Raw genomic sequence first — 72,089 nt, forward strand, 5'->3', positions numbered from 1 at the left:
GGGCCCCATTTGAAATACTGAAAATAAAACTTATAATTTTCTAATGTAGGACAAGTTCAAAACTGGGTTTTGTAAGAGAAAAACTGATTTTTCAATCAAGTGTGTAGGTGCATTTTCTCATGTAATTGACCAATCAAACCTATTGGATTTAATCTCTTATGAGATTAAAATCCAATAGGATCGGCATGTGCTAAACCCAATCCATTGACATTTTGCCTGTGTTTGAATCGATGAAATCTTTTTTGAAAAATGGCACCACATCAGTGCTATGCCTGAAATCTGTTTTTTCATACCACGCCTGATTTTTGGTTACATGTTTTTTTTTTGAAAAACATTTTTCCAGATCATGTATTAGAAATTGGGAATGTAGCACGAGAAAACATCCCTTTTGGGGCCCCATTTATTTACTAGTAAATAAGAGGGGGAAAATTGGTCAATGGCATCCTTTTCCTATTAACCAACTTTATAATGTTCTTTTTGCATTTAGTAATGAGCCTCATGTTAAAATCAATTCCACTTTTTCGGGTAAAACTTATTCATCTCTTAGATGGATAATTAACTTTCCCACCTAGGAAAAATTTTATAAAACATAATAGGACAATTTTGCCCATTTTAATATTAGATTACTATAATAAAATTGACTTTTGGCAACAACTACGTCATTACAGTTGCAAGTGGTTGTTTCCAAAAGATAAAATATAACAACAATTGATTAGCATTGTTGTTAAATCAAATGAATTGGCAACAAAGGTTACTTAATTATTGCTCATTTTATTTATAACTGTTGCTAAATCATTGAATTAAAAACAAAGCTAAATGAATATCCAACTATTACTAAATCATTGAATTGAAAACTAATGTGAATCAACCTTTGCAAATTCTATCTTTAATTAACGATAATGCCATTGAATCTTTAGCAACAATCATTGAAGATTGTAATCAAACATATTTAACACATCAACAAATGGAATAAAGAACAAAAATTATTTTAATGAGTCAAGCTTGGATTAACCCAATGCTTTTAAATATACAAAAAATTATTAAATAAGATAACAAAATATAAAAATTGAAGAAAAACATGTAAAAATTCTATTAAATATTTAAATATAATGATCTTTTAAATATAATGATTGAGATGTTTAAAAATATAGAAAAATGCAAAAGGGGAAGACAACTCAATAATTTTGGGTTTTAATCCTCTATTTCTATTTTTGGAGTTCAACTATGATAACAAACTTAACCAGTAATGAACCAATATCATGAAAGTGGTAACCAAATTAATCATGGTCATTATCTCATATATTACACATTAAAACCCAAATCCTAATTTTTAGAATTTTTCTAAATAAAAATTTATAATTAAAATATAAATATAAACAAAATATAAGATAATGTATTACATGTATAATATAATTGTACATTATCTTACTAATATAATATATAAAACATTCTAGTATGTCATGGTTTGACCTATTTGACCCAAATGGTCAAACCAATGACCTATGACCTTAAGGTAAGAATGGTTAACCTCTAGGCCGGTTTTTATCAATGATTAAAAAACCAACTAAAAGGGAGGTTGAACTATTTTTGCCTCCAAGTCATGAGTTACCAGTTCGACAGTTTGGGTCAATTAGGTCAGACCATGCCACATTATATATATATATATATAGCTCCCTATTAGTTTTTTATAAATTTACTCTAACTTCTGATAATTTTCAATAATTAATGATTGTAATATTAAATATTATAATATTTAATTATTCAGTATAATAATTAATATTATTATTATTGAAAATAAGTATAAAAAGTAAATATGAAATAATGTAATTAATAGTTATTTAGTTAATAATTAATAATTATTTAATTATTAGTTAAATACGTTAATTAATTGTTAATGTATCTCATAAATGCTAATTAATGTAATTAATTAATTAACAATTAATAAAACCGGTGCAGGTCGGTTTTAAATATCAATCATTAGTAATTAATGATCAATTATTAATTAAAGTAATTAATATTAAATTATTATTAATTAAAATTTTGTGTAGAGTCATCTACATCGGTTCAAGAAGTCATCTATCCCCCGTTCCGTGTAACCCCTTCTGGTTACATAAAAAAAAAATGGCTTGAAAACGTGCCAATTTAAGAATCGATTGGAACCGGTTTTATTAATAATAATGGGTCGGATCTTTGCCAGAATGCACATAATCCAACCCGAATAGTTTATCTTCTTAACCCGGATATATGAACAGTGCTATTCGATACAGTCGACGTTAACCGACCGTGGAGTGAGTTCTATGGTCAGTCTTTCTGTCCCATTCAGGCCAAAAACATGTCGGAAAAGCCTCCGGTGACTGCAGACAGCGAATGAGTGTAAAAGTTGTAAAAAACGGTGAGAAAATGGAAAAAATCGGCTCCATATGAACCTAAACACAGTAGCTGGAAAACCAAACTTGGGGTGAGTTTTTTATCCATTTCACTCCCAAAATACGTGGGAGAACGTCTACGATAGAACTGGGAGTCTGAGAACAAAAAAAAAGTTTGAGAACACCTACCTATGTTTGAGTTTAAAATGGCGCCCAGTGAGTGAGATTTCAACCGACAAAAAATGGACGGAGATAATTGGAAATGCAACTTGCAGCCTCTGTCAAAGTGCAGTTGAATCTATAGAACATGTTCTCTTGCACTGCCCAGTTGCTCAAGCATCGTGGTTTGGATGCGGCCTTCACATTCGGACTGATTCCTATACATCACGGGGAATTGGAGCCTGGATTTCACACTGGTGGCCAAAATCAGCAGCGGATTTCAGAATCTTCATTCATGGTGCTTCCCTATTATTGAATCTTCAAATCAATGTTTTCAAAACCGGATCGGACCGGACGCTTGGATCGGAAAACTGGGAATGTTTTACCCCAAAATCGCTATTTGTCCAAAAACCATTGATTTGGTTAATGAATGGTTGATCCGGGAGGTCGAACTGTAACCGTTTGACTCAGGAATATTTTTTTGCCCTTTTGGGGTTTTTAATTTTTTTATTAAAATGGGCCATTTATTAAACTGAACGGTCAGACCATACGACCCAGGAACCGGACCCAAAATGGTCCCTATCCGATTCGATTTTAAAAACCTTACTTCAAAGTGATTGAACCAGACCCAACTAAGATTATTCACCAAACCATCTCTTGGATTCCTTGCCAATCCTCTTCTTCTTCCTCGGCCCAAATGGCCATAACTATGCTATGACGATGGTTACCTCCAATTCAGGGCATGCTGATGCTAAATGTTGATGGGGCAACTGGCCCAAACTCTTGTGGGGTGGGCTTAATTAGAGACCATTTGGGGAGATTTGTCTATGGTAGATCCATCCCTGGCCCTGTTTCTACAGCTCTACAAGTACAAATTGAGATCACAGCCTTTTTTAGGTCTTTTATTTGTCTTGGAATTGGGTGTTCATTCCCTTCGCCTAGAAGGCGATGCTAACAGTATTGTGAAACTTCTGTTGGACCGCTACTGAAGCCCCGTGGTGCATTAGGACCACTATTCCCTAATAGTCAAATACTGAGGTCTTTTGAGTCGCCTACCTCACTCATGGCGCCACACATGGCGCCTCACATGGAACTTTCCACTGTGCATTGAGAACATTTTTCATATATATATATATTTAAAATTGGTCTGTCCATGCTAGCATATCTTCCCTTTTAGAGAATTTATTTATTTATTTTCTTCATTTTTTGTATATTTTTTATTTTCTTTTTTTTTTAAATATATGACAATAATCATTGTTTATCTTGATTAAATTAAACAACCAATGAGATGCACTTTCCCAGAACCTCAATAATCTCTTCTCCTAAACTACCTCCCCCACCTTCTCTAAAATTATCTCTAATTCCTATTTATCTTCTAAATTTTCTCTAATTCCTATTTATCTCCAAAATTATTTCTAATTTAGTAAAGAGTTTCTCTCCTAAATTATCTCTAACTCCTATTTATCCTCTCCCCTACTTTTATCTATATCTATCTAAAGAAAGTTTGGATTAAAAAATTTAAGAACTATTTAAATATTCTAACAAAATTATATAATAACTTAAAAATATTTAATAAAAATACAAAAAAATAATTTAATATTTTTACAAAATATATCATGAAATTATATACTAACAATTTAAATTACATTTTTCTAGATTCTCAATTTAAAAGTTTTTTCAAATATTTAATAATATGTAATAGCTTTAAATAAATATACAAAGTTAATACGAAATTATGTAATAATAGTATAAATTATGATTTTATGGATAATTAAATTCAATAAATAATTAATATTTTAAAATTTAAATATTTTACATATTATTTAAGTATTTAAATAACAAAATATTTAACATAACTAGATTTTAAATATTTAAATGTAAAAAAAACCTGAAAAGTAGAAAAGTAATTATAACATAATATTGAAATTAATAATAATTTAATATTTTTACATAATATTGTAAATAACTAATTTCACTTATATTAAGTAATAATTTGAGAAAATAACTTTCAAAAATATTAATATTTATTAATAATAACTTTAAACTCTTAATTTGTATTTATTATAAAATTATATATAGTAAAATTAATATTTATTGTATTTAAGTAATTATTTATTGTATTTTGTGGTAAACGTATTTTCAATGATTATGTATAAATTTATTTTGTTTCGTTATTCAACAGAAAATTTTCAATAATTATTGGAGATTAAACTACTATTATTGAATATTTTAAATTTAATTTATTGTACTTATTGTATTTTTGTTATAACTTATTGATTAATTAATATTTATTAGAGATTAAACTATTATTTGAGATTATACTATTTATTGACTAAGTTAACATATTTTTAGTACTTATTGTATTATTTTAATTATTGTAATTATTGTTTTTTTTCATTATCAATACATTTTTAATAATATATTTTTTCATTATCAATATATTTTTAACCATTATTTAGCTAAAATTATGAGTGTCCATGAGTTGGTTTGGACTGGATGTAGGCTATTTGGCCAACCAAATTGACCTGGTTAGGTTGGGGAGTTGGCCAGCTGAAGCCAACTGACCTTTTGTGAAAACCAACCCACTCAAGTTGTATTGGTTTGGGTCAGTTTTCACAAAAGGTCAATCGGTTCAAAAGATTTAAACTTAAAAGTTAAATTTAATTTTAAAAAATTACAGTGCAATTGTAGGTATATGGTGGTCACTTAGACAATTAGGACAGAGGAGGTGTCAAACTAATACTATGTGAATGCTTGTAATGAGTCCATAACTCATCGCACATAATTCATCACACATATGTGATGAACTCATAGCCGAAACAGGTTACGATGAACTTTGGACCTGCACAGACTTGCGATGAATTTAAATCAATCGCAGAACCGCGATGAGCTCTAGACCCACACAGACTTGCGATGAGTTTAAAGTCATCACATAATCGCGATGAGCACAGACTCACCGTAGATCATAAACACGTGCATCGTTAAATAATGCGCGTTACGGGACACTTCATGAGCCTAATGAGCCTAATAAACACGTGCATCGTTAAAAGTAGTATAAAATATGAATTATTATTAATTATTTAAAAATTTGAAAATATAAAACAATTGTATACTCTTATGTGTTTCTATTAGGGTCATTTACTAGAACACACCTTATATTTTTACATATTTACTTAAACCTACCTTATAGTTTTCATTTTACTAGAATATACCATATATTTTACAATTTATTTACTTAATCAACCTTTCATTAATGAGTGTTTGTTTTGCCATTAGGCCCATGATTTTTTATTCCAAAAAATACCCTTAACACTTTTTTATACAAAAAACGAAATTGGCTAAATATAGCCAATAAAGTGGTTGCTCGTGTCTTATTAAAGGCAAAATCGAACTATAAGGGTATTTTAGTAAATACCCTTATCATTTAAACTTATTTAAATGAACATTAAGGTTAACACTTGATTTTCTACTATCATCTAATGGAAGATTGATTAAATCCATTGTAAATTATAATTGGTGTTTCAGTAAAATACTAATTATAGGGTAGATTTTTAGTAAATCCATGAAACTATAAGGGTATTTTAGTAAATGGCCATTTTTTATTTATCTTTAGCTTAATAAATCCAGTGCATCACATAGGTCCCCACTAGTATATATATTAAAATTTGTCTGTCCATGTCAACATATCTTTCCTTGGGGAGAAGCTACTTATCTATTTTCTCCTTTGAGAGATGCATTTTCCCAAAACCTAAATAATTGCTTCTCCTAAAATTTCTCCTAAACTACCTCCCCCACTTTCTCCAAAATTATCTATAATTTAGTAGAGAGATTCTCTCTTAAACTATCTCAAATTTCTATTTATCCTTTCCCCCAATATTTATCTATATCTATCTAAAGAAAGTTTCAATAAAAAAAATTCAGAAATATTTAAATGTTATAACGAAATTGTATACTAAATTTAAAATATTTAATCAAAACACAAAAATAATAGATTTAATAATATTCATATTATTAATAATTCAATATTTTTTACAAAATTCATCATGAAATTGTGTAGTAACTGAAGGGATAGGATATCCATCACATGGACACCAAAAGATTGCAGAATAAGGGGCGAATTTCAAAAATTTTTCTCTCCCTTCAACTAGTAATCGAATTCCCTATTTAGAAAATCATATTTTCAATGATCATTCTTGAACCATAAACTGAATCAGATCTGAACCAAAAGGAGTAGGGAGGGATTATACCTGATACGGAGAAGCAGTATCTCCCAATGGAGGTGTTCACGCCTAAGGAATGATCCAAAATCTGCTCCCACTGAAGATGACACAGTGCAGGGTGAAGCAGAATCAACAGTATTCTTCTAAAGAACTTGACCCTTCGCAAGAATCAACTGGACGGCTTGTGAATACAACTCAAAAGATTGGTATCAAGATCAAATCTTGATTTCTCCCATGAACTGGAGATTGAACTGCTGGAGGCGGCGACTGTAGGAAGGAGGCGGCAAGAGAGTATTTGCAGGGTGCAGGTTCTCTCTTCTTGTGATTTCAGCTCTGAAGACAAGAATGTGGATTGCATGTCTAAAGGCTACCGCCCCCTCCTCCTTTTATAATCTCAAAGGGATCAGCTCCTAATCACATTAGGAGTTGCTAACCCAAATCATATTTGGATCAGAAGTCCCTTTAAGTGATAAGGAATAACCCTTATCTTATCTGTAGATTAGATCAGCCATCTCCTAATCTAATTAAGAGGTTTCCAGATCTAAATCTTATTTAGATCTTGGACTCTCTAAGTGGATAGGGTCTGGGCCCAATTCTATCAGCTGATCCATCTTAGAATTCACCCCTTTAAGTGACTAATCAAATTAGCCCAGTTCGAAATGGGCTTAAGGCCCATTTAAGGTTATGTATTCATTTAGCCTTCCAAACTGCTGCCCAGTTGGGCTTCTTTGTATGGTGTGGGACCCTAACATTGATCTACACATCAGCTACATGGGTTCGGCCCAGCCTTTGTTACAAGGCCTGGCCGAATACACTGTTATGGACAGTGCACCCCCTAAAAACCATCTCATGGTCTCTATGGGCCCAACACTTACCCTAAGTGGTCCCTGGGCCAAGCCACCTTGTAACACCCAGGGACTATGGGCAGATGCAAGATTAACCCATCAGGTATTATCCTCAATGGTCTTACACTTAACCCCTCAGCCCATAATGATCATACACTACTCGACAAGAGAGGACCTCTCCCTCGGTTGCAAGGAACAATGTTGCACTCTCTGCTTGTATGGATCCTGGGAATTAAAACCTTCTTGCAAACATTTTAGAAACCATAATATATATATATATATATATATATATATATATATATATATATATATATCTCATATAATATATATTTTGCAAAACAAATCTCAACGATTGAAATCGGTTGCCGACAATCTTGGTTTCCATCAGTGAGAGTGCATCCCTGATCATTACCTTTGTCTGAGAAAGGGGCTGATACTGTCACTATGATCACCCACTCAGATGAATTCTCAAACTGTCCCAACATACCTAGGTTTTGACACCCGCCAAGGATCTCACTGACTGGTACATCAAAGATAGTCCAATCCGACACCTAGTGCAGTATCATAATCGAGTTTAAGGGTCGGGTGTAATTTTCCAGTTTTGCCCATCAATCTCCAAGGTCTAGGGCAATACTATCTGGTCTAGTTCAAAGATTCAATTAATCCTACACTGTAAGTGCCTAGGGTCTCACCCCGGCAGCTGAGACAGGCCACCCCAACCAACTTGGTGGCACCATAGTGTCTGCCTTGTCAGGATAGGTCTCCCCATACCGACCCACTAGCTGTGAATATTCTAAACTAACCCGAGTCTCATTAAGTGTCCAGTTTATGGGTATTACACAGAAACATACCAAGGGAACGTGAATCAAATATGCACTTTTATTCATTTACAATAAACTCATAAAGTACATCATCTTGATTGAAGCTAAGGGCATACAAAACTGCATAACAGTAACAATATAAATTATAATTTTATTAATTATTCAATTTAAATGTTATTCAAATAATAAAATTTAACATTAAAATATAAAACATTATTTAAATATTTCAATAACTAAAAATATTAAATAAAAAACATTAAAAATAGCTAAATAATATAACAAAATATTTAATATTATGTAATAGCATTAAAATAAATAAAATTAAAATAAGGAAAATTTTTAAAGATTTTACATACTATTTAAATATTTAAATAACAAAATATTTAACATGACAAAATTTTAAATAGTTAAAATAATCAAATTATGTAATAAATTTAAAAAAATCTTAAAAGTAGAAAAATAATTAAAATAGAATTCATAATATTTATATTAATAATAATTTAATATTTTACAAAATTAATAAAAAAGTGTGTAATAGTAGTATAATTATAATTTTATTGATTATTAAATTCAATAAATAATTACGAATTTAAGAATTCAAAAAACAATATTATTTCAATAACTAAATAATATTGTAAATAACTAATTTCACTTATATCAATTGATAACTATAGAAATTAACTATCAACAAAATTATATTTATTAGTAATACTTTTACAATAATAGTTTATATTCATTTTATATTTATATATAATATAATTAATATTTTTTTTATTTCCAGTAATTATTTATTGTTTTTTATAAATATTCTTTCAATAATTATTTATAAATCTATTTTTATTTTGTTACTTAATATAAAATTAACAATAATTATTGGAGATTAAACAATTATTGAACTTTTAAAATTTAATTTATCGTATTTACTATATTTTTTGTTATAAATTTATTTTTAGTAATTATATATTTTTTATAATTTATAGATTAATACTTATTAGAGATTAAACTATTATTTGAGATTACACTATTTATTGAGTATTTTAGTATATTTTTAGTACTTATTATATTTTTATAATTATTGTATTTTTATTATATTTTCATTATAGACTTATTTTCAATGATTGTGTACATTTGCTATAAACTTTTAATAATTATTGGAGATTAAACTTTTGTTATTTATTCGATATTATATTATAAATTTAGTTAAAATTAGGAGTGTTCAATGATTGGTGTAGTTCAGTTGCAAGCTATTTCGCCAGCCAAATTGATCTAGTCAAGTCTGCAGTTTGTCACTCGAAACCGATTGACCATTAGCGAAAACCCACCAACTCGAGTTGTATCAATTTGGATTTACTTTCGGTTTAGTTTGTTTGCACAAAAGATTTAAAGTTAAAAATTAACTTTAAATTTCATAAATTACAGTGATATTATTTAAATAATAAATTACAAAAATTAAATATATGATATAAAATATTTTTGACTAGAAATATGGGAATTTTTCCACTTTCCTATATTAAAAAAGTAAATTTAATATATAAAATATTGATATATATATTTATTAAACCAAAGCCGATCTGAAATAGTAGAAAACTGACCAACTCGTGTTGAGTTTGATTGGGATTGTTTATTAAAAATTTAAAATATAAAACAATTATATACTCTTATGTATTTCTATTGTTTAACTTCACTTAACAAAGCATAGGTCCTCGTCATTGTTCAGGTTATGCTTGAGCTGGGTCTGGATGCCATGTGGCACCTCCATGGCCACCTTATCACCTTGGCTACATCGGCACCACGTCATGTGGATAAACACCTCGACCACATTGACACCATGTCATGCAGATAAGTGCGACCAAGACAGGAGAGCATCATACGAACGATGATAACTCCATTGGGGATTAGGTCTTATCCTAAAGACCTCAGCAGGCAACCTCATGCCAACAACCCTAGAAGTCTCATTCGATAAGGACATAGACCTTTGGCTATAAAAAGGTATCTCCCACTCAAGGTAAATGATCTAACTCTTAACTTCCCTATTGTTACTCTACTTCAGTCGACCACCTAATTAATTCCTAAAATGCATCCCCATTTAACCCTACCCATATTCAATGAGTATTAAATAGTGTTATTACCAAAAGTTAATAAATACAGTTAGTAAATTACCAAAAATTAATAAATATTGTTATTAATTAACTCATTAACAACATTTTATAGAAATTTAAAAACTCTTTAACTAATATCTACAAAATTGAGAATTATATTTAACAATTAACAAAAAGTATAAAATTTTAGTTATTGTTATTATTATAATTAATAACCAAATACAAATGGGGGAATGAAATATTGTAATGTTAAAAAATGAAATAATTAATTAATTTATATTGAAAAATAAAAGATAAATTAGTGTAATTTTGTTAGTAAACTACCAAATAAAAATATATATTTAATAACAATTTAAAAAAAAATCAATAAATCCTCATAGTTACACAAATGTAATAAAATTTTCAAAATTTTTCATACAACTACAATTTCATAAAATAACATTTTTGAAATTAAAAGATATAAAGTATATGAAAGTTTATTTAAAATGCATTAAATAATTATTAAAATTTATTAGAATATTTTGGAAATTTTAGGCAAATTTATTACATTTGATAGATTTTGGAAAACAATTGAAAAATTTTGTAATTTTCATTGCAAATTATTGAAAATTATTAAAGATAAATGACTATAGGAAATGAAAAACCAGAATTTGAACAAATAATTACACAAATTATTAAGATAAATTTAGTATAATATTGGAAAAAGGAAATTATTGGTTAGTTTATATTAGAAATTATAAGATAATTAAATTAGTATAATTCTATATGTAAACTATTTAAAAAAATAAATTATTTAATAAAAATTTAAATAAATTTGAATAAATTTTCAAAAGTACACAAGTACAATAATTTTCATAAAACTACATTTTGAATATTAAAGACAATTTAGTGTACTTTTAGAAATTTACCATGTGGTTGATACTCGATATATCATTTTCATCATTTCTATCATCAAATTGAATATTGGGTTGATAGGGATAGTGTTTTCAAAACTTAATCAAACTAGATGGTTAGACCGGAAAAATTGGGAACCAGACACCGTTTCACCTCAAAACCGCTTTTTGTCCAAAATCTGTTTATTTGGTTAGCGAAACATTAACCTGGGCGGTCGAACTATTAACTCGGACAACAATTTTTGGCATTTTTTTGTTTTTCTATTTTTTTTGTCAAGTCATCCGTTCAGACCGAAAAGTCGAACCATTCGACCCCAAAACGGTTTCCTATTCGGTCAAATTTTAAAAACCTTGGACAGGGAGTGGGTGCCTTGCCTAAGCTTGGCTTAGTGTGCGGCATGGCTTGGCCCAAGGCCCGGTCCATGGACCAGCCTGACCCATAGCACGACACAAGCCATGGGCCGTGCCAAACCAACCCCCCAAATTAGGAGGGAGGGATAGCCAGGGACACCTTGTGGGCCTGCACAGCAGACTCGCACTTTGTGCGGGCCACATGCGGGTCATGTCGTGCCAACCTAGCATGACCTAATTTACACCTCTACTTGAACCCGCCCAATATTGGGGACGGGGCAGGGAAATTTGAGGATTCTCCATCCTTAATGAGGAGTGGGGTGCCTTGCCCCTGAACTCGCTCGACATTAAGGAGTGGTTACCTTGTCCTAAACTAGCATAACACTTGGGACGGGGTAGGGATGGGGTAGAGTGTCTTGACTATGGGGCAGGGAAAGGGATGGGGTGCCCTACACTGAACTTATCCCATTGTCATTCCTATATAATTGTTAATTATTAGTGGAATTGATAAAAATGTTAACTTTTATAATTATTTTTATTTATTTAAAGTTAATCAAAATTTCATTTAAAAATAAAAAAGAATAAAAAATGTTAAAATTACTATAAATTATTTATAAAACTAAAATTATTAAAAAAATATTTGGTCATATTCAATTAAAAATAAATATTTTTTATAAATGAACATTAAATGAAAAAATATTATTAAATCTTTTAGACTTTCCTGTGCATCGCACGGGTCCCTTGCTTCAAACCCCCTTCCTAATTTTCTATTTTTTTTAATTCCACATAATTACCCATTAAACTAATAAGGACATCACATGTGCTTAACTATTTCTAACGACCATAAAGGAAGAGATATTTGCTTTTCTAATGTTTAGCCAAGTGGCACCACTTTCCCCCACTTCCTCCTAAATTGTCTCTAATTCCAATTATCTCCTAAATTATCTCTAACTCCTATTTATCTATTAAAGTATCTGTAATTTAGTAGAGAGGTTCTCTCCTAAACTATCTCTAATTCCTATTTATCCTCTCTTCCACTTTTTTATCTATATCTATCAAAAGAAAGTTTCAATTAAAAAATTCAAAACTATTTAAATGTTATAACAAAATTGTATAACAAATTTAAAATATTTATTCAAAACACAAAAAATTAATAGATTTAATAATATTCAAATTATTAACAATCCAATATTTTACAAAATTCATCATGACATTATGTAGTAACAATATAAATTATAATTTTATGATTTATTCAGTTTAAATGTTATTCAAACAATAAATATTGAACATTAAAAAACAAAACATTATTTAAATATTTCAATAACTATAAATATTAACATTAAAAATAGCTAAATACTATAACAAAATATTTATTACGTAATAACATTAAAATAAATAAAATTTAAATAATGAAAAATTTTAAATATTTTACATATTACTTAAATATTTAAATAACAAAATATTTAACATGACAAAATTTTAAAGTTAAAATAACGAAATTATGTAATAAATTAAAAAAAAATTAAAAGTAGAAGAATAATTATAATAGAATTCATAATATTCATATTAATAATAAATTAATATTTTACAAAATTAATAAAAAATTATGTAATAATAGTATAATTATGATTTTATGGATTATTAAATTCAATAAATAATTAATATTTTAGGAATTTAAATAACAATATTATTTAAATAAGAAAATAATATTGTAAATAAATAATTTCACTTTTATCAATTAATAATTATAGAAAATAACTATCATAACAATTATATTTTTTATTAATAATTTTACAATAATAGTGTATATTCATTATATTGTTTTTTATAAATATTCTTTCAATAATTATTTATAAATGTATTTTTATTTTTTTATTTAATAGAAAATTTTCAATAATTATTGGAGATTAAACAACTATTATTTAACTTTTGAAATTTAATTTATCATATTTATTGTACTTTTGTTATAAATTACTTATTAGAGATTAAGCTATTATTTAAGATTACACTATTTATTGACTAATTTAATATATTTTCAGTATTTATTATATTTTTTGTAATTATTGTATTTTTATTATATATCTATTCTATTTTCATTATAAACTTATTTTCAATGATTGTGTACATTTGCTATAAATTTTCAATAATTATTGGAGATTAAATTATCGTCATTTATTAGAGATTAGACTATAAATTTAGTTGAAATTAAGAGTGTTCAATGATTGGTTTAGTTCAGTTGTAGGTTGTTTCGCCAACCAAATCAATCTAGTCAAGTCCACATTTTGTCACTCAAAACTAATTGACCATTAGCAAAAACTCACCAACTCGAGTTGTATCGATTTTGGTCTATTTTCGATTTAGTTTGTTTGTTAAAAAGATTTAAACTTAAAATTAAATCTATGATATAAAATATTTTAAACTAACAAATATGAGAACTTTTCTACTTTTCTGTATTAAAATATTAAATTTAAAATATAAAATATTAATATATATTTATTAGACCAAAGCAGATCTGAAATACTAGAAAACCGACCAAATCGGGTTGAGTTTGATTGGACTGTTTATTAAAAAATTCAAATATAAAACAATTATATACTCTTTTGTATATCTATTGTTTAACTTTCGCTTAACAAAGCACGGGTCCCCATCGCCATGCCTCTCCTTGCTCCATTATCCCCACCCTGCATTCTCCTTGACTTTCTCTCTTCTCCCCTTTCCACCACTCACATTAAGCCATGTCATCCAACTACCTAAAAATATTCCTATAATCTCTCTCCTAAGGTATCTCATTTAAACCAATAGGAAAGTATCATGTTGCCCCACTCCCTAATGAATTCATAAAATGCATCCCCCAATCTATATCCACTCTCCCTCATTTAAAATATTCATATTAATTAATAAATAGTTAAATATGGTTAATATTTAATCCCACCCATATTCAATGAGGATTAAATAGTGTTATTGCCAAAAGTTAATAAATACGGTTAGTAAATTACCAAAAATTAATAAATATTATTATTAATTAACTCATCAAAAACATTTTATAGAAATTGAAAACTCTTTAACTAATTTCTATAAAATTGAGAATTATATTTAACAATTATCAAAAAGTATAAAATTTTAGTTATTGTTATTATTATAATTAATAACCAAATACAAATGGGGGAACAAAATATTATAATGTTAGAAAATGAAATTATTAATTAATTTATATTGAAAATAAAAGATAAATTAGTGTAATTTTGTTAGTAAACTTCCAAATAAAAAATATTAAAAAATTTTCAATAGATCCCCATAGTTACACAAATGTAATAAAATTTTCAAAAATTTTCATAAAACTACACTTTCGTAAAATAGCATTTTTGAAGTTAAAAGATATAAAGTATTTGAAAGTTTATTTAAAATGCATTAAATAATTATTGAAAATTATTAGAATATTCTGGAAAATTTAGGAAAATTTATTACATTTGATAGATCTTGGAAAACCATTGAAAAATTATGTAATTTTCATTGCAAATTATTGAAAATTATTAAAGTTAAATGACCACGGGAAATGGAAAGCTATAATTTAAACAAATAATTACACAAATTATTAAGATAAATTAGTATAATATTGGAAAAAGGAAATTATTGGTTAGTTTATATTAGAAATTATAAGATAAATTACTATAATTCTGTAAGTAAACCATTTAAAAAAAATAAATTATTTAATGAAAATTTAAATAAATTTGAATAAATTTTCAAAATTACACAAGTACAATAAATTTTCCAAAATTTTCATAAAATTACATTTTTCAATATTAAAGACTATAGTGTACTTTTAGAAATTTACCATGTGGTTGATACTCAATTTATCCTTTTGATCATTTATATCTTCAAATTGAATATTGGGTTGACGGGGACAATGTTTTCAAAACTTGATCAAACCAGATGGGTAGACAAAAAAATTGGGAACCAGACATCGTTTCACCTCAAAACCATTTTTTGTCCAAAAACCATTTATTTGGTTAGCAAATCGCTGACATGGGCGGTTGAACCATCAACCCGGACAATAGTTTTTGGCCTTTTTTTGTTTTTCTAATTTTTTATTTTTTTTTGTTAGAGTGGGTAATCCATTCGACAGATAGATTGTTTGACCCTAGAATGGTTCTTTATCTGATCCAATTTTAAAAACCTTGGACAGGGAGTGGGTGCCTTTCCTTGAGTTTGGCTAGGTGTGCGACATGGCCTCACCCATGGACCAGCCCGACCCACGGCATGGCACGGGCTCATGTGGGCTCGAGCCATGAGCTGCCTTGCCCCTGAACTCGCTCGACATTGAAGAGTGTTTGCCTTGCTCTAAATTCACGTATTACTATGGACGGGGTAGGGATGGGGTTGAGTGTCTTAACAATAGGGTAAGGGAAGGGATGGGGTGCCCTGCCCTGAACCCACTCCATTGTCATTCCTATATAATTGTTAATTATTAGTGGAGTTAATAAAAATGTTAGCTTTTATAATTATTTTTATTTATTTTAAAATTAATCAAAAAATCATTTAAAATAATAAAAAAAAACAAAAATTATTAAAATTACTACAAATTATTAATAAAACTAAATTTATTAAAAAACATTTGTTCATATTCAATTAACAATAATTATTTTTTATAAATCAACATTAAATGAAAAATAAAATTATTAAATCTTCCAGATTTTACTGTGCATCTCACGGTCCCTGCTAGTATATATTAAAACTGGTCTTGCCATGTCAGCATAGCTCTCCTTTAAGACAAGCTATTTATCTATTTTCTCCAATTTTTTGTATTATTCCCTATTTTCTTTTGTTATAAAAATATAAAATAGTAACCATTGATTTTCCTACTGTGAAAATCTGCATTGCATCTGTGACCTGATTACATGAAAGAGTTAAACCAATTATGTTGCAGCCTCTGATAATTGCTGTTGAGGAGAACCATACGGTTCTGGATGATACACCTGATAAACTTGGTATAACATCCTTTGCTTGCATTTCCATTTTGATAAACTACTTTTTTCCCTTATATTTGGCCATCTAAGCATTTGGGTATATCCGTATGTGAAAGAATGGTGAATGCCATCTGCAGGTCAAAGTTTCAAACTATTGGGAAGCTATAAGTGTCATTGCAGCTCACAAGGCTGGGGTATACCCAAAGTCTCTCCGGATAAATGCAATAAAGCAAATTAGCTCTTCTGTTGTACATTCTTATAATGGCTATTTAGCTTGAAGTGCGGCATGCGTTTCTTGATCCATTCTGTTTTTTGAGCGTGCCAGTTTTCTGTGTACTACGCAATTTTATTTTGTAGCCATTGCTTACAGTCAGAAGGAAGCACTTTTTTTCAACAGTAAGCCATTGTTACTATATAGTTTCCTATCAAAGTATCAATACAAATTTAATTCTTAGAGAGGCTCATGTTTTCTGGAATGAGCAGGTGGTTCAAGCAATCTGTCAAAACTAACTTAAAAGACCGACCAAATAAAGGGCTATGTCAGCGCTGAAACTTGCTGCTAAAACTTGAAAGATTCTTAGGTAGTAGAGATCTCTTATCTTTATGTTACAAGACTGGAAAAATTCCCTTAAGGTGGTGGAAACAACCAATCAAATCTCCAGTGCTAGATTTTTCAAAGCTTGAGTTGGCTAACGATTAATATCTCCGTTAAAATGTTTGGATTTGGATTTGCCACCGAAAGGGTGACTTCTTGACACAGAAACGTGTGGTCTCTGATCCAATGTCACAACTCTCAATTACCCAATGCAAGTCCATGAGCCATGAGTTTAGCATATATTGCACCAGTGCTTTTAAAATCTAGCAGGACTGGAGCCAATGGTTTAAAACTGGTTCAGTGGTTTGATGGAGCTGGCCATCCAGCCATTGGTTAAACTGACAAACCAATTGAATTGCACCAAGAAACAGGAATGGTTTCAGGACTGACTTTTAAGACCTTGTTTAACGCTTCTCATCACTCTTTACAATACTTTGTATTACAATGTAAAAAGACGAAACCATACCAATATAAGGAATAATGACTACCAATTGAAATCCAATATAATTCAAAGTTTTAACTTTGATGTCAAATACAGATGAAGTTCACTGGTCCACAATCCACATAAAAGTTTAATGGCTGCCTTACAAGATTTAAAAAAGAGAGAAAAAAAAAGAAAAAAAAACAAGAAGGATAAAACAGTAGACCCAAACCGAGGAACCATACAGTTGAAATAGTATTCTCTTTCTGCTTTGTGACTATTGCACCAAAGCAGATTCAAATAACACATTGGATTTCTGGCATTATGCTGTGCATGAGGAAATCTGCCATGTACTTGTAAGCTTTCTCTGTCAAATGGATACCATCCCAACTCACGCGTGTTTCTGGGTCAGGACAAACTGGAACCCCAGGAGCTCCACACATCTTAGTCAGATCAAAGTTGTAATCACCTCCAGTTCCACAACAGGCTTTCTGTAGAGATTTCTCTTCAAATCCTGTACTCCAAGATAAAAATATATGGAATGAGGAGAAAGGGATTGATAATTGGTTTCTAATTTTCCTATCAAGCTACAAAATGATTGTTTGGACATAGAAGATGAAACCAAACTTACCAAGAGAAGGAGCATGGCTAAGTACCCACTGAAGGGCTGTGTAGTAGTCAGCATATACAATAGTGACATCAGGGTACTCCTTCCTCAGCTGTTTCAAGTCTCTTTGGAGGTTATCATTGTGAAACATTGCCAAGTTATTCAAGAACTTCAGGCACTTGAGTTCATCATAAGCCGCTGGGTCATCGCTTCTAAAAGCTGTGAGATAAATTGGCATGCATCCTATTGGGAAATTCCCTGGAACAATCACTGCCCGTGCACCATGATCTATCACTTTCTGCACATGCACAACATGAGAGGAGGTAGACTAGAGACTTACTCTAACAGCATCCTTGATTTTCTGGACGATATAAGGCACGTAGCTCTGAATCTCTCCTATGGTTTTTCCTTGAAAAAACGCATAGTTATAGTCATTCCCTCCAATTTCTCCCACTAGAAATAAGGCCCTTCCAAGCTTGTGGGCACACTCTAAACAGAGATCAAAGAAAAAAGGGCAATTCAATAACTGAAACTGAAGAGTAAACTTGTTAATTAGAAATGTAACTGTGGTGTAATTGAGCAAATTTAAATCAAGTGTTCAGTGTGACATACCTGTATTGGTGTAACAGATGGATTTTAGATGGTCTTCGAACCAACCAAGTTGGACTGAGAGAGAACTGTTGGTGACTGGAGGTATAATTTTGTTTTTTGCAAGGAAAGATGTGTCAAGTGCTGTAGACCCAGCCACTGCAAAGTTCACTCCATGACTGAAGTCAGCATCCCTTGCCAAGTAAGGGTTAAGAAAAGGGAGATGGAGGGCCGAAGCTGCAATACATACAAAGAAGAAATAGATATAGAATTAGAATTTTAATGGATTGCTGATGATTATCATGACCAATGGACACTCTTTCATTTTCATCGAGAGAGAGAGAGAGAGAGAGAGAGTTATTGTAAAGAACAATTTACAATCTAATAAAAAAACTGACATGGAGATCAAAAACAGAAAAGGACCGTCCAGAAGTCCGGACCACATACAATGTGAATCGGGTCTGATCCAATTGACCCAGCTTACACCTTTACCAATCCTGTTATAAAGAAAACTTATACAACCTGGGACCAGATTATTATATCCTTTGGTGAAGCAAGACAGAAACTAGGAAGGAAATAAATAATAAAAGGATCCCAATAAACAAATATCAAAGAAATCGTAATGATAAAGAATTAAAAATCTACATTGGTTATATTCAAAAGAAGCTAATGAAAGGAGAGAACCAACTACTTGTGATCGATTACCAAGAAAGTGTTAGACAGTTTTTTGTATGCCCTTAGCTTCAATCTGATTTGATGTACTTTTGTTATTTAGTGGAAATAAATAAAGTGCATGTTCGATTCATATTGTTTGGTTTAATTCTGTGTAAAACCCTAAAACTAGACATTTATAGAGACTCGTGTTAGTTTTAAATGTTCACAGCCGTTGGATAAGTCTGGGGAGATTTATCCTGCCAAGGCTGATACTGGTGTGCCACCAAGTGTTGGGATGGCCTGTCTCAGCCACCAGGGTAAGACCCGAGGCACATGCAGTATGGGATTACTTGAATCCTTGAACCGGACCAGATTTCCAGTATTGCCCTGGACCTTGGAGATAGATGGGCAAAACTGGAAAGTTACACCTGACCCCTAGACTCGATTATGACATTTCACTAGGTGTTGGATCAGGCTGCCTTTGATATGCCAATCAATGAGATCCTTAGCGGGGATCAAAACCTGGGTATGTTGGGGCAGTTTGAGAATTCATCTGAGTGGGTGATCATAGTGACAGAATCAGCCACTTTGTCGGACAAAGGGTAATGATCGGGAATGCACTCTCTCTGATGGAAACCAAAATGCCGGCAGTTGATTTCAATCGTTGGAATTTTGTTTTGCAAAATTAATATATATATATATATATATATATATAGTGCGGTTTCAAATTGTTTGCAAATGGTTTTAATTCCCGGGATCCATGTGAGAGGAGAGTGCGGCACTGTTCCTTGCAGCCGAGGGAGAGGTCCTCTCTTGTCGGGCAGTGCTTGATCATTAAGGGCTGAGAGGTTAAGTGTAAGACCATTGAGGATAATACCTGATGGGCTAATCTTGCACCTGCCCACAGTCCCTGGGTTTTTATAAGATGGCTTGGCCCAGGGACCACTTAATGTAAGTGTTGGGCCCATAGGGTCCATATGATGGACTCAAGGGGTTCATTGAGTTTTTCAGTGAATTCGGCTGGGCCTTGTATTAAAGGCTGGGCCGAACCCATGTGGCTAGTGTGTAGATCAATGCTTGGGTCCCACGCCGTACAAAGAAGCCCAACTGGGCAGCAGATTGGAAAGTAATTAGACACTGAACGCTTAATGAGCCAGAAGCCAATTTCGAGGTGGGCTGATATGATCACCCATCCTTGGGGCGAATCTGAGATTAATGTTACTAAAAGGATTGGGCCTTTAGCCTTAACTACTCTTGGAGACCAAATTCAAATTAGATTTGAATCTGGTAACCTCCTGATAAGATCAGGAGTAAGCTAACTTTATCTGCAGATAGAATTAAGATTATCCCCTATCCAAATACTGATTTGGATTGGGATAACTCCTAATTAGGAGGATTCTTAATCAAGAAGAAAGGAGGAGAAACCCTAACCAAGAAGGAGAAATATCAGATTTCGAACCACCTTGAAGAGATATAGGATATCTCCTGCGAATTGAGATAGGATCTCATTTTTTTTTCATACTCCAAAAAAAAAAAAGAAAAAAAAGCAGTTCACCCTTTTCGCTTTTAGAGTTCTCCTCCTGCCGCCGCCATCTGTTTTTGCAAGATTAGATCTTTATAGAAAAAGAAAGTCAAGAAATCTGTTCTTGACATTAGTCTTGCAACAAAGACTAAAAGGATTCAGTGTTTAGTGTTTCCAGAGGATTTTTGTGAAGGATCCAGTGTGTAGGACGCACCCTGCTGGTTCTGTTCCATCCACAGCTGTGTCATCTTCAGCAGGAACAGATCTTGGAGCATATTTTGGGCGTGAACACCAACTTTGGGAGATACTGCTTCTCCAGATCAGGTATATTCCTCCCATTTATCTTTTGGTACAAATCTGGTTTGATTATGGTTCAAGTAGGATCCTTGAATATTGTATTCTAAATTTAAGGAATATGATTCCCAGTTGGGAGAAGGTAGGAAATTTTTGAAATTCGCCCACCCATTCCGCAACCTTTATGGCGTCCATTAGATGGATCCTACCATTCTTTTCAGTGGTATCAGAGCCACAGGTTCGAATCTTGAACCAAAAGAAAATCAGATCTGACCCTACGCAGATGGATAGAAGGTGTTCTTTCAAGATTTGCGCAGATTGTTTTCTTTTTTCAGGAAACTGTTTCTTGTTAAGGGCGATTGATCTGAAATTAATTTTTATTAAATCTAAAATTTATTAAGAATTGTTCTTTATTTATTTTGATTTAATGGACTGTTCGAACATGGAGATCGCAGTGCAGATTTGGCGCAAATAGTCTGCGCACCCTTTTTCTTTCTATTTATTTATTTCATTTAATTCGGTTTGTAAATTTTTTTTTTATTTTTAGACTGAATGTATAGGATTTGATCAAGAATGTAATTAATAGAAATAGGATTTCTGTTATTTTTCTTGATTAAAGAAGAAGGAAGAAGAAGGCGGCGCTAGAGATTTGCAGTTGGAGAAATCGCTTTCTGCGATTTGCAGTTTGTGAAACTGCAACCCTTGTGATTAACCTCTGTTTTGCAGGTGGTGCGAACAGTCCATAGTTTGATTTGTGATTGTTTGGAATCAAAATTATTAATTTCAGATCTTTCATGAATTAATTCTTGAATTGAAAATCAGTTTTGGATCCTCTCGGACTAGATTGGACCAAAACTGTTTGGACCGAATTTGGGGTTCGATAGGGACTGTTTTTCAGTCTGTATTTCTCACTCTTGCTGTTCCAAATCTGATGTTCAATTACAAGGATTAATTCGGCCCACCTGTAAAGCCCAGTTTTAAAGGGTTAAAACTGCAAAAGGCCCATTACTGTGAGATAAGCTGTATGGGCCGAACTGCTATCTGCGATTCAGCCCATACACCTAGTAGTCATTAATTGTTAATGACTTAGATTTTAAATGGGCTATTCAATGGGCTTTACAGCAGTTAATTGATTGGATCAATTCCTCCTTTACATGTGATGTTTGGATGTTTGATGTGCTGCGACCATGGGCCATAAGTACTTGGCACATGAAAACTCGTTAGTGGCTCTTGCGCACACCATGGCTAAATGCACATCATTGCCATAGTGTCCTTCAAGGTCATTGGATGACCCCTCTTTTCTTGGTGGGCTCCATAACCCTGAAAAGGGATGCATACGGAACCCCTAGCCGATGAAGGCCCACCAGAAATCTGACTTTATGAAAGTCAGTGGGAGCCACTCTGGTTTGACCTAAATTAAAACTAGGGCGTTTTTGTTCCCTCTAGAAAATATGAATGCATGTGATAGGGAGACCCATATGATGGACTCTCTAAAGGCCTTCCGTCATTAGCACAATGATGGGTCCTTCAGTAATGAGGAAACGCACCATAAAATTGGGCTATCCATTTGCTGTTGGATCTATTAGAGTGTTTCATAAGATGATAGGGGCGTCATAGACCGATGTGGGAGGGGCTTCACTAGAAAATGGGAACTCTCTCACGGTACCTTGGCGTAACCTGAATATGATGGGTAAGCACTCACTGGACAGAAAGGTTTACCTAAAAACGGCTCTGAACCTTGTCTGACAGAGGCCAAAGGGAAACTCATTTGATGAGTGGATATGATCCGTCACAGAAAGGTGGTGAGGTTATGCAGCTGAAACAGTTGGCTTCACGCACCCCATGTGATTTCCCACATTTCCAGAGACATTTCGTCGTCTCCGTCACTGAGAAAGGAGGGAAATCTCAGAGATGAACAAATGGGAATGGAACATAGATTAAAAGCCATATCTATGTAGGTAACATGAATCAAACTAAGGTTGTGGACTAATGATTTTGCTATTTTATCAGAAAATGGCAAACGGCCAATTTGCAAAGCTTCTAGACGATAACAAGCTTAAGGGCCCAAACTATGCCGACTGGTACAGAAATCTTATGCTGGTCCTAACTTCCGAAAAGTTAGACAAGATAGTGAAAAATCCTGCCCCGGAACGTCCGGGTGATAGGGCTTCTGAGGCCCGTAGGAGGAACTACCAAGAGTGGGAGGATAAGAACTCCCTAGCCCGATGCTTTGTCGTTGCCTCATTAGACAACTCGATACAGAGGCAGTTCGATCAGATCGAACTAGCCAAGGACATATTAGACAGTCTAAGAACAATGTATGAAGAGCAGAACCGTTCTACTCGACAGAAGGTCCTGAAATTGTTCATGACCGCGCAGATTACCAAAGGGCAGAAAGTTCATGACCATTGTCTTCGGATGATGGGATACATTAACGAACTTGAAGCTCTTGGATCCGGGCTAGATCTTGGCACGCAAGTGGATGCCATCCTCAATTCTTTGCCCTCTTCCTTCAATGCGTTCACAATGAACTACAATATGAATAAGCTGAATGTCAGCGTCCAGGAACTCAGCAATATGTTGCAGAGAGCCGAGGATCTACTCAAGAAGGATGAGCCTGTGGTTATGCTTGCTGAAGCTAACAAATCGGGCAAGAAAAAGAGAAAGGCAAAGAAGCCCCAGAAGAAAACTACCAAACCTAAGAAGCAGAAGAAGAACAAGGCATCTGATGTCTGTCACTTCTGCAAGCAGACCGGCCACTAGAAGAGGAATTGTCCTGCCTACCTGGAATCTAAGAAAGGTAACATCGAAACTTGTGTCATAGAAACTAACATGTTAGTTACTTCTGTGTCCTGGTGTGTTGACTCCGGGGCTTCAACTCATGCGTGTAACTCACTGTAGGGGTTCAAAGTTAGTAGAAGGTTGAGTGAAGGTGAAGTGACATTATTCTTGGGAACAACTGCAAGTGTTGCAGCAACAGCAATAGGAACCGTAGAATTAGTTTTTAAAGAATGAATGCTTGTACTTAAAGATTGTCTTTATGTACAGAACTTGAGAAGAAATTTAATTTTTGTTTCAAAACTGTGTGCTGATGGATATACTGTTTATTTTAGTAATATGATTACTGTTAAACGGAATAATAAATTCATCGCATGCGGGGAACAAGAGAACGGTCTCTATGTTCTACATCCTTCTCTAGAAACTAACTTAACCGAAACTACGTCGGTCGAAAATCTCAAGAAAAGGAATCGTGATACAGTAAGTCCCACGTGCCTCTGGCATTACCGACTTGGCCATATCGGTATTGACCGAATCACAAGGCTGGTAAAGGATGGTCCTTTGGATTTTCTAACTGTAGAAAATCTTCCCACTTGTGAACCTTGCCTTCAAGGTAAGATGTCTAAGTGGCCATTTGACGGTAAGCCTGAAAGATCTGAAGGCACACTTGACCTAATACATACTGATGTATGTGGTCCCCTGAGTGTTAGGACACGGAATCAACATGTGTACTTCATCACCTTTACAGATGATTTTTTCACGATATGGTTACGTGTACCTAATGAGACATAAGTCTGAATCATTTGAAAAGTTCAAAGAGTTCAGACAGGAAGTCGAGAAACAGTTAGGGAGAGAAATTAAGGCCCTTCGATCAGATCGAGGTGGCGAGTATCTCTCTGACGAACTCATGGACTACTTAAAGGCCAATGGGATAGTGTCACAATTAGCTCCTCCTGCTACACCTCAACTCAACGGTGTTTCAGAGAGGAGGAATAGGACCTTGTTAGACATGGTCTGGTCACTTCTCGTACGCTCACAATTACCCACATCCTTTTGGGGATACGCATTAGAGACTGCTATCTACGTGCTGAATCGGGTTCCAACCAAATCAGTTTCGAAAACTCCATATGAACTTTGGACCGGAAGGAAGCCAAGTGTAAGACACTTGAAGATTTGGGGTTGTCCTGCACACGTTAAAAGAACAAGTGCGGACAAGTTGGAATCTAAAATCAGTCGTTGCCTGTTTATAGGCTACCCAAAGGATTCGGTGGGTTATCTATTCTATGACTTGAGTGAGCAGAAAGTGTTCTGCAGTCGAAACGCCCAATTCTTAGAATCCGATTACATCCTAGACACCCATCGTCAGGAAATAGTTCTTGATGAGGAGAGCTCAGGAGCAATGGGAGATGTCCCACAAATTCCAGGTAATGACCAACCTAGAAGAACCACCCGGGTATCCAGACCACCAATCCGATATGGTTATGACCAGGATAGTTACCTGGTGGAAACCTTGACTAGTGAAGAGGATCCTGTGACTTACGCGGAAGCTATGTTAGACATAGACTCCCAGAAGTGGGTGGAGGCCATGAGAGCTGAAATGGACTCAATGGAGACCAATGGAGTCTGGACTCTAGTGGATCCGCCCCCCGAGGTAAAAGCAATTGGTTGCAAATGGATCTACAAGAGGAAGAAGGGCCCCGATGGCAGGATTGAGACCTTTAAAGCTCGCTTGGTGGTGAAAGGGTATACTCAGAAAAAAGGCATCGACTATGAGGAAACCTTTTCGCCCGTGGCCATGCTTAAATCCATTAGGATCCTGCTAGCTGTAGCAGCGTACCATGACTACGAGATTTGGCAAATGGATGTCAAAACCGCGTTCCTGAATGGAGATCTTAGTGAAGATATCTACATGCAGCAGCCGCAAGGCTTCATTGCTGCTGGTCAGGAACACATGGTATGTAAACTTAATAGATCCATTTATGGACTTAAGCAGGCTTCTAGGAGTTGGAACATCCGTTTTGATTCTGCAGTCAAAACGTTTGACTTTGAGCAGAATCCGGATGAGCCCTGTGTTTACAGGAAGTCCAATGGGGATAAGATCACCTTTTTGGTGTTGTACGTGGACGATATCCTACTCATTGGGAATGATGTAGGAATGTTGACTTCGATCAGGTATGGCTATCACAGCAGTTCTCCATGAAAGATCTTGGAGAAGCTTCATACATACTGGGTCTTCGACTCAATAGAGATAGATCGAAGCGGATAATTGGATTATCCCAGGCTGCTTATATTGACAAAATTGTCAAGAGGTACAGCATGGAGAATTCCAAGAAAGGAAACGTTCCTTTCAGGCACGGAGTCACTCTCTCCAAGAAGATGTCTCCCAAGACTTCTGAGGAGATTGAGAGCATGAGAGACGTTCCCTATGCCTCAGCCGTCGGGAGCATCATGTATGCCATGCTGTGCACTCGCCCGGACATTGCTCAAGCGGTGAGTGTGGTAAGCAAATTCTAGGCAAACCCAGGGCAGGAGCATTGGACTGCTGTAAAGAACATACTCAAATACCTTCGAAAGACAAAAGAGTTTTGTCTGGTATTCGATGGTAGTTCACTGCAAGTTCTAGGGTATACCGATGCCGATTTCCAGTCGGATCCAGATGATAGAAAGTCTACATCTGGGTATGTTTTCACGATAGGATCGTGTGCTGTTTGCTGGAAAAGCAGCAAACAGGGGTCCACTGCAGACTCCACAACCGAGGCCGAGTACATTGCCGCAAGTGAAGCTACCAAGGAAGCCGTGTGGATGAAGAAGTTCATACACGAATTGGGAGCGATTCCATCCAGCACATCTCCCATCCCGTTGTTGTGTGACAACAATGGAGCGATCGCCCAGGCTAAAGAGCGTCGGGCTCACTCGAAGTCGAAGCACATCGAGAGAAAGTACCATGTACTGCGGGAGATTGTTGGTAGAGGGGACGTCCTGATTCAGAAGGTAGCATCAGCGGATAATGTGGCAGACCCATTGACTAAGCCACTGACACAGAAGGTGTTTGAGAAACACGTGGAAAGTATGGGACTCCGGCTTGTACCAGATTGGACCTAAGTGCAAGTGGGAGCTGTTAGACAGTTTTTTGTATGCCCTTAGCTTCAATCTGATTTGATGTACTTTTGTTATTTAGTGGAAATAAATAAAGTGCATGTTTCATTCATGTTGTTTGGTTTAATTCTGTGTAAAACCCTAAAACTGGACATTTATAGAGACTCGTGTTAGTTTTAAATGTTCACAGCCGTTGGATAAGTCTGGGGAGATTTATCCTGCCAAGGCTGATACTGGTGTGCCACCAAGTGTTGGGATGGCCTGTCTCAGCCACCAGGGTAAGACCCGAGGCACATGGAGTATGGGATTACTTGAATCCTTGAACCGGACCAGATTTCCAGTATTGCCCTGGACCTTGGAGATAGATGGGCAAAATTGGAAAGTTACACCTGACCCCTAGACTCGATTATAACATTTCACTAGGTGTTGGATCAAGCTGCCTTTGATATGCCAATCAGTGAGATCCTTAGCGGGGATCAAAACCTGGGTATGTTGGGGCAGTTTGAGAATTCATCTGAGTGGGTGATCATAGTGACAGAATCAGCCACTTTGTCGGACAAAGGGTAATGATCGGGAATGCACTCTCTCTGATGGAAACCAAACTGCCGGCAGTTGATTTCAATCATTGGAATTTTGTTTTGCAAAATTAATATATATATATATATATATATATGTGCGGTTTCAAATTGTTTGCAAATGGTTTTAATTCCCGGGATCCATGTGAGAGGAGAGTGCGGCACTGTTCCTTGCAGCCGAGGGAGAGGTCCTCTCTTGTCGGGCAGTGCTTGATCATTAAGGGCTGAGAGGTTAAGTGTAAGACCATTGAGGATAATACCTGATGGGCTAATCTTGCACCTGCCCACAGTCCCTGGGTTTTTATAAGATGGCTTGGCCTAGGGACCACTTAATGTAAGTGTTGGGCCCATAGGGTCCATATGATGGACTCAAGGGGTTCATTGAGTTTTTCAGTGAATTCGGCTGGGCCTTGTATTAAAGGCTGGGCCGAACCCATGTGGCTGGTGTGTAGATCAATGCTTGGGTCCCACGCCATACAAAGAAGCCCAACTGGGCAGCAGATTGGAAAGTAATTAGACACTGAACGCTTAATGGGCCAGAAGCCAATTTCGAGGTGGGCTGATATGATCACCCATCCTTGGGGCGAATCTGAGATTAATGTTACTAAAAGGATTGGGCCTTTAGCCTTATCCACTCTTGGAGACCAAATTCAAATTAGATTTGAATCTGGTAACCTCCTGATAAGATCAGGAGTAAGCTAACTTTATCTACAGATAGGATTAAGATTATCCCCTATCCAAATACTGATTTGGATTGGGATAACTCCTAATTAGGAGGATTCTTAATCAAGAAGAAAGGAGGAGAAACCCTAACCAAGAAGGAGAAATATCAGATTTCGAACCACCTTGAAGAGATATAGGATATCTCCTGCGAATTGAGATAGGATCTCATTTTTTTTTCATACTCAAAAAAAAAAAGAAAAAAAAGCAGTTCACCATTTTCGCTTTTAGAGTTCTCCTCCTGCCGCCACCATCTGTTTTTGCAAGATTAGATCTTTGCAGAAAAAGAAAGTCAAGAAATCTGTTCTTGACATTAGTCTTGCAACAAAGACTAAAAGGATTCAGTGTTTAGTGTTTCCAGAGGATTCTTGTGAAGGATCCAGTGTGTAGGACGCACCCTACTGGTTCTGTTCCATCCACAGCTGTGTCATCTTCAGCAGGAACGGATCTTGGAGCATTCTTTGGGCGTGAACACCAACTTTGGGAGATACTGCTTCTCCGGATCAGGTATATTCCTCCCATTTATCTTTTGGTACAGATCTGGTTTGATTATGGTTCAAGTAGGATCCTTGAATATTGTATTCTAAATTTAGGGAATATGATTCCCAGTTGGGAGAAGGTAGGAAATTTTTGAAATTCGCCCATCCATTCCGCAACCTTTATGGCGTCCATTAGATGGATCCTACCATTCTTTTCAGAAAGATGCGAATGAAGAACTAATTCAAAAGAAAATATAAGATGGTAGCCAACTACTTCTGATCGATGCTGCACTAATCATTGAGAAGGCATAAAAAGAGAATTTTAGATATAAAGAAGAATTACCGAAGAAGTCAACCATAAGAAGTCCATTAGAGCAACGACCAGTAGGCTTTTTGAAGAAAGTTTCACCGTAAGGAAGCCTAGCGAATGCAGAAGAAGTTCCAATTGGAGATTCACGGATCAGATTACCAGTATCTGATATAGAGTCTCCCAGTTGATATATGGCATCAAAGGAGCAAACCTTTGGGTGAGCAGAAACAGCAAGTGGAAGAAGGAAACAACTAATAATAAATATCAGAGCCAGAGACAGCATCGACTTCTTGTTGATGGCCATTGTGGGAAGAAGAAGAAGAAGAAGAAAAGAACTTAATAAACAGAACTGCACAACTATTGATGATCATAAGCGAGAGTAATGGTACGTAAGTAGAGGCTCTATTAATTTATAGATGAAGAGAAAAAACAACCTAGTGTTACGTTATTTCTAGTTGTAGTGGGAAACTGAATTTGTTATGAGTCAAAACAAGAATGGATTCCAAATTTCCAATCCTACTAGTACTAGTAGTTGTGTTACGACAAGAATAAAAAAGATGGATTGGGTTGGATCATTCGATCGAAAACTTCGGCCTTCACTTCACTTTTTAAGTAAGTAGGTGGCTTATAACCGTTAGGAATCAGGAGTGGACGAGAGTTTTGTTTTTGTTCAAAAACGCGGCTAGGCCTCCCAATCAAAATAGATTTCTTCACCAAAAAAAGTTTTAAATAAAATTTATTTGAATATTATTATACATAAGCGGTGGTGTGTCTCAATCATTCTGGCTCGATCTTCTTCAATCATGCATGCTGATTTGTGAAATTAGAAAGTTGTTAATTAGAAATCAAAATCAACCTTTGTTTTCTAACTTAAATAAAAATCAAGCCAGTAGAGGCGTTTATGTTAACGTGGGCCCCAAACAAAACACGAAACACTAATGCACTAAACAAACTGGAATCTTATGACTAAAGCAAAGGAAGAGGGTGGGCTTGGCCTTAAAAATGTCTTACAACAAAATAGAGCTTTACTTATGAGGTTATGTTGCAGATTCTTAAAGACTAATGCTTTATGGGCCCAATATTTACGAGCTAAATACCTCAGCTCTGCTGGTACGTACATTCTGGACTGGAAAATACAAGAAAAATGCTTCATTGGTATATGGCGCAGCGTATGGGCCCTTTGGGGTAGTAGGCAATGTATGGAACATTGATACAAGTCTGATCCATGGATACCAGATTTTTCAAATTCAGTCATGGATGCAATCCAGGTTCATAGTACCCAATGTACCAAGGTAGCCCATCTATTAACCTAATAGATACACACTCATGAGTGGAGAGGTGATGTATTGGAACAATATTATACATTATACAGTAGGTGGAATCAATGCTATTAAACAGATTCGCCTCCCAGAAGGTTCATAATCCAAGACCCAGGAGGCCTTGACATGTTGTGAAGTGAAAACGAGGAAACATGGTATTGAAAACTGGACTGGATTGGTCGGTTGGACCGGTTGACTCAGCAATCGGTTCGGTAATTAATTTTGTTTTACCCTAAAATTGTTTTTTGGCCAAAAGCTGTTAATTTCGTCAGCAATCCGTTGAATTGGATGGTCAGACCTTCGACTCAGAAGATGGATTTTTGTCCGTTTTTTATTTTTAAGTTAGAATGGATCATCCGTTTGAACTGGACAGTCAAACCATCTGACCCAGGAACCAGTCCCCATAACAGTTTCATGTCCGGTCAATTTTTAAAACCTTGATTGTAAATAAGGACCATTTCTCTTTGCTTTGAAACTGGTAAAGAGTTGTTTTATTCGAAGTTAGAGGTATGAGGGATAGAGTTAACATTGGCATGCTTTAAGTGTCTGACGAGAGGGTCTTCAATTCGATGGAGGATTCCATAGCCATTGGTTGGTACCATAAGATTCAAAGCCAATTGAAATGGTGGATGTACCACTTTGTTCCCCCCTCTTCTAATGTGATTAATATGTAACTTTTGCAAAATTGGTGACAGTGGAAGTGGTTCTCCAAGGAGTTGAAAAGAAACCTTAGATAGGGTTGCAAAGCCACAAATAAATTGATTTTGTAATTGGAAACATCCTATTATACTCATTAATAAAATATTACAAGAAAAAGGGTCTAAGGCGGAAGTCGCATGACCCTAGCTTAAGCTTTTAGATGGCCGCCTTAGGTCTCAGGCGGTGGTCATTAGTCCGCCCCCTAAGCCATTACTGGCTTACATCAAGATCTCCACCCATGATGACCGGTTTGAGGTGGTTCAGTCATCTCTAAAGTGGCAGTATGTCAGAACCACCGGCTTAACTAGCGTTAATAAAGGTGGTGGTTTCAACCGCCGCCTTAGGTTTGTCAAAACGTTATTTGTGTTTTTAGGTTGTGGTCTGAACCGCCAGCTTATATATTATTTGGTCACCACCTTAGGATTATCAAAACGTTGGTCCCATTTTTAGGTGGCAGTCCAAACCACTGACTTAGAACCTAGATGACCACGGACCACCGCCTTAGGTCAATCAAAACATTACTTTCGTTTGTGGGTGGCAGTCTGAACCACCGGCTTAGATCTTATATGACTACCGCCTTAGGTCTTCTTTATGGTTAAGCCAGCGATTGCGTGACCATCGACATTGATATTTCTTTTTTTTTTTTTTTTATGCAAGATTAGTTCCAATATTCTTTTTTATTTTTTTTTAATTTTATGCAAGATTAGTTCCAATATTCTTTTTTTTTTTTTAACTTGCACTTCAGTTCGAACATTCATCACTTTAATACCTGTTTAATACAAATATCATGACAATCGATACATAAAAAACAATTTAAATAAAACATGCAATTTAAAACAAAATCTATTAATTTAATTATTAATAATTAAAATATCTACTTTAAATACAATATCCAATTGACATAAAAAGTGTAAGGACTTCTAAAAATTTCATTTTCTCAAATAATGAACACATCTTCCCATGCAAATCCACTTAACATAATGCTTGAACCTGTAAATCATAACATATAAATTGTTAGAGAATGTAAAGTAAATAAGATAACAATAAAAAATGTATAAAAATAGGACATTGAAGGAGGAGGTCAAGATTGATATTTAAGGAAAAATAATTCCTAGAATGCATATATAAATTTTCAATGAAAAATAACAAGAATGTATTTGGAAATTTTGTAGGTAAAATTAAAACCTAAACCCATATTGACCAACCCAATATGGTAATTGTGCTGGGTTAGTCTTGAAAACCATAGGTTGAAGCTCAGTTAGGGTTAGGATTGAGGTTTCAACACATTGGATTGGGGTAGTTCTTAAAGGTAGGCATCTAGTATGTTGGAAGTAAGCAATTGAAAATAAATTAATTAGGAGTAGATCCAACCTCACCACATCATGTTGAATTGTGATGGCTGTTGTTTCAATAATCCAGAAGTTATGGGATTGGACGGGTCTCTAGAAATCACTGAAGCATATATCAGCAGTGTATTAAGATCCTATAAGGGATAACGACTTCACTCAAGCATAGTTACCATCTCTTCTTGAAAGTGTAAGATGGAGATGATTCTTTAAAAATAGATGTGCATGTTCATTAGGCTAGCTACTCAAACTATGAGGTGGAGGGAAATTCACTTGGAAGCCTTGCCATCAAATAAGCATAATTATCAACTACTCCACATGCTTCTTTTACTTAAGTATTAAGGTTTGCAAAGTCCCTATTGCCTGCTTATTTCACTTTTTGGAGAGGGTTAAAACATACATGACTTACATTGGGGATCATGCTTATTGGGTTATGAAGTATTTTATGGGAATGGGTTCAAATGATAACGGGATAAGCAGCAAAGAGGTTAGCTCTTCTTTTGTGTATTATTCAGGGGATAGATGATCACAGTACTCAAATTTTCATTGTTTCCTTGATAAAATTTGGAACCAGTTAATTCACTCAATTAACAAGAACAAGAAAAAGCAAATCAGAACCGATTAATTCATCGAAGATAACATAATCATTTTGCAGAGTTCATAAACTAGTAACCTTGCTCCAATACACCTACCAGATTAGGTAAATGCATTCTTACTCTAATATGTCCTTGAAATAGTTAAATGCATAGTAACAAGAAAATATTCTGTTAAAACCTACAAAAAAATAAAATAAAATAAAATGGGCTTACACAAGAACATATTCGAATGTAATGTAACATCATACAAAGAGTTAACTCTAGTTGAGGCATCCATCCAAATTGGTGCCACTACCCACTAGCAAACCATCCAAATTGGATGTTTCAAAAAAATAATTAAATAATAAGTTAATATTTAGTGTATACACAGCAACCAAAAAAGTTAGTCATTTCAAATCAGTTTATAATCATTGCCTAATTTGACATAAAGAACCAATACTAAAGGCAGACAGGCATAAAATAACTACAGCTTTTAATGAAGTAAGGGCTTATGTTCTTCGAAAAGGAATGATGGGTAAAACTAAATACACAAGAACCTGTTCAATATTAACAAGAGTTTTCTTACTGAAAACAGAAAAATAAGCTCCAACTGCACTTCTCTTCCATCTGACCTGAGACATGAACAGTGATATCAAATTCCACTGTAGCCAAAGGTGTGGAGTCCAATACACTACAAATAACCAGACAACACCAAAGCTTCAAAAAATATCTGATCTCTCCAATAAAACTCAAAAATAAAGCCACTTGATCTAAACAAAACAAAAATCAACAGGATGTAGTTATGTTTCTAGCAGTAAAGCAGGAGGTAACATGGACATTAGTTTTTACAATAATTTGCACCTAACCAATACATCATCCAAGATAACTGGCTCCAACAATTTTTTATAATCAGATGATTTTTCAGTATGATTTACTTGCTGAATCAACATGCTGCCAAGCCAGTGATGCCTTGCCATGTTACCATATATTTTCCATGAGAATCGACTAGAAGTGCAGTAATCGATTACCAACACTAAATATAGTTTCTAACAAGTTGTCAAAGTGTTATCTTCCACTTGATAATCACAACCACTCTGCACCGCAAATATGTATCCACTGAAATGAATTGCAGCATAAACAAACTCCACTTAGAATTTCAATCACAACTTACAAAAAATAAATCATCAAATGGTGCCAGTGCCACTACCCACTAGCCAACCATCCAAATTGGATGTCAGGGATACTTCAGAGAATTCTTCTGTGGCTTTAAGACAAGTGATTGAAGAATTCAACCACAGAAAATAATCACAAGGTACACAAACAGATTAATTATCTGAAGTGGAGACCGGAAAATGCACTTCCTCAGTTCCTCTACAAAGTTTCTTGTTGTTAGCTCTTGTCTAAGCTGTGAAGCATCCGCTAGCAAAAGATTTCACAACACCTAAGCAACAAGTGCAAAATATGCAATCTGCCACTTGCTATAAAAGCTGTATGGGATCATACCTTGTTTGATAAAATCTCTACTACAATCCCAATTTATATTAGGAAAAGGCTACTTGATGCAGTATCTTCCATCAAACTCAGAGCTAGGTAAAACTCAAGGGATAGAACTCAAAATCTGAACTGAAATTTGAAACTTGAAACTGCAGATTTTCCAATATTGTGATGCAACAATACTAAATAAATTATTTAGTCCTGGCCCTGCGTTTGAAGGAGACGTCTGTGTGTGTGTTGGGATCCACTGCAGTAGTTGTCCTGCACTTCTATTCAATTATCCTGATCTTGACTGAAAGAAAAGTGCAAGATAAAGGCAGCAAGAAAAAAAAAAAAGGTACAGCAAATCTGAAGTATAATGTAGAATAGTGAAATCCACCCACCAGTCTCTTAAACTGAGCTCAGATCTGCTACCCACAAGCTACTCACAAGACACTAGAGCTGCACATTGGGAACATCTTCTGTACTTGTATGTTGTCATTCATGGGGAGATGCTTCCAATGTGCAGATCTAGCATATTGTGGGTAGGGTGTGGGTAGCATCTTGGGGACAGCATATTTGGTCCATCTGGACTCTCTTGAACCATGTTCTCTCTAGTACTTCAGTTATCATCTAGTTCTTAGAAAATAAAATTTTAGTTAGACAAATCAGCAATTTTCCAGTTATCAAATACTTCCTCTAGTTAACTAATAGATTGGTTTTAGTGTCTACTGACAATGCTTAGTATAAGATTATGCATCATGAGGGCTTTAAGCCTGTACCAAGAATGAAGAGAAGGTTGAATCAAGTTCCTGATCTGGAACCTCCTCATCACCCCACCTGAGTAGCTAAGCAAAAATGTGCCATTTTCATCTCTTATCACTCCACCTAGCCAATGCAAGACAGATTTGGTACTTTGTTACCTTTATGCAATCAATGATACCATTAGATTTCATTAAAATATGAATGACACTAGTTTTCAGTCTATAGGTATCAATTTAACATGAGTACTGGGTAAAGGAATACAGAGATCCCAATGTCAGTTCGTTTCTCCACACCAACAACTTAGGTATGTTGATTGATGAAATTAAGCAAGAAAGACTATTTAATCTTAGTGTGGTTTGTAACATTCTTCATCATCACTAATAGAAAAACAGCATTTGAGACAAACCACTTCATATACAAGAATGGACATGAAATGGGAATTTATCCCCTTGTGCCTTGTTGGGTGCTATATAGTAGGTACTATTTAAATCCTTTTATCAGCTTATATTTTACAGAGTTATGATTTATGGAGTGAGCAATCCAACCGTTCCAGGTTTTAGTGGGGAAAGTAGATATGTTTGCTTTGTGTGTTGTGCTTGTCAAATGTAAAGTAAAATTAAAAATGTAATGTCAGTTGTAAATCAGTATATTCTTTAGAAAAAAAGTGAAGTATGGAGAGATCTCCACATACAATTTGCCTATGCATGTCCCTCTATGAAGTTATCTATTTGTCAAATAATTGTTTCAGGCTCTGTTCCTACGCCATGTGCACTGTACTTGTATGGAGAGATGTCCACATACAATTGCCCTATGCCTGCAGTTTCCAGGTCATCCATCACAATGGACTTCCTTCTCTCTCTCTCTCCATTGATATTGCCAAGGTTCAGTTTAACAGAATTGATCATACACATCGCATTATTCTTCCATAGTTCAATATAAAAGAATTCTAGTGTTTCCTTAACTATTCCCATTATAAGCAACTTTTTGGTCCAAAAACTATTTTTTATGTACTATTTTGAATTAAATATATGAAATTTTGGGTTATTTTGGTTAACATTGCCTGTCCTACCTATCAAACTATCAAACTAATAAGAACAGAAATTTGGGTTATTCCTATGGATGTCTAAACAACATACATACACATACCAAACTAGTTCAAATTTTGGGTTGGTCCTATGGATGTCTCAACTAATTGCTAAACAAGGTAAAGCTTGCCCGAGACTACAATATGGAGAACAAGGTGCATGTATAAAGGAGCATATATTTTGATTTTAACTTGGACCAAATGAACGAAAACATTTTCCTTTTCTAGGAAGAAAGAAAAGATTTAGATTTGTCTCCCATTACTCAGTTCGGTCGGACATTTCACAAACCACAGAAAGAGAAAAAATGATATGACTTCATGTACTTTATCTTATTTGTTGATCTTCTTGTAAAAGCCAGAGCACCATCCCCACCACAAGCATCAACAGGAAGAATTACACTATCAACATCACTTGAAAATAGACAACCTTTCTCTGAAATGTCAGAGTTCCTTAGTACATATTGGGGTGCTTTACTTAATCCAGCAAGAACACATGGCAAGAAGGTATATCCTATCTGTTCCGCAAGAAATTAAATAGATGCATGAGCACAGAAAATAAATCATGGTTTTGGTATCACAGAGAGAGAGAGAGAGAGAGATTTAGAATCTGAATTGTATTTGCAGTTCTCCCAGGGTCCCAGCAGATGTCCAAACTCAGACATGTGAGTATGCCCCAACTAAAGTGTCCGACCCCTCCAAATCACACCATAAGAAAAGAGAGAGAGAGAGAGAGTATGAAAAACCTCCAATTATTTAATATTTAGAGAATTTTCTTCATTGAAGCCATTGATTCAATGCCTAGTCGCCTAGAGACCAGAAAACACCTTAAACTAGTTTTACTGACACCCTAAAGATTATGCAGCCCACAAGGCCTGGTTGCCAAAAAGGGAAAATTACTATATCCAATTAACTTCCAGTCCCATATGGAGCTCTCCAACTTAAATTAACTGCTTTAATGATATATATAATGACATGTGACGATTTTAGGCTCAGAAGTTATCTAAAAGTCACATGATACTGTGTCACTTCTGACTGCTCAAGGAATTAAATCATGGGATTGTATCATTACACTCCAAAAAGAAACCCTAGAAACTAAACTGTCCTGTTTTTGAGACTATAATTTGAAGGCATTTCCATTGAAAAATATAAGGGTATTTCTAACTAAGACACTAGTTGTAGCAAGATGCTAAAGGAAGAAAAATGTCCATAAATGGATAACAATGAATGTTCTAAATAATATTTTTTATTTATGAATTTACATTTTTCAGCTACAAATTAACATATGGAAGGATCAATAATTATCTCTACTAACCAGACAAAAGATTTAACTGACCTCCTCAGCAGCTGACCTTGGACATAAAGATAAGCTTATAGGAAGTGGCAATAATGCAGGAGCATGTGCACAAGGGATCTGGAACTCCTTCACCACTAGATGGCTTATAACTGCCTCCACTCCTGTGAGCAAATCAACTCCCTGCAAGATATTAAAAACAAGAACTCATTGAGCAATTCTGGCATCATGGGTTTCTTCTATCACAAACCTCAAATGAGTACAAAACATAAGCAGGTGTTTTTTGTATAGATGCAGGGGTGGTGGACTTTGTGTCTTGTCCTTCATGATTCAAGGGACCCATGACACTAGCATCCACCAAAATTATAAGATGCTTGGTGTTGTTCCATCATTGAAATTAGATGCTAGGTTTTTAGTGAAGAATCTGAGTTGGGTGAATGAGGGATTCGATTTGGCTTTTCTTCTGCTTGATCTTGGCTGGCCTAGCTTGACTTCTCAGGTTCGTAGTGGGATTCCAATGCCCACCTAAACTGGGATTTCCCTATAATAACTAGTGTCAGGGGAAAAGGGGAAGTTGATGTAGAATAGTTATGCAAGAAAGATAATCTAACCAAGACAAATACAAACTATGGGTTTAGAATAAGGTAATCTTGATATAAGATTAAGAGTACAAAAATAAAAGGAACAACAAATATAGAGAAATAATATAAGATTGAAAAAGATAATTGAGTCTTGCAACAAGAACCTCTACAGTCTACAACAGCTAGAGTACTAGCCAGCATGGATTGTCCAAAAGAATAATTATTACATATGCTTACTGAACTTAAAACAGAGCCATAAAGATCAAAAAATCTTTTTTTCCTAAAGCCAAAGTGTTAATAACTATATTATAGAAAAATAAGAAACCAACTATAACCCTAAGTAAATCTTATAACCTTGGATATCCTCATTCTCTAAACAAGTAGGGCCATTGCATTCTGCAATGGTAATATATCAGGCTGACAAGAATGAGAATGCAGATTTAATTATGACAGTGGCAACTTTGTGAAAAAAAAAAACAAAAAGAAAAAAGAAAAAAAAAAAGTGCCAGAGGTTGGGTCAGTTCCCAGTCTATCCCTCCCAAGATTTCAAATAGCCAGGACCATCATTGGATGTATCCCTTATCCTCTACGACAAACCCCAAGTTAAATGAGCAGATATAAGGAACTAGGCAACTGTTATACGTTCCAAATCTTTCAGATATACTAGTGGGGCCTAATGTAACAAATCCATACCATTCTATGAGCTAGCAAGTGTTCACCTACTGCAACCCGCTTACTAGTTCACATCAAGACTAGGATAGGATCCACTAATTGGCATGCTGCATGAAAAGAGTTAATACAAAATGGGATCTGCTTCTCTGATTTGAAAGCAGTGTTTGTAGACTCACACTTGTCTTGTTGACGTAGCGTTAAAGACAAATAGGTAATCATTAACAACACTCAACCTTCTAATCATTGCTGAAGACAAATATGTGAACTTCAATAACATTCTAATTTCTTTTTTTTAGGAAAATTTAACCATAATCATTTCTTTGCTTATCATCATTATGCTTATACCTTCAGCAACCATATGATTTGCTTATCATGCTTGCCAAAATGTTGAACCTTCCTCCGACGATGATATCTACATCGTTCCAGGGTATGCATGCATCTATTTTTTTTTCCGAAAAGAGGTAAGGTAACTTTATTAATAACAGAAATGAAGAATACAGAGAGACCCCACACAAGAGCCAAACACTAGGCCCAAAGCCCAATAAATATTACAACTCTACAAGGCTTCTAGAACTCAGATGGGCTCCAAACACCCTGGTTTGGAGACCTTTTACAGATGCAATCCAAAACACCAACTTGCCAAATGAAATAGAGATACGACTGTCTTCAGATGCAATCCAAGGCATCTAAGTATTTTCTTGATTAAGCAAGTATAGATTCCATAGTATGGTCACGTAGAGTAAAAATTTTGGTTATTGAGAAAGTATGGTCACATTGAGAGCTTCCATATATAACAAGATAAAAGGTGACAGACGTTTTCAGAAAATAAATTTTGATGTTCCAGTTTCCACAAGTCCACATGTCCAAATCCACAAGCACTAGATGTTTCAAAAATATAATCTTTGACATTATACATGTCTTCAACTCTGCAGTCACCACTTTAATATATTATAGACATTTCATAACCAATGGCTATAGAAAGGGAACCTCTGAAAATAAATGTGTCGCAGAATATATCTTCCCCTGTCGGTAGTCTTCCACCTCTTCAATGTCATCATCTGGAAAGCTTCCCACAACTGCAATGGCATTGACTTCTGCATGGTTAACTAAAGTGTCTACAGATCTCAATAGTGAATCAGGATGCTTAATCCTTCCTGTCGATTGTCCACACTTCGGATCAACCCACTTCTCAACCTGTGAAAATTGTTAAACTTATTTCACAATCACAAATAAGTATATCTAGCCCAATTTTCCATTGTCCAATCCTCCAAGGTGCATATAAAACTCTTTGATGTATTTTTGAATATTGGTATTGGATACAAAATTTACACTAGAATTTGATATATCCAACATAATATGACACCTTTATACAGGTACTTGGTATCGTTGATTTGTGGCAATGAAAGTCAGTTTATTAATAAAGATTACAATAGGATGTTTCCAATTACAAACAGGAAATATTAATAAGGATTACAATATGAGGGAAGCGCACCTGACATCCCAGAGAACAAGGCTAGTGCAATTCTCTTACAAAATGGTTATGAAGTAAAGGATGGAATCCAACAGAGAACCTCAGACAACAAATATTTCAGTTCATCATTGAGTAGTATATGAAGATTCAGTTCAATTTGAAGAAAATAAGTGAAAATCTCAAAGAAAAAGCCTAGGGACATTAGGGGAAGCATTTACTCTTTCTACAACTGCGGAGAGTGGCAATTGCCACCTGTTGGCTTCCATGAGGTGTTGTGATAAAAATATAGAGTTTCTTATAAGAAGGCACGGTGGATAAAATTCTATCAGTTCTTCATACCATATAAAGAAGTCAAGCTGAATCTTGAACAACAGAGTATGTAACTCAACAGATTATGACTCTGATTAAGATGAATAACCCGTGAGAGAAAGATAGAGAAATGTAATAGAATTAAGTGAAAATACTAAAATAGTTGGTTGTCCAGCATACTAGTGAAAGTTGATACAGGTGATGTTAATAAAGCTTTAGCAAATTGATACTAGAACCATTGAATCTTAGCAGCTCCCTCCATAAGCAATTTTATTATTACATGGAACTGGCACCTCAATACTGAAATGAGCCATTTGATCACCTGACATGCAAATAAAACAAACTATGTACCCAAGTGACAATATACCTGCAAAGGGGTATCTGTGACTATATACTCCAAAACGGGCAATCCAAGGGAAGCCTTTGCTGCATCCGCCACTTGTAAGTTCCGAATTCGAAGCTCTTCTTCAATTCCAGCATCAAGAACCAGCCCTACCTGTCTCAAGTCGAGACCAACATAAAAAATCAAATTTCTTTTACTAAGGGGAGTGAATTGGGCACATCCCATTTTCCTAAACCCCTAATCTCTAATCAAATACTACGTGCCTTACGAAGACAAAAAGAGAGAGAGAGATACTTTGTTTTGGTGAACAGACTGTAGCGCCCATGACCCTTGTGCAAACCGATCAAGAGCATAACCTTCGACGTAAAGCACATTGGACATGGGCCAGTAGAGCATAGCTGCATTGAGCACCTGCCCATGTGTCAACTTGCAAACCAAACTACACAGTAAAGGCTTCAATTATAAATCGAAGTATCAAACTTCGCCTTCAATTTTACACAGGGAAGGCTCAAGTGGACCAGTGTTTTCACATGGTGCATATCAGAGCTCACAAGTCACCCTACCGTTTGAACAAAATGTCCAGAATATCCTTACTTCATCATTTTAGGACAAACATAACCAAGAATCTGCTCGAAGTTTTGGGAATGGAGGAAAACTCACAAGGGTTACAAAGACAGAGGGATGACGAATTTCTCTCGTCCTCCCGCCCTGAACTTAGCAATGGTCGACCCAAGATTAAATGAGACAACAAGAGAGTAAGTAGATACATTATGATTGTTGGGAAGAAACTAAGTTTATCCACAAACTATTTCTCTCCCAAAAAAAAATAAAAAAAAACTTGTAGATATACAATTAGCACAATTCCAAGCAAGATATCAACAAAAAAAAACAATCATAAGCCAAGCAAAGAGAGACACACGATATTTAACGTAGAAAACCCCTCCAATGTGAAGGGTAAAAACCACGGGGCCAAGGAGACCCAACCAAAAGTCTCCACTAACAACTTGAGGTAACAATTACAGCAACTCAAACACCACAATATGCTCACAAACATAGAGCAAATACAGATTCTCAAACATACACACGAGAATACCAAAAGCTGTGAAAAGAATAGTCAGAAAAAACTCACAAACGTGAATAATGTTTAGGCCACAATATAGAGACCTCCACTGCTCCAAATCAGATCTCCACCGTTCGGATCGTAGGTCTGTGAGTTTCGAACAAGCCCACCGAATTTCAGCCAAATTGGACCATAAATGACCCTTGATCAGAGTAATTAATGAAGACTGCCACGAGATGTTTTCTTTTCCTGACCAACTGCGAGTTGGTTCTATTCGACCTCAAATAACTAGAGATTCATAGCTCTGATCAAAGATACGACCATTCAGAATGAGGAAAAATGAATCATCCACTTACAATCCAAATTTCAGCTTGATCAGACGGTGGATCGAAAAGTTCTGGCCGTTTGATAAACTCTGTGCACCGAGAAATCTACACAGTATTTCGATTTCTCTTTTTGCTCTCTCACTTCAACACGCCGCGCGCAAATTTGATATAACCCTAGTTTTTTTTTTCTTTTTGAAGACAAAAAAACAGTGAGCTAAAGGAGAATGGGCTATAACATGGGTCAATATCCCATAATGGGCTGGACCCAACAATTCTCCCCCTCCAGCCCATGAGAGAAGGGAGACACTTCAAAAAAGGCAACTATGCAAATTTAAGGCCGGCTGCTCCAGCACACAGTTCAACCTTCTCTCGAGGCACTACTTTTGTCATTATGTCAGCAGCATTTTTGTTAGTGTGAATCTTTTCAAGTTCAATCAACTTGGAGTTCAAAACATCTCTAATCCAATGATATCTTACATCAATATGCTTTGATCTATTATGAAATGTCGGATTCTTACCAAGATGAATAACATTCTGACTATCACAATATAAGACATACCTCTGTTGAGTGAAACCAAGTTCATGCACAAACTTTTTCATCCACAATAACTCCTTACATGCTTCAGTAATAGCGATGAACTCAGCCTTAGTCGTAGACAATGCAAAACACTTCTACAACCTAGACTGTCAGGCCACAACTCCCCCTATAAAGGTAATCAAATAACCAGAAGTAGATTTTCCAGAATCAACATCCCTAGCCATGTTTGAATCTGCATAACTGCAAAAAATAGGTTTTCCAATTCCAAAACAGAGTTTTAAACTAGAAGTACCCTAGAGATATCTCCATATCCACTTCACAACAGTCCAATGTTCTCTACTGGATTGGATAGAAAATGACTAACAACACCAACTGCATGAGCTATATCAGGCCCCATGCAAACCATTGCATACATTAAACTTCCTATTGTAGATGCATAAGGAATACGTTGCATTTATCCTTTTTCTTTATCACTAGAAGGAGCTTATCTAGTACTAAGCTTAAAGTGTAAAGCAAGAGGTGTACTTACCACTTTAGCTTTATCCATATGAAACCGCTAAAGTATTTTCTCAATATACTTCTCTTGAGATAATCACAATTTCTTGGCCTCTCTATCACGAGTGATCTTAATGTCAAGTATATGTCTTACTTGTCCCAAGTCTTTCATTGCAAAAGACTTATTAAGTTCATTTTTCAACTTGTCAATTCTAGAACAATTATGACCAACAATCAACATGTCATCAACATAAAGCAATAAAATGATGAAGTCATTATCAGAAAACTTCTGCACAAAAACACAATGGTCTGAGGTTGTCTTCTTGAATCCCTACAGGATCATAACAGACTCAAACTTCTTGTACCATTGCCTCGAGGCTTGTTTCAACCCATATAGACTTTTCTTCAATCTACAGACATAGTTTTCTTTACCGTTTACCACGAAACCTTCTGGTTGCTCCATGTAAATTTCCTCCTCCAAATTACCGTGAAGGAAAGTAGTTTTTACATCCATCTACTCAACCTCTAAATCAAGACTAGCTGCCAAACCAAGAACAACTTGGATAAAAGACATTTTGACAACAGGCGAGACAATCTCCTCAAAGTCAATTCCCTTTTTCTAACGATAGCTTTTGACAACTAATCTAACTTTGTATCATGGATTAGAAGTATTCTCCTCAATAACCTGTAAACCCACCGATTTTGCAAAGCTTTCTTGTCCTTAGGCAACTTGACCAGCTCAAAAGTATGGTTGTCAACCAAAGATTTCATCTCATCATTCATAGTGACAACCCATTCTTTCTTGTGCTCAGACTCCATATCCTCTTTGTAGCAATTAGGTTCTCCCCCATCAGTGAGAAGCACATATTCATTAGACGAATATGATGTCTAGAAGACCTTCTAAGTGGGGCAACAGGTTCACCAATAACACCATTGGTAGAAGCATCAATATCATCAGCAACATCATCATCATTATCTTCAACCAAATCATCATGAATATGATTTTGGCCATCATCATGATTACCAAACACAGCTACACTGGGCATATGTGTCTCAGGAACTGGATTAAGATCAACCAACCCATCAATACTCAAAGACTCTGATTTCTCTACCTTATCAATATCCTCAATGGTCTGATCCTCCATAAAAATAGCATCACGACTTCTTACAAGCTTGTTTTCAACTAGATCGTACAATCTATAGTCAAATTCATCATGACCATAGCCAATGAAGATACATTGTCTTGTTTTGACATCTAACTTGGATCTTTCATCTTTTGGCACATGCACAAATGCTTTACAGTCAAAGACACATAAGTGGTCATATGATACATGTTTTTCGTACCACACCCTGTCAGGAACATCAGCTTGCAAAACAACAACGAGAGATAAATTAATAACATGTGCAGTAGTATATAAAGCCTCACCCCAAAAAGATCTAGGCAACTTTGCTTCTGAAAGCAAACATCTAACTATCTTCATCAACGTCCTGTTCATCCTCTCTGCTAGGCCATTAAGCTGAGGAGTCTTAGGGGGCGTCTTCTGGTGTCTAATGCCCTGCTACCTGCAATACTCATCAAATGGTCCACAATATTCACCATCATTATCAGTGTGAATACATTTCAGTTTTTTCCATGTTTTCCTCTCAACATAAGCCTGAAACTGCTTAAAGATACCAAATACATGGTCTTTATTCTTCAAGACATAAACCCAAAGTTTCCTTGAATGATCATCAATAAAAGTAACAAAAATAAAGTGCACCAAATGTTTTTGTCTTCATCGGACCACGGAAATCTGAATGCACCAACTCAAGCAACTCTGATTTCCTAGAGGGAGGATGGCTCTTGAAAGAGACTATTTTGTTTTCCAGCCAAGCAATGAGCATACTTTTCTAACCTTGCACCTTTCAAACTTGGAAGTAGATTCTTCCTGGCCAAACAATCAAGTCCCTTCTCACTAATGTGGCTAAATCTCTTGTGCCATAACACTAATGGGTTATCACACTCAACTACATTCACGCCATCAATGGAAACTAAATTCTTGGTCCAGTACAGACCAGAACACTTCTTTTCACGTGCCACAACCAAAGAACCTTTAGAGAGTTTTCACTGTCCATTACCAAAGTACTAACATAACCATCATCATCAAGAACTCTGGTAGAAATTGGATGCAAACGAATGTATGGTGCATGTCTGACATTTTTCAAAATCAATTCAATCCCATTACTTATTTCTAGACAAATAGTGCCACTGCCAATCACCTTTGACAAACCATTATTACCCATCTTTAAAACCCCATAATCACTTGGAGTATAAGATGTGAAAAAACTCTTTCTCGATGTAACATGAAAACAGACACCACTATCAACAACCCAACTTGTCTCATCACAAGCAACATTAATCAAATTCTCATCACAGACAATCACAAGATCACTTGCAATGGTGGTGGCAACACGGTCATCATTATCATTATCTTTATTTTGCTGCTTACCTTTGTTACCTTTATTGTCCTTCTTCAGCTGAAAGCGAAATCTTTTGACATGTCCCTTTTTACCACAATAGTTGCATTCAAGGTTTTTGTACTTAGACTTGATTTTCTTCTAGCCTTACTTTTACCTCTGCTACCTTGTCATCGGTCTCTATCATTGCTTCTCCCCCTATTTCTAGTAATCAAAACCTTTGATTGAGAAGATGATGCTTGTTGAGTTCGTCGTCTGACTTCTTCATTCAGAATAACAGTTTTTATATATTCCAATGTCACTACACCACCAAGAGCAAAACTGGACAAAGTCACGCACAAATTTTTCCAAGAGTCATGTAGAGTATTAAGCAACCAAAGTCCCAAAATTTCACATTCAAATTTAATTCCCATGTCAGACAATTGATCAAAGCACCCCTGAAATTCACTTATGTGATCAGAAATAGGAGTACCTTCCTTGTACCTCAAATTCATAGCCTGTTTCAACAGAAATAATTTATTGTTCCCAGATTTACTTATGTAAAATTCACTTATGTGCTCTGATACCATTTTGTTGGGAAGAAACTAAATTTATCCAAAAACTATTTATCTCCCAAAAAAATAAAAAAAAAACTTGTAGATATTCAACTAGCACAATTCCAAGCAAGATATCAACAAAAAAACAATCATAAACCAAGCAAAAAGAGACACGATATTTAACATGGAAATCCCCTCCAATGTGAAGGGTAAAAACCACAGGGCCAAGGAGACCCAACCAAAAGTCTCCACTAACAACTTGAGGTAACAATTATAACAACTCAAATACCACAATATACTCACAAGCTTAGAGCAAATACAAATTCTCAAACATACACATGAGAATACCAAAAGCTGTGAAAAGAACAGTCAGAAAAACTAACAAACGCAGATACTGTTCAGGCCACAAGAAGAAGACCTACACTACTCCAAATCAGATCTCCACCGTTCAGATCGTAGATCTGTGAGTTTCGAACAAGCCCACCAAATTTCAGCCAAATTGGACCATAAATAACCCTTGATCAGAGTAATTGATGAAGACTGCCGCAAGATGTTTTCTTTTTCCGACCAACTACGAGTTACTTCTATTCGACCTCAAACAACCAGTGATTCAGAGCTCCGATCAAAGATCCGACCATTTAGAATGAGGAAAAATGAGTCATACACTTACTTTCCAAATTGCAGCTCGATCGGAAAGTTCTGTCCATTTGATGAACTCTGCACACTAAGAAATCTGCACAGTATTTTGATTTCTCTCTTTTTGCTCTCTCACTTCAATACGCCGCGCGCAAATTTGATATAACCCATTGGCTATAACATGGGTCAATATCCCATAATGGGCTGAACCCAACAACTAGTTGGGATGATCATCACGCTCGTATACGGTCTCTGTAATTGGACTCCACAAACATCACGTCATAAACTCCTCAAAGACCTGCCACTACATCAGAGACAAGTAGAAGAAGAAACAAGAAAGGTGGAGCAACTACCTTGTGGGAGTGAGAAGAACTGGAACAGAAGATTCGTAGCTCAATACGTGACTGTACTTTGGAGATAGAATGTTGTGACTGTCGTTGCAGAACCTGTTCAGCACCGCAAAATGGTCTGCTGAGATGGAGTGCCATTGGCGACACTGCCTTCCCTCGCTTGGGCGACTTAACTCGAAGAGGGTAGCATTGCAATTTATAAATGTAGTGGTTAGACCATTTTACCTTCTAAGCATTTTTGCATTGTCTTATGATCTTATACTATATGGAAAATTCCCGATCAGTACCTGTATTCTAATGCCACTTTGTGCCTGAACTTTAAAATGTGATAATTCATTATCCAAACTTTCAAAACGTAATGATCCAGTACCTGTCATTAACTAGCTGTTAATAAGTTGTTAAGTGATATTTAAAAAAGATACAAATGCCTTTCAAGTGTCATCAAATTTTGTTTATCAACCATCTCTTCTTCCATTCAAGAAAGTTGGGATTATGTATGGTGACCCCAACTTTCTTGAATAGAAAAAGCAAGGGTTTGGGACTATTAATTTTTTTGGTTAATGTTTGCATAATTGATAAATAAAATTTAGATGGCATTTGAAGGGCATTTGTGTCTTTTTAAAATATCACTTAACGATAGATTAATAGATAGTTAATGGCAAGTACTAATTGTCATGTTTTGAAAGTTTGGGTATTGAATTGTCGCATTTTAAAATTCAAGGACCAAAGTGACACTAGACCCAAAGTACAAGGTACTAATCGGGAGTTTTCCCTATCCTATACCTTGAAGCCCAACCCATGACGATAATTGGGTTGGATATACGAGCCCAACAACTCGGCCAAGAAGTCTATTAGTTTGATACTTCACCTTCAACAAAATACTCGACCCATGACAATAATTTTACCCTTTAAGCATTTTTCATCCTGCATCCTACATGGGGTATTGATGGAAACATGATGTTGGGAAAATTCTTGAACAGTACTATGAACTTTGGGGGTTGTGTTAAGTCAGCCTTTGAACTTTAAAGCGTGTGTCTCTGCAATACTTTGAACTTTCAAATTGTGTCAAATAGGTTCCTATCATTAGTTGATCACTAGTCAATACCGTCATGTGACATCAGGTATGCATTAAATAATTTTAAAATGGTAAAATTACCCTTTATGATATTTTTGACCATTTTACCCATTTTTGTCTAAGAGTCAAAAGAAGGAAATGGGAAGAAGGGTTATGAAACCGGATAGGTGAGCGTCCTATTACAATTGATTGTTGAATGGGGGAGGTTGAACAGGGGAGTGGGAGATTCATAGTTGATCGGTGTCCAGTTTCATAACTCTTCTTCGCCTTTCCTTCTTCTAACACTTAGATGGAATGGGTAAAATGATAAGAACAATATCATAAAGGATAATTTTACTATTTTAAAATTATTTAATGCACACCTAATGTTAGGTGATGGTGTTAGCTAACGGTCAACTAACAGTAGGGATTAGACATAATTTGAAAGTTCAGGATACTATAAAGACACATTTAGGGACTAACTTGGCACAGCCCCAAAATTCAGACTAATGGTCAACAATTCTCTATTTATTATTTGGGGTATGGCTTAAATGGATGAATTATATCAAACCAAACACCGTATTTTATTTTTATGTTCCAACTCTCTTGTCTTCATCCACTTAAAGTTGCACCTGATTTATCTCTCTCTAGAGAATGTACATCAAATCCTTACATGTGACCACTAACATCAAATCCTAAGTCAAGTAGATCGGATGGTGTAGCCCCATCACTAAATAGTACATGGGCCAGATTGCACCATTTGTACAATTGGCAATATCATAGTATACCTTAGTCCATGTATTAGCTAATATATAGCATGTGTTTTGTTTCATGGACATTTCGTAATAGGCATTTATCAAAACGTCATCATGTCATCGCCAAATCAGCATTTAGCCCATCATGATGATCCGTATGCATAGATACTCATAAAAGCTGACGTTGATTTATGTACGCACGTACTGTTGGGGGAAGCTTTATTTTAATGCTTCCCTAACGGTTTGACATTTATTCATTGTTTTGCTGATGTGGTGCTTAGTGGCACCTAGTGGTGCCTACTTATCTCGGTTTTAAAGACAAATCAAATACAAACATTTAGCTAATAAATGGAAGCTCTACCAAACACATACATAATATTAATTTTTAGTTTTATTTTTTAGCATGACTTAATTTGAAATTTTTAGTTACTATGCTCTTTAGAACTAAATTGCTTCCTCAAAAGACTTTAGAATTTCTGCTATTCAACAGTGAAAGTGGGACTTGGTTAAACTTACCCCATTTACATGTCTTAATATGTGGCATGTGCTATACCCCTGATTTTCATTGTTGTGAGCTTATTTTGATTTAAACTAATTTCCAAATATAATTACCAATCGTTTTAATTTCACATTTTTTTATTTGAGTGAATCAAATAATTATTTGAATTTGATGGTTGAACCAATCAACCCAAGAACTAATCACGATATGGTTCTCTATCTTGTTTGGCAGACAATATTGTATTCCTCAAGTACAAGAGTAGTTTAAATAATTTTCCTTAAAATAGGAGTTTTTAATTTTTATGCTCTATCATTTCCTTTTGGTCCAAATTATAAATTGATTGTTGAGAAAATTATCTAGATTTGTGGTCATGTTTGGAGTGCTTATGTTAAAAATAAGTGCTTAAAAACAAGTGTTTATTAGAATAAGCACTTATTTGCATTTGGCACTCAACTTTTTCAAGTGCTTATATTAAAAATAAGCACTTATTTCATATTAGGCATTTGGTAGTCTTTTATTCCAATAAGCACTTAAATAAGCATTTGTGACTATTTTGTCCTTCATTTTCTTTCAAAATTTACAAAAGTAAAAGTACTTTCACGAAAGCACTTTAAGAAAGTACTTTTACGAAAACACTATAATCAAAGAACTTTCATAAAAGTACTTTTATGAAAGCACTTTTATGCAAGTACTTTTATGAAAGCATTTTTATAAAAGTGCATTTATGAAAGCACTTTTATGAAATTACTTTTATAAAAGCACTTTACAGAAGTACTTTTATAAAAATACTTTTAGGGAGCACTTTTACAAAAGTACTTTTACGAAAGCACTTTTACAAAATATACTTTTATAAAATTCAACTAGGGATAATTTTGGAAGAAAGAAAATTGAATAACTGCTTATTGTATAAGCACTTAATAAAAGCTGAAAAATTGGGCTTAAAAATAAGCCCTTATTTTTAAAATAAGCACTTATTTCGGGCTTATTTCCCAAACACCAATAAGTGCTTAATGGTGTGGTCTCGGCCCAAATAAGCACTTATTTTTAAGCACTCCCAAACATGGCCAAAGACTAGAAAAAAATAGATATTCAAGCAAAATTTTGAGTTACTAGACCCTTTAAAAATAATGGAATTATTACAAATACATGTTATTCATTAGGAAAATATAAAGAATCCAATAATACAATTAAAAGGGAAATAGTATTTAGAATGCTTAAGGGGGTATTCTACAACATGAATGATTTTTTTCATTTGTTCTTAAAATTGCCCCATCACCAAAAATAAATAAAAGCACGCTCTTGAATTGTATTTTTGTTTTGAAAGAAAAAACAAGTTGATTTTGTTTCAGAAAACGATATATGTTTTTGAAACTCCTAAAATAATGGCTTCTGAAAAAACAAATTTTGTAGCATAGAAATTATATGATTTAATGGAACATGATATTAAATATCCAAAAGAAAACATGCTTCTTTATACCATAATTGGAATAAGAAAACATGAACCAACAAGGGGGCTTGGCAAACCAACCTATCCTTTTAATTCAAGTAGGAGATCTTTGTGACCATTTGAACAACTACCAAGCTCAGAGGGGAACCCCACATTGTCGGGATACTCACAAAACAACCCTCAACCACCATGGGCTAGGAGACAGCTACAAGAAACACCTCTGGAAAGTAAGCATGGTAGGAGACTTGATGAATTGGCCACCCAACTAGGTGCCATTCATACCAAAATCAAAGAAGTAAAGGAAGGCAAAATGGAGGCCTCCTCAAGTCACACCACCTTGGTAGAGACTGTTTTAATCACCTAAGAGCACCTCCCTTCGAACTTCAAAGCTCCCAACCTGGAGACATATGATGGCAAGACCAACCTATAGGAGCACTTAGAATGTTTCTAAGCTAAGATCCTATTGCATAGGTTTTCCAACACCCTGATGTGTCAAGCCTTCCAGGCTACACCGAAGAAAGCAGCTCAATAATGGTTCTCTAAACTACCCCTTGCTCCATTAGTTCATGGGAGCAATTTATAGACATCTTACTCTCCCACTTTGTCAGCAGGCGATGTTGCCAAAAGACCTTAACAACCCTGACGTCAATAAGACAAAAGCTGGGCGAATTGCTCTAGGATTACATTCAAAGGTTCATTGTCAAGGCCCTTGAAGTCAAGGAGCTTAATCAAGTTGTGGTAGTAGTGGCAATCGCTAATGGTTTGAACTCTCCACCTTTTAATTTTTCCTTGGCTAAGAAACCACTCGAACCATGATTGAGCTCCTATCTCAAGGGGTTCGCCCTGCGGGTTGGCACAGTCCAACACGACTAAACCTGGTCACTATAGCAAGTGGGTTGTGCTAGGATCACCTAAACACCCGTGCCATGCTAGGATGGGTTTTGAGGCCTACAGGTTGGTACAATACAACACAACAAAGTGGGCCATGCCATCACAGCTTGGGTGCTGGCCTAACACACACATGCTATGAACGAGTATTATTAAAAGTGTGAATAGGTCTATATTCTAGATTTTTTTTACTAAAATACCCTTATTTTTTAAATTTGGTCTCCCTATATTATGAGGGCAAAAAAATATAATTAAAACTACTAATTTTATTAAGTTTATTATATTCCTCCTCATTAAGCCCTATATTTAAAGTATTGACTCCCATTTCCTTTCATTAAATCTTATATTTAAGGCACGTTAAATAAATGAGTTTTGTGGGATTTTTTTGACTAAAATACCCCTATTTATGAACTTAGTCCCTCTTTAACTATATGGGGAAAATGTAATTTAAAGTATTATTACTTTCCACTTCATTAAATTCCCTCTCATTAAGGCACTAAATCTCATTCTCTCTCTCTCTCTCTCTCTCTTTCTCCCCTTAAAAATTTTATTTGAAGTACTTTTGTTTCTCACCAATAAACTCTATAAATTAAATCTGTATCTAATATTTTTAATAATGTAAAACATATGTTCAAAACCAACATGAAAAATAATTAAATAAACCACCTTTTTGTGTAAGTGGCAAGTAAATAGTTCAATCATCCATGTCAAATGGGTCAACCAATGTTCTCATAATTAAATAATAAAAATTTAAAAATAAATATAAATACTACAACAATTATAAATGCACATCTCTAATACTATCTATTTATCATATCAAACAATAATAAGCATACTAAGGTTGTGCAACACTTTCTATTGGAAGGGTATGAAGCACCATGTCCAAGAGTTTACCAAGTCTTGCAATAAGTGACAATGTGTTAGGGGCAACAAGCCAGTCCACCTGCCCTCTTGCAACAATTTCTATTGCCCTCGCAAATATGGGGTGATATCTCCAAGGATTTCAATGGAAATGAAATACAAAATTTAAAACTAACCAAAAATGAAACCATTTTCCTATTTAAGTGGTGGGTCAATGGTTCAACCTTTTAGGTCAAATGGATCAACCCATGATATCATAAATGAATAATAAAAATAAAAAATAGATACACAAAAATTATTAAAAACATAAAAAAATATTAAAAAATTGGGTGCATCTCTAATATTATCTATAGGTCATATTATATAATTAAAGCATGTTGTCATAATTATATAATAAAAACACAAAAATTAGATAGAAATAAAAAGTATAGAGAAGACAAAAAATTGTCTATAATTTTTTTCACATTTTTTATTTTATATATTTATTATACTAAACAAAAATAAATATGATAAACTATAAGTATTTTTTTTATTAGCAATGAAAATGAAACATAAAATCTAAATCCACCATCACACCATTCTTTAATTACTTATCATTTTCAAATGGTTCTAATAAGGATGTTGGAATTATTAATGTTATTTGAAATTGCCACATGCAATGTACATGCATATTTACTAGTATGTGTGTGTGTGTGTGTGTGTGTTTGTGCATGTGTGTATAAATTTTTATTTTCAATTTTATTTTATAAACAATTATATACATCAAAATTTATATTGAATAAAAATTTAAGTTTTTTTCAATTATTTTCTATATTGTTAATTTATTTTAATTTTTACATTCTCATTTTCATTTTTCTAAAAACATGGGCCACCTATGACCCAACACAGCATGAGCCCACTTGGCAAATATCGGTAGAGGTGTCAGCGATGTTTGAAAATCCAATTTCCAATTCGAGATTCGATACAATCGAATCAAATTCGGATAATTCGAATATCTAATCGGTCGAATTTGGATATCCTATTCATACCAAATAGCTAATCAGATTCAAATTTGGATATAACCTGATTCGATTCAATAAATATCCGAATTCAACTGGTTATTTAATTCTTATATATAATATATAAATTTTTTAAATGTTTAATATACTTTATATAAATAAAATATATATTAATTACCTAAAATAGTTAATTAGTCGAATTCAAATTGAAAGGAAAATTTAATCAAATTCGAATTCGAATATTAATTTTCAATATCCATCGGGTATCGCGTCAAATTTGAATATCAAACTTTTTAATCGAATTCGAATTCGGATATTACCTGATCCTATTTACATCCCTATATATTGACTCAAACATTTGAAAAGATATTGAAGCATAGAACTGAGCAAATTTGATATCGACTACACACCTCGACCCACAATCAAAGCCCAGTCCTTGGCTAACTTCACCACAGAGTATACCTTCATTACACAGGGCCCGGCCCTAGAGCTTTAGATATGGACTCTCCATGTGGACAGTTCATCGAACAAACAAGGCAGTGGAGCCGGCCTCATCCTCCTCGGCCCAGACAACATAGTACTGGAGCATGCCCTCATATTCGAGTTCCAAGCTTTCAACAATGAACACCTCGACCCACAATCAAAGCCCAGTCCTTGGCTAACTTTACCACAGAGTATACCTTCATTACACAGGGCCTGGCCCCAGAGCTTTAGATATGGACTCTCCATGTGGACAGTTCATCGAACAAACAAGGCAGTGGAGCCAGCCTCATCCTCTTCGCCCTAGACAACATAGTACTGGAGCATGCTCTCATATTCGAGTTCCAGGCTTTCAACAATGAAGTCGATTATGAACCCCTCATCGCTGGACTTCGACTTGCCCTAGACCTCAGAGCCTGAAGAATAGAGGCGTTCAACGACTCTCAATTGGTTGTCAATCAGATCCACGTCTAGTTCGAGACACGGACACCTACAGTGGCGAGCTACCTACAAAAGGTGCAGGAACTCATCCAAAGGCTCGAGTAGTTCAACATACAGCAAATCCCCCGAGCCGAAAACATCTGAGTCGACACACTATCAAAGCTAGCTAGTTTGTCAAAGACCGACCTAGATTCCATGGTGCGGATAGACACTCTGGCCTAGCCGAGCATCACACCCATGGCCCTCCTTGTCCTTCCAATACAACATGGCCCATCCTGGATGGGTCTGATCACTTAGTACCTCTGGGATGGCACGCTCCCAGAAGATAGAACAGAAGCCAAGAAACTCCAGCACAGATTAGCCCAGTATTGCCTTATCCAGGGACAACTTTACCTATGCTCACATACTCCCCCATACCTGAAGTGTCTTCCCCCTTCCGAGGTCGACTATGTCCTTAGGGAAATACATGAAGGTATCTGCAAAGACCACCCCAACGCCTGTACCCTGGCACACAAGGCACTTCAGCAAGGATACTTCTGGCTAACCATGAAGCAGGATGCAGCCCAGCTCGTGCAGAAGTGTGACAGTTGTCAACGACACTCCAACCTTCACCATCAACCAGCGGTTCCCTTAAAGTTGATCACCAGCCCATGGCCGTTCGCGTAATGGGGCATGGGCATCCTCAATCCCTTCCTCACCGCAGTGGCTCAAAAGAAGTTCCTCTTAGTAGCAGTGGACTACTTCACCAAATGGGTGGAAGCCGAGGCACTAGCACGCATTATCAAGCATAGTGCCCGAAACTTTTTTTTTCAAGGTATTGTTTGCCGGTTCGGTATTCCGTAGGTCCTCATGACAGATAATGGGATGCAGTTCACTGACCGAAAGTTTGAAGTCCTCTATGCTGACCTGAAGATCGACCACTGCACCGCCTTTGTACACCAACCCCAGAGCAATGTGTAGACCGAAGTGACCAACCGAACCTTATTGCACGGCCTAAAAACCAAACTTGACCAGGCCAAGGGAAGGTGGGTCGAGGAGCTGCCGAGCATACTCTGGGCACACAGGACTACTCCGCGGATGGTGACTGGAGAGACACCCTTCAGCCTGACCTATGGGGCCGAAGCCATGGTACCCATGGAGATAGGCTCACCGACTCTCCAGATCGAACGTTACAACGAAGAGCAGAACGATGAAGACCTCCACGCAGAGTTAGACTTGGTGGAAGAAGCGTAGGACCAAGCACATATCAGGATAACAGAAAAATAGTAGAGGATGGCCAAATACTACGACTCAAAAGTCTAAAGACAGGAGTTCAAATCTGGTAACCTCATCCTCTGCAGTCATAGTGCCCACGTCAGGAGAAGGCAAGCTCGGACTAAACTGGGAAGGGCTATACAGAATCACTAGAGTGCGCTCGTCGGCTGCCCGAATCTCAACCAACTAGGCCTTCATGTTCAGGTACTCGACATGCTCTTTCTCATACATACTTCGCAGCTGCCGAACATGGTCAACCAAAGCGATCACCAAGCATGCATTCTATGAACAAGGAGAGATACATTAGCACGAAGAAACTCGACTTAGTCAAACAACAGAAGCAAGCCCAAACTTACCTTTGTTGGGGCCCTGATAAGGGAACATTCCAAAGTGCCACTCCCAATTTGCTTGGCACCCCCCCCCCCCGTCTCGAGCCCGTCTTTGCAGTGGACCATCCACCATGGCATGTGGATAGTCGAGTTGCTACCCCTGACTTCCATCCGCGGAGAAGGGGGAACAGTAGCCCGGTAAGTCTCTTTCGGGTCCACCAACGTCCTCATCGTCCCCCCACTACCAAGCCCTCTTCTGATGCTAGGACACCCTCTACAAAGACCTTGGTGGCGGAACTACCTCTTGGCGCGACTGGGGCCGTGCACCAGCCCGGTTCCATCTCAACTAACTTTCCTTCATTCTGCGGACAATCTCTTCTTCACTCGCCATCTCCATACCTACACCAAGGAATCGCGTCAGAACAAGCATAAGCTCAAAAATAAGACTAGACAAACAAACCAAAGAAACAAGACATACCAACCACCTTACACATCAACCCGATAAGAATCAACATCTCGGAACATGTGTACACCATCACATTGATCTCATCGATCATGTTCAGGGCCGATCTCTCCTCCCTGATAAGCTTGTGCCACTTAGGCTGCGAAACCTTCATCCTCGGCTTCTGTAGCATGGTTGGGAAAGGCAGGTCCTCGAGACAACACACAAAGAAAAACCCTTCCTTCCAGTGCTTCACTGAGGATGGAGCCCCGACCAACACCTTGATATTCTTCCTGGCCGAGAAATAGTAGTAACCGTGCTAGTGATGCTTCAGTTGGAGAAGGTAACTCACCATACCTAGGGTTAGCTCGACATCATGGACGAAGTAGTATGACATAAGTCCAAGCAAAGATCTAAAGGAGCTCGGCATCAGCTGCATTGGAAACACCCGATACCATTCGAGTACCTTGGCTACCCCTTCGTGCAAAGGGAACCTTAGCTTGACTTCCAAGCTTCTCTCATACACACACACCTCGCCCAGTCGAGCATCCGTTGGCCTCTTGTCAACCTGCAGACACCTCATCTCAAACTCCTCGGGAATGTCATACGAGGCTCGGATCCAAGCCATGTCCCCGAGAGTCAAGCCATAAGGGGTGGTCCCAAACCAATGACCAGCCTGCGCAAGAAGTTCTACTTCCATTCTCGAAGGACCAACCTTGGCCTCCTCAACCTCGGCGGGTCTTCCCGACTCTACCCCCTCAATTTCCTTGGCCCCAGACTCATAATTGGAACCACTAGAACTAGAAGAAGAACCAGAAGAAGAAGAAGAAGAAGAAAAGAAGAACGGGAAGATGAGGAAGACATCTTACCGAACTTTGGAATTAGAGTAGAAATTGAGCAATTCCAACAACCCCTCGCTGAGCTCCCTAAGTACTCTCTCTCGCAAGTGACAAAGGAGAAATGCCCTTCCTCCTCTTTTTATAACCTCCAAAGGCACAAATTGAAGCCAGATCAACGGTAGAGATCAAGCGCTGCTCTGACAAAGCCTGGGAAGACCAATCGATGCGGTTGTCACCGCACGCATGAAGCCTCGGGAATCAAAGCAACATTCTTGACAAGCAATGGTACAAGCATTAACTACACTGGTTTGCCCCGAAGCACCGGTCCAACCAAATCTACAAACCTCCTCGATGAACCCGACGTTGAACTTGATACACCTCGATCTCCGACCAAAGAGCCTGCGCTGCACCCCGACCAGGCACTCCTCCCTTCGACTTCAAAATTGGAGGAGAGGTGTTCGGATTCCAATTTCAAGTCTAAGTTTCTCAGCTGAAGAATAAAGAACCCTTTAGCAACGCAGCACAACCAAGCATCAGAGAAGCCCAGACTCCGAAGACCAATTGAAAGCTCCCCGGTGCCTAACCGAAGTAAACGACCACACAATGCCTCAACCGAGCACTCCTCTCCTCGACTCCAAAACTAGGGGAGTGGTTTGGATTCCAAAATTATAATTCCCGAAGTTCCATAGCCAATGATCAAAAAACTCCTCAGCCGCATCACGCATTACGCGGACACCAAGCTCTAACAAGCACTGAGGAATACTAAGTGGACCAAATGCTTAACCAAGACTTCAACTTGGAGTTCCTCAACCAAGAAATAAAGCACCCTACCGCAATACACCTCGGATGAGCACTTCATTCCTCGACTTCAGAACTGGGGGAGTGGTGTTCGGGTCATAGTTGAGTTGGCCTTAAATGCCACATGGCCACCCAGTCAGCATGGCCATGTCGGCATCGCCCGGCCATGCTATGATGCTATTGCATGGGTTTTTATGATGCCCTGTTATGCCAAGCCTTCTAGGCCACATTGAAGAAAGCAGCTTAATGATGGTTCTCCGAATTGCTCCCACTCGCTTCATTAGTTCATGGGATCAATTTGTAAACCTCTACCTTTATCACATTGTCAATTGATGATGTTGCCAAAAGACCTCAACAATCATGATGCTGATCAGACAAAAGCTGGATGAGCCACTCTAGGATTACATTTAGAGCTTCAATGTCAATGCCTTTGAAGCCAATGAGTTTGATAAAGCCATGGCGGTAGTGACAGTCACCAATAGTTTGAATTCTTCCTTTAGTTTTTCCTTAGCTAAGGAACCACCTCGTACCATGGTTGAGCTCTTATCTTACACCAAAAAATATATAAATGCTGAAGAGGCCCAAGCTAGCAAGCAAGTTGTGGAGGAAGGTAGGAAGAGGAAGTAGGGAGTGCAAATGGATCGAATCATATCCAATCTTATTTTGGTAAATATCCCCCTTTTTGGATTTCTAGATTGGATTGGATAAATATTATCCAACTAAAAAGTATATCAAATTCAGATCACTCCTCTTGATTTGAAAGAATCTAATGGATTTCAAGATCGGATTGTATAAATATGACCCAATTAAAAAGCAGATCAAATTCGGATCACCCCTATTGATATGAAAGAATCTGATTCGGATTCGGATATACCTTCATACGTAGATTTGTTCTATTTGCATCCCTACCTTAGAGGAAGGATAGGATGAGTTAAGGCTTGGAAACTCACAATCCAAGATAAATCATCCAAGTAGGTACCACCCTCGTATGAAGCCTACACTCCATTGAACACCTCCCGAAGTCACATCCTTATGCAGTTTGGAAAGCAAAACTATGTAGAATGGCCTACAAAAAATGAAGAAAAACCCAACGAAGGGAAACTACGACAAGTATTGTAAGTACCACCAAGGTATCGGCCATGACATGAATGAGTGCCGAGAACTTAAAAATAAGATAGAAGCTCTAATAAAAAAAGGTACTTGAAAGACTTCGTTTGGAAGGATAAAAAATCCGGATTGACCTCAAAGCAACCTGACCTCATAACCAATAGGCTCCTAGTTGGGGTCATTAATGTAATATCTGGTGGCCTACTAATAAGCAGAGAAAGCTCTTTGTAGGGGTTGGGGTGTTTACGGTTCGGTTAACCAAATCATGGGCCTTTTTTTGTAACCGAACTGGTACTATTGGCTTTTGGAAAATCGATAATTGAAACCGAACCAAAACCAATTGGTTAACTAGTTGACCGGTCCGGTTAACCATCGATTCGGTTTGTCAGTTTTTTATTTTTTATTTTTTATAATATATATTATAAATATATATATATATATATACATATGTAATAAAAATTTATAAATATATATTGGTGAGGGCAGATTTTCCCTCCATTGACATCATGACACATGGCATATTAGAACAGTTGGACTACATCCAACATCACCTAGGCGACACACTTGCCTTAGTCAAAATGAGGTCCCAACTGGAGACTAGGGCTGTTCATAAGAAGATCCAACCCGACCAAACTGACCAACCTGGACTAACCCAACCCGAGTTGGCCGGATTTTCTTCAGCACTGGTCAGTTTTAAGTTATAAAAAATCATAAACCGATGATTCAGTTCTGTTTCGGTTTTTATGTGTGAAAACCAAAACCAACCCGAACTGAACCGATTTATCGTTGTTTTCTTTGTCTATTATGGTCTTTCCGGGCCAGTTGAAAGGATTTCAACACAAAGATTTGAATATTGCTCTTATTCCATCAAGTTAATGTACTCTATAATCGCAAGTAGTTTGACAAATCTTTGCTGGATGTTTCGCCATATTCAAGATGGGGTCTGGGAGGTGGTAAAGATAGCGTTGCTTGATAATCACAAATGAAGCATAAATGATTACTTGAATCATTGTTAAACTCCACCTGTTGGACATATTTCAGTAATGGCTATATTAGTCAATGCGAGAAAATTCAAAATTGCAGTGACCAAAAGTTGTAAAATTCTGACCTTATCCAGTTTTCACCGTGGTTTGGATGAGGAATGAACGAGCTGTTGTTCCTTGATGAATGTGTTATTTACGTTGACCATTTTTGTATCAAATAATGTTATACGGTTTATTAATGCCTGATATTTGTCTGCTTTTTCTTAGGGATATGTTGGAAACAAAGCAGCTGTCTTTCCTCTTCAACTGCTGGGATATGACGTGGACCCAATTAACTCAGTGCAGTTCCCTAATCACACAGGCAAGCTGCTTTATATACGGTGCGAGCTTATCTGTCAATCTGTATAAGTTCATGGCTGCATGCAATTGTAGTCTGGATGTAAGGCAGGAAATTTTCTTAACAAATATGGGATTGTGCAGGATACCCGACGTTTAAAGTCCAGGTTTTAAATGGACAGCAACTGTGGGATTTAATAGAAAGTCTTGAAGCAAATGATTTATTATACTATACTCATCTACTTACAGGTATGAATGGCTTTATGTATTGCTTGCATTAATGGTAATTCATGGCTTTGAGTATTTTGTTTTCCTTCTTATTTTTGGGATAGTAAATTCTTTTGAAACATCAGAAGCGGAAGATTTGTCAAATTCTTCAAAATAGTGAATTATGCTTGTGGTAAACCAGGGAGGGGTTATTCATCAAAAAACAAAAAAAAAAAAAAAAAAAAAAACAGGGAGGGGTTGCCAAAACCAAGAGCTTGTACATGCGCACAGGACTTACATACAAAGTTAGGCCCTATAACCCAAAAGCTTAAGCTATTAGGTTGTGGGTCAATCTTGTGTATAGGTTTCTTGCCTCTCTTATCCCTTTCCAATGTGGAACACCATCCACTAATACGTGAATCCCAACAATCTCCCTCTTTTTCTTTGAGAGAAGTTAACTGATTTCATTAAAAGAAAGAGGGGTACACAAGAAGGTGTACAAATACAAAATAGGGGCCAGACCCTTGAGAATTACACAGGGAAAATTATCACAATACAAGGTCTCTAGAATGATACCTATTTTTGCTAAACCATCTACAATGGCATTTAGCTCCCTTGGAATCCAGTATAGAGAAACATTCGTATGAACCAATAGGTCCCTTGCCTCTGTTAAAAAGTGACTAAGCCTCCATGGTCCAGCCTCCTATTGTCCTAACCATTTTATAGTATTTGCTGAGTCACCTTGAATGGAGAACTTCTAAATACCTAGTTTGCTGATTAGGTGAATCCCTATAAGAGCTGCTAACACTTCTGCCTTTGTGGAGTCATCTATCCAAATCGGACCATTGTATACCCAAGTTACTTCCCTTCTTAATGAGGGAATTTGGGGGGGGGGGGGGGGGGGGGGATTGGAATAGAAGGGGAGGGGATAAGGTCCTAAACATTGATTCCTATGAACTCCTCTGAGCTGGAAGTCCACAAATTACAGTGATAAGTGATGTGGTTGATCAGCTCACCCTTAGATTTTACCTTATTTTCAAGCAGTCGATTGTTCCTTTCCTCCCAAATTCCCCAGAGCATAGCATGAAGTACTATCAGCCATTAAGCCTTACCTCTCTTGCTCAGACCTCTTCCCAACTATAGCCAACTAGCTGTAGGAAGAAGTTCCAGATGTTGCTGGTTGCCTGGCAATGTATGAAGAGGTGGTTAGTTGTCTCTCCCTCACAGAGGCAGAGGATACAAATGTGAGGGGAGATAAAAAGCATTCTAAGGTTTTTCTTCTACAATAGCTCGCAAGTGTTTACTCGATGCAGACAAGCCTCCCAAACAAAGAAACTCAATCTTGAGGGGACAAACTTGCACCAGATCTTCTTGAAAGGGAAGTCACAGTCTCTGTTTCCTGCAACCAGAGCTTCGAAGAAAGACTTGGACAAGAACTCACCTCTGGGGTGGGGTTTCCAGACTCGGGAGTCTTGGGAGTTTGGAGAAATGTAGACTTCTCTAAGAGAGAGGATGAGGTTAGTTATCTCACTGATCTCTAGTTCCCTTAAGGCTCTTATGAGGCTCAAGTTTATGTTGCTTCCATTGGGAGAATTGGGGAGGCATTGAGAGATGGTTGCATCTTTGTTTAGGGTAAGGTTGTAGAGCCTAGGATAAGAATTTGCTAATGTGGAATTACTCCACCATAGATCCGTCCAAAAATTTATTCTCATTCCATTACCCACCCTAAATCTTATGAAAGAAAGAGGTTGTGAATGGAAATTATGCCTTTCCAGGGATTTGAGGAAGCTGATCGGTTTGAGCACAAATTGCAGTTCCAACCATTTGCATTTAACCCATACTTGTTGGTGATGATGGCTGCCCAAAGGGAGTTAGATTCAATGGGGAATCTCCAAAGGGAGTTAGATTCTTCCCTTTTAGGAGTCCAATTCCCAGTCCTCTAGCCTCTTTTGGTTTGTAGACTTAAGTTCAATTTACTAGATGCCCTTTCCTAACATCTCCACCTTCCCATAGGAAATCTCTTTGAAGTTTCTCGATCTGTGATCTGATTTTGGCAGGAATCTGAAACATTGAAAGGAAATAGACGTGCATGTTTGCAAGGGAAGCCTTAATGAGGGTAAGTCTACCCCCTTTTGAGAGATAACAACTTTTCCAAGTAGCTAACTTCTTTTCACATTTTTCCATCGTTGGCTCCCAAAAATTTGGATTTTTTGGATTCCTGCCTAGGGGCATGCCCAAATAAGATAGGGGGAGATTTTCCACTCAGCAACTCAGAGTTTCCTTGAAATTTTCTAGGAGGGAATCTTCAATTTAGTTTATAGCTGCTAGGCTACTCTTTGAGTAATTTACCTTCAACCTAGAGACTAAAACAAAACATTGAAGCACTTTTCACATTTAAAATATTCTCCAAATTGGCTTCCAAGAATAGGATGACATCATCTGCAAATAGGAGATGGGAGACATTTATGACATATCTTCCTACCTCAAAACCTTTGATTAAGTTAAGGTTTTTGGCTTTCTCCATGAGCTGGCTAAAGACACCCATTACCAAAGTGAAGAGGAAAGGGGAGAGAGGACAGCCTTGCCAAAGACCCCTACTAGCTTTAAAGTAGCTTTTGGACTTTCCATTGATCATGATCGAGAACCAGGTTGAACTTATACATCCTTTCATCCACTGCAGCCATTTCGTTCCAAAACGCCTCAACTTAAGAGCTTGGAGAAGGCAGTCCCAATCTACTTTGTCGTAAGCTTTTTCAAGATCTAGTTTCACAAGGAGTCCCATCCTTCCACTCTTCCTTCTATCTTCGATAACTTCATTTGCAATTAGGATGCTGTCTACAATCTATCTTCCTTTCACAAATGCAAATTGATTTTGAGAAACCAGCTCTTTTAGGACTTCTCTAAGTCTTTTTGCCAACACCTTTGCCAGAATTTTGTACACACTCCCTATAAGGCTTATTAGTCTATAGTGTTTCACTTCCAAAACACCATTTTTCTTAGGGGTGAGGCAAATAAAAGTAGAATTAATTCCTTTGTTTACAATCGCTGTGGAGTGGAAGTCCTTAAAGACCTCTAGAAGATCCATTCTTACAACTTTCCAATATATCTAAAAGAAGAAGATTGGGAAACCATTAAGCCCAAGGGCTCTATCTCCATCCATAACGAAGATTGCATCTCTTATTTCTTGCTCCTCAAATTCCCTTTCAAGCCAAATTTTCTTATCTTCTGCTAGAATCGGTCCTTCCCAACTTCTTAAATTAAACTTCCTAACATTTTCCTTAGAATAAAGATTTTTTAAGTGGTTTAAAAATGCCTCTGTGATTTCTTCTGCATCTTCCACCTCCCTCTGATCCACCTTAATTTTTGAGATGAGATATTTTCTATGCCTACCCGATGCATAGCTGTGGAAGAATTTTGAGTTGTTATCTCCTTCCTTTAGTCATCTGACCCTTGACCTCTGCCTCCAAAAGATTTGTTCTTTTTTTATTACCTTTTCCCAAGAACTCCTTAGACCATCTCTCCTACTTCTTCCTTCTCCGTCTAGAACTCCTAATTGCTCCTTTTTATCTAAATCTTCCAGCTCTAGAAGGATGGCATTTTTTTCCTTTGCAAACGATTTGAACTCTTCTCTCCCCAAGGATCTCAACTTTCTTTTTAGGAATTTCAGCTTTTGCAGTCTATACCCAGCCCAGCCTTTGACTCTACACTGCTCCCACCAGGAAGCTACATTTTTGTGGAAATCTTTATGAAGAGTCCACATTTTCTTCAGTCTAAATGGGGGTTTACCTTTCAAGACCAGGTTTGTTCTTAGGACTAAAGGCTAGTGGTATGAAGTGCAACGAGGTCTAATTTCTTGGAGAAGATTTGGGAACTGATTAGACTAAACAACCAATGAGATGCACTTTCCAAGAACCTAAATAATCACTTCTCCTAAAATTTCTCCTAAACTACCTCCTCCACTTTCTCCAAAAGTATCTCTAATTCTTATTTATCTCGAAAGTTATCCCAAATTTAGTAGAGAGTTTCTCTCCTAAATTATCTCTAATTCCTATTTATCCTCTCCCCTACTTTTTATCTATATCTATCTAAAGAAAGTTTGATTAAAAAATTTAAGAATTATTTAAACATTCTAAAAAAATTATATAATAACTTTAAAATATCTATGGAAAACACAAAAAAAAAATTATATTTTTATAAAATATATCACGAAATTATGTACTAACAATTTAAAATATATCATGGCCCAACCATCAGCCCAGCCCAGCACGGCCCATATTATATTATATATATATATTTATATAATATTATATAATAATATATCAATAAAATAAATATTTTTTTTAATTTTATTATACTAATTTATTTAATTATTGTATATATAATTTTCACCAGGCTGACCCCCAAAATTTTCACCGGGGAGAGTAGCACGGCCTATGGGCCAGCTCAGCACGGCCGGCACAAAGTGCGAGCCGCTCACGGGCCATGCTGTGCTGGCCCGGCACAACCCACTTTACACCTCTAATTGTAGGTACATGGTGGTCCCTTATCAAAACAGAGAAGGTGTTAAACTAATACTTTGTGAATGCCTATAATGAGTCCATAACTCATCACACATCTGCGATGAGTTCATAACTCATCACACATTTGTGATGAATTCTTAGCCGAAACAGGTTGCGATGAACTTTGGACCCACGCAGACAGAACCGCGATGAGCTTTGGTCCCATGTGGACTTTCGATGAATTTAAAGTCATTACAGAATTGCGATGAGCACAGACTCACCACAAATTAGAAACAAATAATAGAAACACGTGCATCGTTAAGTAACGCACATGACGGGACACAACGTAAGCCTAACGAGGGTGCACAAGTTAAATAGTAACACCACCCATGCCACATCTTTTTAAAATGGTCATGAAAGGAAGTAGCACACGTGTATTATGAGAATCCTCAAATGAAGAGAAAATTCGTCCTTGAGATATCTCATAAGACACATGACAAAACCTTAGCAGTGTTCCCTAACAACTAACACCAAATCCAAGATTCTCTTTCCTAATGGGAATCAAACACTTTTGGCTCCTTCCTTTTGGGATCTCGAGATCTCTCCTTATAAATAGGGGTCTAATTCATATGGGAAAATAAATTTAGAAATGAAACAATAGATTTATGAAATGAAACATATTAGACTAAGAAATATGGGAAATTTCTCACTTTTCATATTAAAAATTACATTTAAAATATAAAATATTAATATATATCCATGGTTAGGTCGTTCAGTTTTGGTCGGTTTACAAATGGCCAAAGTGAAACTGATCCAACTTGGTTGAATTGGGAATTTTTTGAACCAAATCCGACATAAAATACTAGAAAACAAATCAACTCGGGTTGAGTTGATCGAGTTGGTTGGTTTTATAAGTTTGATGAATAAACCTAACTAAAATTAATTATTGTTATTTTTGTATTATAAATTATAAAAATTTTATTAAAAGTAGTATACAAAATATGAATAATTATTAATTATTTAAAAAGTTAAAAATATAAAACAATTATATACTCTTATGTGTTTCTATTAGGTCATTTACTAGAACACACCTTATACTTCTACATATTTACTTAAACCTACCTTATAGTTTCATTTTTTCTAAAATATCCCATATATTTTACAATTTATTTACTTAATAAACCTTCCATTAATAAGGAGTGTTTGTTTTGCCATTACACCCATGATTTTTTATTACAAAAAATACCCTTAACACTTTTTTATACAAAAACAAAATAGGCCAAATATAGCCAATGGAGTGGTTGCTCGTGTCTTAAGGGCAAAATGATATTTTTATTTCTATTTTCTTTTGACTAAATTTATTGAAATGGACATTAGAGTCAACACTGTCATTTTCTACTATCATCTAATGGAAGATTGATTAAATCCATTGCAAATTATAAGTAGTGTTTTAGTAAAATGCTAATTATAAGGTAGATTTTTAGTAAATGACACTTTCTATTATTTAACTTTTGCTTAATAAATCTCGTGCACTGCACGGGTCCCCACTAATATGTTATTATTTATGGGAGATGTTCCTAATGCATGATGGGATGTGCCTGTGAGGTCATTGCAAGGCGCCCTGTGTAAGGAGAAGATCCCACCTCATTACTTAGTTACACGTTGTCCTCGAACTTCTAATCCAGTTTGATCATTCTTTAGCTAGATTTGCTCTATCTTGTTCTAGGACCATCTTTGACTCTATTGCCTACCGTTATTGAAAACCATTTTCCCATGGATGTAAGAGAGTAATTGTTGAATGGAATTTACCTACGGGTTTTATTTCTCAAAAATAAAATAAAATAAAATTCAGTTGAATAACTGTTGTCAAGTGGCCCCCCATTTGGCAACTTGAAAAGAATTAATTCATTGTAAGACTTCATTTTGTAGCAATGTGAAAATACATTATTTATGCATGTTACAAATGCAATAGTTGTGGGTCACCTTGTTTATGATATTGATTGATTAGCTCTATGTTTTTCCAATATCATGTCTTTCAGGTATCATCAATGTTTATAGGATTGGACCGGGCATTGACCCGGTAAAGGCAGAGGTTCACGGGTCAAAGGTCAGACCAAGATCGAATGGGAGGTCAAATCATGTTGATGTAATAACTAGAGTTTCACCAAGGTGATAGAATGGGAGGTCAAATGAGGTGATAGAATGATTATCTCGTTATGATTGGACCCCTATTTATAGGGAAAGATCCCAAGGTCCTAAAAGGAAGGAGCCAAAAGTGTTTGATTCTCATTAGGAAAGGAATATTGGATTTGGTGTCAGTTGTTAGGGAACACTGCTAGAGTTTTGCCATGTGTCTTATGAGATATCTCGATGATGAAATTTCCTTTCGTCTGAGGATTTTCATGATACACGTGTGCTACTCGAAGGGATGAGAGATCCATCATATGGATGGCCGAACCTTGCAGGAAGGTTGGGCAAAATTTCAAAAAGTTTTCTCTCCCATCCGGGAATTGTATTCCCTAATTTAGAAAACTGCATTTTCAATGTCCGTTCTTAAATCAAAACCGGACCCGATCTTAAACCAAAAGGGAACTGAGGGATATACTTAATACGAAGTAAAAGGAACTCCCAACGTAGGTGTTCACGCCCAAAGAAGATACCAAATCCACCTCCACTGAAGATGACACAACGTATGTTGAGGCAGGATCAGCAAGAACCTGGGATTATTCACCAAGAATCAAGCAAGGTGGTGTGAGCACGATTTCTGATTGTTTCTTCACCAAGAAACAATATCAAGAACACTTCTTGATCATTGAGGAAGCGAAAAGACTACAGAGAGAGTTGTGTTTGTTCTGTGGAATTCGCCCCCTATTTATAATTCTTTCAAGATCAACTTCCTAATCTGATTAGGAATGAAATTTCCTCATCTAAATCTTGTATTTAGGTTTGGACTCTCAGATTGATAAGACTTGTCTTATTCAACTGCTAATTCCAATCAGATTATAAAACCAGAATGACCCAATTTAATTAAACCATTTAAGCCTAGTTCAAAATGGGCTTTAGGCCCATTAAGTCATATTGCTTACTTAACCCATTAAGTTTGGTTCTCTTTGTATAGCCTGGGACCCTAGCATTGATCTACGCATCAGACACATGGGTTCAACCTAGCCTTTGTTACAAGGCCTGGCTGAATTCACTGTAGGTCATAGTAAACCCCTGAGTCCATCACCATGGGCTCTTAATGGGTCCAACATTTACACTAAATGGTCCTTGGGTCAAGCCATCTTGTGAAAACCCCAGGATTGTGGGCAAATGCAAGATTAGCCCATCAGGTATTATCCTCAATGGTCTTACACTTAACCTCTCAGCCCTTAATAATCAAACATTGTTCGACAAGAAAGGACCTCTCCCTCGGCTACAAACTACAGTGCTGCACTCTCTACTCACATGGATCCTGGGAATTAAAACCTTTTTGCAAACAATTTGAAACCATAATATATAAGTATATCTCTATATAAATATATTTTGCAAAACCAAATTTCAAACACATTTGAAATCCACTATCAACAGTTTAGGTTTCCATCAAAGAGAGTGCATTCCCCGATCATTCATTTTGTCCGACAAAGGGGCTGATCCTGTCACTATGAGCTTGCGCACCCTCATTAGGCTCACGGGGTGTCTTGTCACACGCATTATTTAACAATGCACATGTTTCTAATCTACGTTGAGTTTGTGCTCATTGTGATTATGTGATAAGTTTAAACTCATCGCAAGTCCGTGCAGGTCTAGAGTTCATCGGGGTTCTGTGGTGGATTTAAACTCATCATAAGTCCATGTGGGTCCAAAGTTCATCGTGACCTATTTCAGCTATGAGTTCATCACAGATGTGTGTGAGTTATGAACTTATTACAAACATTCACATAGTATTAGTTTGACACCTCCTCTGTTCTAATGGTCAAAGTGACCACCATATACCTACAATTACACTATAATTTTTAAAATTTAATTTAATTTTTAAGTTTAAATCTTTTGAACCGATTGACCTTTTGTGAAAACTGACCCAAACTGATACAATTTGAGTGGGTCGGTTTTCACAAAAGGTCAGTCGGCTTCAGTTGACCAACTCCCTAACCTAACCAGGTCAATTTGATTGGCCAAATAGTCTACGACCGGTCCGAACCAACTCATGAACACTCATAATTTTAGGTAAATAATAGTCTTATCTCCGATAAATAACAATAGTTTAATCTCCAATAATTGTTAAAAATTTATAGCGAAAACACATATTTATTAAAAATATATTGATAATGAAAAAATACAATAAGTACACTAAAATTATATTAGCTTAGTCAATAAATAGTATAATCTCAAATAATAGTTTAATCTCTAATAAATATTAATTAATAAATAAGCTATAACAAAAATACAATAAGTACAATAAATTAAATTTAAAAAATTCAATTATAGTAGTTTAATCTCCAATAATTATTGAAAATTTTCTGTTAAATAACAACACAAAATAAATTAATACATAATCATTGAAAATACATTTATCACAAAATACAATAAATAATTACTGAAATACAATGAATATTAATTTTAGTAGATATAATTATATAATAAATACAAATTAAGAGTTCAAAATTATTATTAATAAATATTAATGTTTTTGAAAGTTATTTTCTCGAATTATTACTTGATATAAGTGAAATTATTTATTTACAATGTTATGTAAAAATATTAAAATATTATTAATTTCAATATTATGTTATAATTACTTTTCTACTTTTCAGATTTTTTTAAATTTATTACATAATTTCTTTATTTTAACTATTTAAAATATAGTTATGTTAAATATTTTGTTATTTAAATATATAAATAATATGTAAAATATTTAAAATTTAAAATATTAATTATTTATTGAATTTAATTATCCAAAAAATCAAAATTTATACTATTATTACATAATTTCATATTAATTTTGTGATATATTAAATTATTATTAATTTTATATTATGTTGTAATTATTTTTATACTTTGAAGAAATTTTTTAAATTTATTACATAACTCTGTTATTTTAACTATTTAAAATGTAGTTATGATAAATATTTTAATAATCTATAAAATATTTAATTTTTTTTGTTATTTTAATATTATTTATTTAAAGCTATTACATATTATTAAATAGTTGGCAAACTTTTAAATTGATAATCCGAAAAAACATAATTTAAATTGTTAGTACATAATTTTGTGATATATTTTGTAAAAATATAAAATTATTTTTTTGTGTTTTTAATAAATATTTTAAATTTATTATATAATTTTGTTAGAATATTTAAATAATTATTAAGTTTTTTTAGTCCAAACTTTCTTTAGATAGATATAGATAAAAAGTAGGGGAGATGATAAATAGGAGTTAGAGATAATTTAGGAGAGAAGCTCTCTACTAAATTAGAGATAATTTTGGAGATAAATAGGAATTAGAGATAATTTAGAAGATAAATAGGAATTAAAGATAATTTTTGAGAAAGTGGGAGAGGTAGTTTAGGAGAAATTTTAGGAGAAGAGATTATTTAAGTTCTAGGAAAGTGCATCTCATTGGTTGCTTAGTTTAATCAAGATATATTTTAAAACAAAAGAAAATAAGAAAAATAAAAAACAGAGAAAATAGATAAATAGCTTCTCTAAAAGGAGAGATATGCTGACATGGATGGACCAATTATAATATATATATATATATATATATATATATATATATATATATATATATATATATAGATAGATAGATAGATAGATATATATAGATAGATAGATAGATAGATAGATAGATAAGTACAAATGATTTTCTGGTTTGTACTTAAATCGCCAATGTTGTTGAAAGTTTTAGTAAAGTTGAAATTTCTCTCCATCATAAACTCTATCTTTTCTTCCCAATGATATGATGATATCAATCCACTCTCTATCATAAGAAAGCTTTCTCTATACAATTGTCAGTGTTGCATAGTCTTCGAACTCCATAAGGCTGCATTAGGGGCAGGGGTCAATGTGAGTGTATCATCAAACTCTGTTGAGGTGGGATCAACGTGAGTAGATCATTGGACTTTGCCATTGAGGTGGACCAATGTGAATATATCATATGAATTCTATCGTTGAGGCAGTGTTATGGTCCTAAATGGTTAAGGATTTTGG

The 72,089-nt window shown here is 35.7% G+C and overlaps 2 protein-coding genes across 14 annotated transcripts; both read right to left on the reverse strand.

The window, feature by feature from the left end:
- Positions 1–18,030: 18,030 nt before the first annotated feature.
- LOC148865364 (acetylajmalan esterase-like) lies at positions 18,031–29,661 on the reverse strand. Its single transcript, XM_088975741.1, has 5 exons — positions 29,391–29,661; positions 18,954–19,166; positions 18,682–18,830; positions 18,366–18,639; positions 18,031–18,248 (listed from the first exon to the last, which is right to left on the reverse strand). The coding sequence occupies exons 1-5, from the start codon at positions 29,659–29,661 to the stop codon at positions 18,031–18,033; spliced, it is 1,125 nt and encodes a 374-aa protein (XP_088831867.1).
- A 2,549-nt stretch (positions 29,662–32,210) lies between these two features.
- On the reverse strand, positions 32,211–42,000 carry LOC148865365 (uncharacterized). Of its 13 annotated transcripts, none has more exons than XR_016109269.1 (6): positions 41,580–42,000; positions 41,310–41,438; positions 40,150–40,356; positions 37,952–38,092; positions 33,883–33,987; positions 32,211–32,365 (listed from the first exon to the last, which is right to left on the reverse strand). XR_016109269.1 is itself a non-coding variant. In XM_088975362.1 (6 exons), exons 1-6 carry the CDS (start codon positions 41,679–41,681, stop codon positions 32,348–32,350), a joined length of 627 nt encoding a protein of 208 aa, XP_088831488.1. In that variant the 5' UTR covers positions 41,682–42,000; the 3' UTR covers positions 32,211–32,347. The 13 variants fall into 13 exon arrangements, 11 of the variants coding, with proteins under 11 accessions (XP_088831488.1, XP_088831484.1, XP_088831485.1 ...); XR_016109270.1 differs by having other exon boundaries at positions 33,854–33,987; XM_088975362.1 differs by having other exon boundaries at positions 33,883–33,928; positions 37,968–38,092.
- Positions 42,001–72,089: the final 30,089 nt, after the last annotated feature.

The sequence above is a fragment of the Nelumbo lutea genome, chromosome 3 (assembly GCF_056320005.1).
Source record: "Nelumbo lutea isolate HS-2025 chromosome 3, American lotus-T2T, whole genome shotgun sequence".
NCBI lineage: Eukaryota > Viridiplantae > Streptophyta > Magnoliopsida > Proteales > Nelumbonaceae > Nelumbo > Nelumbo lutea.

Excerpts from the sequence above, each read along its gene's own strand:
- LOC148865364 (XM_088975741.1), bottom strand. The coding sequence starts at position 29,661 with ATGGCCATCAACAAGAAGTCGATGCTGTCTCTGGCTCTGATATTTATT. Across the intron at positions 19,167-29,390 it reads TCTTATGGTTGACTTCTTCG|CTTCGGCCCTCCATCTCCCT; the intron begins GTAATTCTTCTT and ends TATGTATTGCAG. Across the intron at positions 18,640-18,681 it reads AAATCAAGGATGCTGTTAGA|AAAGTGATAGATCATGGTGC; the intron begins GTAAGTCTCTAG and ends GTGCATGTGCAG.
- LOC148865365 (XM_088975357.1), bottom strand. The coding sequence starts at position 41,681 with ATGCTCTACTGGCCCATGTCCAATGTGCTTTACGTCGAAGGTTATGCT. Across the intron at positions 41,439-41,579 it reads AGTCTGTTCACCAAAACAAA|GTAGGGCTGGTTCTTGATGC; the intron begins GTATCTCTCTCT and ends GACTTGAGACAG. Across the intron at positions 37,134-37,951 it reads CAAGGTCAGCTGCTGAGGAG|ATAGGATATACCTTCTTGCC; the intron begins GTCAGTTAAATC and ends CTTGCGGAACAG.